Source organism: Pogoniulus pusillus, chromosome 33 (assembly GCF_015220805.1).
Source record: "Pogoniulus pusillus isolate bPogPus1 chromosome 33, bPogPus1.pri, whole genome shotgun sequence".
Lineage (NCBI taxonomy): Eukaryota > Metazoa > Chordata > Aves > Piciformes > Lybiidae > Pogoniulus > Pogoniulus pusillus.
The window spans coordinates 1,828,024-1,899,369 of NC_087296.1; the positions used below are offsets into that span (position 1 = coordinate 1,828,024).

At 49.3% G+C, this 71,346-nt stretch overlaps 1 long non-coding RNA gene across 1 annotated transcript; it reads right to left on the minus strand.

Annotated features, from left to right (window-relative positions):
• Nucleotides 1-12,134: 12,134 nt before the first annotated feature.
• LOC135189615 (uncharacterized) lies at nt 12,135-40,200 on the minus strand. Its single transcript, XR_010308170.1, has 4 exons — nt 40,056-40,200; nt 17,128-17,262; nt 12,862-12,969; nt 12,135-12,206 (listed from the first exon to the last, which is right to left on the minus strand). It is a non-coding gene; the product is annotated as an uncharacterized LOC135189615 (long non-coding RNA).
• Between the last annotated feature and the right edge of the window lie 31,146 nt (nt 40,201-71,346).

Consider the following 71,346-nt stretch of genomic DNA (forward strand, 5'->3'; position numbering starts at 1 on the left):
AACCCAAAACCCAAAACCCAAAACCCAAAACCCAAAACCCAAAACCCAAAACCCAAAACCCAAAACCCAAAACCCAAAACCCAAAACCCAAAACCCAAAACCCAAAACCCAAAACCCAAAACCCAAAACCCAAAACCCAAAACCCAAAACCCAAAACCCAAAACCCAAAACCCAAAACCCAAAACCCAAAACCCAAAACCCAAAACCCAAAACCCAAAACCCAAAACCCAAAACCCAAAACCCAAAACCCAAAACCCAAAACCCAAAACCCAAAACCCAAAACCCAAAACCCAAAACCCAAAACCCAAAACCCAAAACCCAAAACCCAAAACCCAAAACCCAAAACCCAAAACCCAAAACCCAAAACCCAAAACCCAAAACCCAAAACCCAAAACCCAAAACCCAAAACCCAAAACCCAAAACCCAAAACCCAAAACCCAAAACCCAAAACCCAAAACCCAAAACCCAAAACCCAAAACCCAAAACCCAAAACCCAAAACCCAAAACCCAAAACCCAAAACCCAAAACCCAAAACCCAAAACCCAAAACCCAAAACCCAAAACCCAAAACCCAAAACCCAAAACCCAAAACCCAAAACCCAAAACCCAAAACCCAAAACCCAAAACCCAAAACCCAAAACCCAAACCCAAAACCCAAAACCCAAAACCCAAAACCCAAAACCCAAAACCCAAAACCCAAAACCCAAAACCCAAAACCCAAAACCCAAAACCCAAAACCCAAAACCCAAAACCCAAAACCCAAAACCCAAAACCCAAAACCCAAAACCCAAAACCCAAAACCCAAAACCCAAAACCCAAAACCCAAAACCCAAAACCCAAAACCCAAAACCCAAAACCCAAAACCCAAAACCCAAAACCCAAAACCCAAAACCCAAAACCCAAAACCCAAAACCCAAAACCCAAAACCCAAAACCCAAAACCCAAAACCCAAAACCCAAAACCCAAAACCCAAAACCCAAAACCCAAAACCCAAAACCCAAAACCCAAAACCCAAAACCCAAAACCCAAAACCCAAAACCCAAAACCCAAAACCCAAAACCCAAAACCCAAAACCCAAAACCCAAAACCCAAAACCCAAAACCCAAAACCCAAAACCCAAAACCCAAAACCCAAAACCCAAAACCCAAAACCCAAAACCCAAAACCCAAAACCCAAAACCCAAAACCCAAAACCCAAAACCCAAAACCCAAAACCCAAAACCCAAAACCCAAAACCCAAAACCCAAAACCCAAAACCCAAAACCCAAAACCCAAAACCCAAAACCCAAAACCCAAAACCCAAAACCCAAAACCCAAAACCCAAAACCCAAAACCCAAAACCCAAAACCCAAAACCCAAAACCCAAAACCCAAAACCCAAAACCCAAAACCCAAAACCCAAAACCCAAAACCCAAAACCCAAAACCCAAAACCCAAAACCCAAAACCCAAAACCCAAAACCCAAAACCCAAAACCCAAAACCCAAAACCCAAAACCCAAAACCCAAAACCCAAAACCCAAAACCCAAAACCCAAAACCCAAAACCCAAAACCCAAAACCCAAAACCCAAAACCCAAAACCCAAAACCCAAAACCCAAAACCCAAAACCCAAAACCCAAAACCCAAAACCCAAAACCCAAAACCCAAAACCCAAAACCCAAAACCCAAAACCCAAAACCCAAAACCCAAAACCCAAAACCCAAAACCCAAAACCCAAAACCCAAAACCCAAAACCCAAAACCCAAAACCCAAAACCCAAAACCCAAAACCCAAAACCCAAAACCCAAAACCCAAAACCCAAAACCCAAAACCCAAAACCCAAAACCCAAAACCCAAAACCCAAAACCCAAAACCCAAAACCCAAAACCCAAAACCCAAAACCCAAAACCCAAAACCCAAAACCCAAAACCCAAAACCCAAAACCCAAAACCCAAAACCCAAAACCCAAAACCCAAAACCCAAAACCCAAAACCCAAAACCCAAAACCCAAAACCCAAAACCCAAAACCCAAAACCCAAAACCCAAAACCCAAAACCCAAAACCCAAAACCCAAAACCCAAAACCCAAAACCCAAAACCCAAAACCCAAAACCCAAAACCCAAAACCCAAAACCCAAAACCCAAAACCCAAAACCCAAAACCCAAAACCCAAAACCCAAAACCCAAAACCCAAAACCCAAAACCCAAAACCCAAAACCCAAAACCCAAAACCCAAAACCCAAAACCCAAAACCCAAAACCCAAAACCCAAAACCCAAAACCCAAAACCCAAAACCCAAAACCCAAAACCCAAAACCCAAAACCCAAAACCCAAAACCCAAAACCCAAAACCCAAAACCCAAAACCCAAAACCCAAAACCCAAAACCCAAAACCCAAAACCCAAAACCCAAAACCCAAAACCCAAAACCCAAAACCCAAAACCCAAAACCCAAAACCCAAAACCCAAAACCCAAAACCCAAAACCCAAAACCCAAAACCCAAAACCCAAAACCCAAAACCCAAAACCCAAAACCCAAAACCCAAAACCCAAAACCCAAAACCCAAAACCCAAAACCCAAAACCCAAAACCCAAAACCCAAAACCCAAAACCCAAAACCCAAAACCCAAAACCCAAAACCCAAAACCCAAAACCCAAAACCCAAAACCCAAAACCCAAAACCCAAAACCCAAAACCCAAAACCCAAAACCCAAAACCCAAAACCCAAAACCCAAAACCCAAAACCCAAAACCCAAAACCCAAAACCCAAAACCCAAAACCCAAAACCCAAAACCCAAAACCCAAAACCCAAAACCCAAAACCCAAAACCCAAAACCCCTTTGCCTTCTATCGATTTACACGTGTTTCTAGTCCGCTCCCGCGACCCCCCTCCCGCCCCCACGACCCCCCTCCCGCGACCCCCGCTCCCGCGACCCCCCTCCCGCGACCCCCCTCCCGCGACCCCCCTCCCGCCCCCAAGACCCCCCTCCCGCGACCCCCCTCCCGCGACCCCCCTCCCGCCCCCAAGACCCCCCTCCCGCGACCCCCCTCCCGCGACCCCCCTCCCGCCCCCAAGACCCCCCCTCCCGCGACCCCCCTCCCGCGACCCCCCCTCCCGCCCCCAAGACCCCCCTCCCGCGACCCCCCTCCCGCGACCCCCCTCCCGCCCCCAAGACCCCCCTCCCGCGACCCCCCCTCCCGCGACCCCCCTCCCGCCCCCAAGACCCCCCTCCCGCGACCCCCCTCCCGCGACCCCCCTCCCGCCCCCAAGACCCCCCTCCCGCGACCCCCCTCCCGCCCCCAAGACCCCCCTCCCGCGACCCCCCTCCCGCCCCCAAGACCCCCCTCCCGCGACCCCCCTCCCGCGACCCCCCTCCCGCCCCCAAGACCCCCCTCCCGCGACCCCCCTCCCGCGACCCCCCTCCCGCCCCCGCGACCCCCCTCCCGCGACCCCCCTCCCGCGACCCCCCTCCCGCGACCCCCCTCCCGCGACCCCCCTCCCGCGACCCCCCTCCCGCCCCCAAGACCCCCCTCCCGCGACCCCCCTCCCGCGACCCCCCTCCCGCCCCCAAGACCCCCCTCCCGCGACCCCCCTCCCGCGACCCCCCTCCCGCCCCCAAGACCCGCCCCCAAGACCCCCCTCCCGCGACCCCCCTCCCGCGACCCCCCTCCCGCCCCCAAGACCCCCCTCCCGCGACCCCCCTCCCGCGACCCCCCTCCCGCCCCCAAGACCCCCCTCCCGCCCCCAAGACCCCCCTCCCGCGACCCCCCTCCCGCGACCCCCCTCCCGCCCCCAAGACCCCCCTCCCGCGACCCCCCTCCCGCCCCCAAGACCCCCCTCCCGCGACCCCCCTCCCGCGACCCCCCTCCCGCCCCCAAGACCCCCCTCCCGCGACCCCCCTCCCGCGACCCCCCTCCCGCCCCCAAGACCCCCCTCCCGCGACCCCCCCTCCCGCGACCCCCCTCCCGCCCCCAAGACCCCCCTCCCGCGACCCCCCTCCCGCGACCCCCCCTCCCGCCCCCAAGACCCCCCTCCCGCGACCTCCCTCCCTAGACCCCCCTCCCGCCCCCAAGACCCCCCTCCCAAGACCCCCCTCCCAAGACCCCCCTCCCAAGACCCCCCTCCCGCCCCCAAGACCCCCCTCCCAAGACCCCCCTCCCAAGACCCCCCTCCCGCCCCCAAGACCCCCCTCCCAAGACCCCCCTCCCAAGACCCCCCTCCCAAGACCCCCCTCCCAAGACCCCCCTCCCAAGACCCCCCTCCCGCCCCCAAGACCCCCCTCCCAAGACCCCCCTCCCAAGACCCCCCTCCCAAGACCCCCCTCCCGCCCCCAAGACCCCCCTCCCAAGACCCCCCTCCCAAGACCCCCCTCCCGCCCCCAAGACCCCCCTCCCAAGACCCCCCTCCCAAGACCCCCCTCCCGCCCCCAAGACCCCCCTCCCAAGACCCCCCTCCCAAGACCCCCCTCCCAAGACCCCCCTCCCGCCCCCAAGACCCCCCTCCCAAGACCCCCCTCCCAAGACCCCCCTCCCAAGACCCCCCTCCCAAGACCCCCCTCCCGCCCCCAAGACCCCCCTCCCAAGACCCCCCTCCCAAGACCCCCCTCCCGCCCCCAAGACCCCCCTCCCAAGACCCCCCTCCCAAGACCCCCCTCCCAAGACCCCCCTCCCAAGACCCCCCTCCCGCTCCCAAGACCCCCCTCCCAAGACCCCCCTCCCAAGACCCCCCTCCCAAGACCCCCCTCCCGCCCCCAAGACCCCCCTCCCAAGACCCCCCTCCCAAGACCCCCCTCCCAAGACCCCCCTCCCGCCCCCAAGACCCCCCTCCCAAGACCCCCCTCCCAAGACCCCCCCTCCCCCCCCCAAGACCCCCCTCCCAAGACCCCCCCTCCCCCCCCAAGACCCCCCTCCCAAGACCCCCCTCCCGCCCCCAAGACCCCCCTCCCAAGACCCCCCTCCCCCCCCCCAAGACCCCCCTCCCCCCCCAAGACCCCCCTCCCAAGACCCCCCTCCCCCCCCCAAGACCCCCTCCCAAGACCCCCCTCCCGCCCCCAAGACCCCCCTCCCAAGACCCCCCCTCCCCCCCCCAAGACCCCCCCTCCCAAGACCCCCCCTCCCCCCCCCAAGACCCCCCTCCCAAGACCCCCCTCCCGCCCCCAAGACCCCCCTCCCCCCCCCAAGACCCCCCTCCCAAGACCCCCCTCCCGCCCCCAAGACCCCCCTCCCCCTCCCAAGACCCCCCTCCCCCCCCCAAGACCCCCCTCCCGCCCCAAGACCCCCCTCCCAAGACCCCCCTCCCGCCCCCAAGACCCCCCTCCCCCTCCCAAGACCCCCCTCCCGCCCCCAAGACCCCCCTCCCCCTCCCAAGACCCCCCTCCCGCCCCCAAGACCCCCCTCCCAAGACCCCCCTCGACCCCCCTCCCCCTCCCAAGACCCCCCTCCCGCTCCCAAGACCCCCCTCCCCCTCCCAAGACCCGCCCCCAAGACCCCCCTCCCCTAGACCCCCCCTCCCGTCCCCTAGACCCCCCTCCCGCCCCCAAGACCCCCCTCCCCTAGACCCCCCCTCCCGTCCCCTAGACCCCCCTCCCGCCCCCAAGACCCCCCTCCGCTAGACCCCCCTCCCGTTCCCTAGACCCCCCTCCCGCCCCCAACTCCCCCTTCCCCTAGACCCCCCCTCTCGTCCCCTAGACCCCCCTCCCGTCCCCAAGACCCCCGTCCCCTAGACCCCCCTCCCGCCCCCAAGACCCCCCTCCCCTAGACCCCCCCTCCCGTCCCCAAGACCCCCCTCCCAAGACCCCCCTCCCCTAGACCCCCCTCCCGCCCCCAACTCCCCCTTCCCCTAGACCCCCCCTCCCGCCCCCTAGACCCCCCTCCCCTAGACCCCCCCTCCCGCCCCCTACTCCCCCCTCCCCTAGACCCCCCCCTCCCGCCCCCAAGTCCCCCCTCCCCTAGACCCCCCTCCCACCCCCAAGTCCCCCCTCCCCTAGACCCCCCTCCCCTAGACCCCCCTCCCCAAGTCCCCCCCCTCCCCTCAGTCCCAGCCTTCCCCCATTCAGTCTCTCCCCCACCTGTCCCCATTCACCCTCCCCCCCAAGAATTCCCGTTTCCCCTAATCTCCCATTTCTCCTCCTCCGCCCCCCCAGCTCCCCCCTGTCTGCCCCCACTCCCCATCTCCCTCCATTTCCCTGCCCTTCCCTAATCCCAGCCGCTCCTCTGCCCCCACCCCAGAGCCCCCACCTGCCTGCAAGCACCCAACCCAAACCCCACCCTTGAAACCCTGCTCATAAACCCTAACTTGTTCCCTAGCCCCCCCCAACCCCACCCACCACACTCATGCTCCCCAGCCCCTCGCTGCTGCCCTCCCCTGTCCCCCTGCCTCACCTTTGCGCACCGCCGGCAGTGTCCCTCCGGGCGGCGCTGGGGCGCGGAGCGCTGCGCAGCCCGGGCAGAGCCCTGCTGTCCTGCGCTCGGCTGCCTGTTTGACCTCTGGTTCCCGATCCGATTTTGTTGTCCCAGGCTTCTCCTCCCCGCAGAGGCTGTTCCTAGCGAGCTGCTCAAGAACTGAAGCCGGTCCTGTGCAGAGCGTGGGAAGGAAGGCGCAACTGTGGTCCGGGCTCGGTGATTCGAAGGTGTCTTACAACTAGGGCAGGTCTGTGGCTCCCTGACCTGATCGTTAGCAGGTAGGAGCCGTAATTGCTCTGATCTCTAGGTTTGGAGAGCTTGGGAGAGCTCTTTGCTACCAGTGGTTTCCAATGTTTTGAAGGTAAAAAGATAAGTTTTTGTGTCGGCCTCAGTTGTTGGAGGTTTTGGAGCACCAGCAGTGCTTGGCGGTTGTCTCATGCTAAAATCCACAGTTAACTACGGCAGTAACGAAGCTCCTAAGACAAAACGATGCGGGCCCCTCTGCCCAGGTGATGCTCACTTACCTCCCTGCAGCGCCTCGCCGGCTGCGGGCTGAGCTGGTAGCTTGTGGCCGCCTTTGCAGCTGGGTTGGGTTCGCCCTTCCGAAGCGAAGCCCTCAGTAATCCTGGGGGACTGGTTTGGTTCGCGCTGTGGTTTTAGGCAGTGCGAACAGGGCTCCTGCTCTGCCGGGGGTTGGAGAAGGTGATCTTCAGAGGTCCCTTCCAGCCCCTGGCATTCTATGACACCTCCCTGCGTGCTCTGGAGGGACGAAGCCGCTGCAGCACCGCTCCTGTTTGCTCCTCCGCAGCAGGTCTGGGGACGGCAGCTGGGAACAAAGAAAGGTGATAACGACCAGGGGCGCTTTGAATGAGGACCACCTGTGAGGCCATCCGCGTGGTGCTCGGCAAAGGAGAGGCCGTGTAACCTCTTGGCCGACGAGGTAAGGGGTTAATGATAACGATTATTCCATCCAGAATGGCTGCAACTCTGCCCTGGATGTTGTGCGAGCCTACGAGGTGGGGGAAATGTGAGGGACTAATGAAGGAGAGAAATGCAATCGTTGTGGTGATGCCAGGCACCTGTGGAGGTGTGTGGATCCTGTCTCCCTGAAGGTCATTGGGTTTTGCCAGCACTCTACCATGTGGTCTACCAAACCACGTTCTGGAGTGCTGACAGAATAGAATGACCCACAGAGAGTGCCTGCTCTGCTGACTGAAGGAGTAGCTCTAAATGGCCAAGCATTCACAAAGCAAGCAAGGTCAGGTCCCAGAGATACCTCGACAAACAGCTGCCTGAAAGAGTAGATTGGAATACAGGGTCAGGGATCTGCTCCCAGAGGTTTGATCCACACTCTAGGCCAAGCCCCGATGTGCTTCCCACCTTTGGATTAGAATGTTCAAGCAATACCTTGGCTGTTTGAGCGCTGATCGCAGCCACCCCCTTTGCAACCAGCCCACAGCTTTGCTGCCAATGCAATGTACGCTATGGATTAGCAGAGAGTAGGTGAAGAGGAGAAAGATCACTGACTGCTGGTGCTTCTCTTTTTCCAGAGTGCCAGAAGACATCACATTAAATCAGGAGCCCGCAAGCTGCAATGCAACCCAGTGGGGCTGCTTGCTTAGAGGAAGAGGAGGCTGAGGGGAGACCTCATTGCTGTCTGCAACTACCTGAAGGGACATTGTGGAGAGGCTGCTGCTGGGCTCTGCTCACAGGGAATGGGAGACAGAGCAAGGGGGAATGGCCTCAAGCTGAGGCTGGGCAGGATTGCTCCCTTCTCCCTGTGGAGAATGAGGGGATCTGCTGTGAGGCGTTTTGCACGATGCCTCCTGCTGCTCTGTCTGGGCTGCTGAGGGTGAACTCGGTGGCCTGCAAGTCAAATACGAAGGTAATTCCCACCAGCAGGAGCCCTTTCTGAAAGGATGGACGCTGAGGCATGCGAGCAAGCAGTGTATGTCAGGTCCCAAAGGTTGTAATGGATTTCCCCACCACCTCCCTGGGCAGCCCATTCCAATGCCAATCACTCTCTCTGCCAACAACTTCCTCCTAACATCCAGCCTAGACCTGCCCTGGCACAGCTTGAGGCTGTGTCCCCTTGCTCTGATGCTGGTGCAGCTCCTTGTTTGAATACTTGATCACTGAAAAGAAGCCTGTGTAAACTATTCCTGGAGTTACTCCTTTTACATTTCTTAGGAAGAGTGAACGTTACTTGGACATCTTAAGAGGTGAGTGTTGCTTCTGGAAGGTTGTTGCAAAAAAAAAGCAGCCCCATTTGATATAAAATTATATAAGCTCTGCAGATGTTTTATTCAGCAAGCAAGGCATGCTAATCACTGCACAGAATGGAGAAAACAGGGAGTTTCTGCCTGGAGAACTATAATTGAGACAGATAAATATGAAGAGATGAAGGGGCAAGTCAGGAGGAAAAGATCTACTTAGCTTATTTGACACAAAGCATGGAGCTTCACCAAGCGTGAAGAAATGGGCTAACAAACTGTGAAGTTTGTAAAGCATGTTAGAAGAATCTTGCAAAAGAGTGGCCTCTGTTAGGAGCTGGATGCAGGGCAGAAGAAGTCTGATGGGTATGATGAAGCTTTAAAATGAATTGTGGTACCTTTATGGTAGCATTTAATATGAGGACTGCAAAAAGCAAGCTCAGGCTTCATTCACAGAATTAATCAGATTGCAAAGGATCTCTGAGGTCATTTAGAGGCCTGAATCAGAGCCCTGTGAGGAGAGGCTGAGGGAGCTGGGGGGGTGCAGCCTGCAGCAGAGGAGGCTCAGGGCAGAGCTCATTGCTGCCTGCAGCTGCCTGAAGGGAGGCTGTAGCCAGGTGGGGTTGGGCTCTGCTGCCAGGCAACCAGCGACAGAACAAGGGGACACAGCCTCAAGCTGTGCTGGGGCAGGTTTAGGCTGGATGTTGTTAGGAAGTTGTTGTCAGAAAGAGTGATTGGCATTGGAATGGGCTGCCCAGGGAGGTGGTGGAGTGGCTGTGCCTGGAGGTGTTGAAGCCAAGCCTGGCTGGGGCACTTAGTGCCATGGTCTGGCTGATTGTGTAGGGCTGGGTGCTAGGTTGGACTGGCTGAGCTTGGAGGTCTCTTCCAACCTGCTTGATTCTGTGATTCTGTGACACTTTGCACTTATAGAGGCAGGGTAAAGAGTTCTGCAGCTTGGAAGATGCAAGAGAGTTTCATTACATACTCCCAATTCCTATTTAGCCATTCCGTAGGGGCTACAACTCCTCTATTGATGTCAACGTGATAAAGGATTCATATTGCAGAATGTGTGTATAAAGCAGGGCCTCCAGTGAGGTGGCAGAGAGAAGTGATTTATTCGTTGGCTTGATTTTAAATGTCATCAGTCAGGCTGGAGGGAGCCATTTGCCAGCAGGTATTAATCCCTGCAGTCTCACCGACGGGAGAATGTGAGTGTTTGGGTGCCAAAAACCAACCCACCAAGGCACAAAGAAATGCAATTCCTGCAAAGGAAGTGCAAGTCGTTGGAAAAGCAGATGGAAGTCTCCTTTGTACTGCTGTGACCTTACCTTCAAATACAGAGGATGCTGACTAATGTGCGCTCTTTAAACAGGGAGAGACATCCCTTCCCAAACGGCTGCTGCGGGGAGTTCAGATGCTGTTAACTTTGTCACATCCTATGTCAGGTTCTGTTTTCAGCCTTTGATTTGATTTGAGTTTAATCTAAATGTTAAGATTAATTCAAACATATGTCTGAGTAGTGATGGTTGTGCTCTCCTTGGAGTCATTCGTTGCTCGGAACAGGTCACACCCAGGCTGAGGAAGGGGAGTTGCTGTTCTGGAGGAGAATCATAGCATCGGGCAGGGTTGGAAGGGACCACAAGGATCAGCCAGTTCCAAAAACTTTCTCCTAATGTCCAATCTAAACCTGCCCAGCCTCAGCTTGAGGCCATTCCCCCTTGTTCTGTCTCCAATGAGCAGAGCCCATCAGCAGCCTCTCCACAACGTCCCTTCAGGGAGCTGTAGACAGCAGTGAGGTGTCCCTCAGCCTCCTCTTTTTCAAGGTAAGCATCCCTGAGTGGCTCTGTGGTTCCATGGCAGGGATTGGAAGTGCTCTGGAGTGCCAGACAGGGCTCTGGGGCACTCCCTCTGCCTGCTTTTTAACTCTGCCTTATGATGTCAGTGGAAGACCTCTTCTGTCTCTGGTGCTGTGGCTGCCAGCAGAACCGTCTGTCACAGTCACACAGCCTGGCTGCAGGTTCAAGCAGAAAGAGAAGCCGCAGGTTTGGTTTGCTAATTGCTGTGACAAAGCTTTGTCTGGCTGTCATTCTTTTAAAGGCATCTATTTGTGCTGCTCTGATTTAATGACTGTATCCCTTGTCATATGCCCAAGGAAGGGAGGCAGTGCTCAAACTTCATCCAGCAGTACAGTAGCTGTTTACAGCTTTTCCAGAGTGTAATCGCTGCTAAAAGTCAGCATCTGCTTTTCAGTTCTCCTGGAACTCTACTGCTGACACTGGGTAAGTCTACACCAGGGCAAGAGGTAGCACATTTCCTGCTGTCCTACTTAATCATCCCATTATTGTACTTACAATGATACTTACTAACTGGAAGAATAGGCTACCAATTGACTTGATGTGAATGGTTCAGATGACACCAAGCTAGGAGCAGCTGTGGATCTGCTGGAGGGTAGGAGAACCCTGCAGAGGGACCTGGCCAGGCTGGATGGGTGGGCAGAGGCCGATGGGATGAGACTGAACAAGGCCAAGTGCAGGGTTCTGCACTTTGGCCAGACCAAACCCAAGCAGCACTAAAGGCTGGGGCCAGAGTGGCTGAGAGCAGCCAGGCAGAGAGGGAGCTGGGGGTGCTGGGAGAGAGGAGCTGAAGAGGAGGCAGCAGTGTGCCCAGGTGGGTGGTCTAGGCTGGATGTGAGGAGGAAGTTGTTGGCAGAGAGAGTGATTGGCATTGGAATGGGCTGCCCAGGGAGGTGGTGGAGTGGCTGTCCGTGGAGGTGTTGCAGCCAAGCCTGGCTGGGGCACTTAGTGCCATGGTCTGGTTGCTTGTCAAGGGCTGGGTGCTAGGTTGGACTGGCTGAGCTTGGAGCTCTCTTCCAGCCTGGTTGGTTCTATGGTTCCAGGATTTATGGATGTTTTGGACACATCAGAGAATTCTGAAGTTTTGCTTGTGCTGATGAGATCCTTTCACTAAACTCTTTGTGGTTTCACCTCAGGTTAGCCTGGAGACAGCATGAGCTGAGAAAACAATGCCTCCTTTCCTCAAGCTCCAACACACGACAGCACGGCCCTAGAATCACAGAATCTGAGGCTTCAGCTTGGTTAAAGACTTGAATTTATCTCCACGTTTTTATTATTAAATAAGCAATTTTAAACCCTCTCAATATTTAATTGAGACGGAAGCTCCATTATTAATTCTTAATTGAATGCTTGCAGTGAGAGGCAACCTGTCAGTAAGCTTTTCTAACAGGAGACCTGACTCCCAGAAGACAGGCTTGCAGTTTGTTTTTCTCCACGCAGATGTATTCCCTTTCTGCCAAGCAAAGACAGAGAGGGAAGGGGGTAAAGGATGACAAAGAACTGAGAATGGGAGACAACCCTGTAGCTTTGGTCTGTAAAAGAGCAGCTGGGTTTACAGACAGAATCTGTTACCTGCTTGCTTCTTTGAGACACCGCAGTAGTGCCTCTCCCCTGAGACATCTCTGATAACTGGGAGTGGGAGACTGAAATGTTGTCCTTTGATTTGAATGATGTGAAGAGCACCTTCGAGAAAGGCTTTGTCTTCATTCACGCTGCTGCTTTTGCCTGGGGATGGATTTATTTGTCTCCGCGGTAGAAAATCTTCCTGAGGTAGTGAAAACTTTGGTCTTGGTATTTATTTCTCTTAAGCAAACAGGTCTAAAACACTCCCCAGAGTTCACATTCCAGCTGCTGTCGCTGGTACTGATTGTTTGCTGTCCTCGGTGTATAAAAGGACTTGTTAGAAGTGGTTGCACAGGCTCAGAGGGTGTCAGGGGTTGGAAGGGACCCAAGGAGATCATCGAGTCCAACCCCCCTGCCAGAGCAGGACAATACTAACACAGATCACAGAGGAACACATCCAGACAGGCCTGGAAAGGCTCCAGAGAAGGAGACTCCACAACCTCTCTGGGCAGCCTGTGCCAGGGCTCTGGGACCCTCACAGCAAAGAAGTTCCCCCTTGTGTTGAGCTGGAACCTCTATTGCTGCAACTTACACCCATTGCTCCTTGTCCTACCCCAGGGAGCAGTGAGCAGAGTCTGTCCCCCCCTCAGATACTTATAAACATTTCTCAAATCTCCTCTCAGTCTTCCCTTCTCCAGACTAAACAGCCCCAGGGCCCTCAGCCTCTCCCCATCAGCCATGCCCTGCAGTCCCCTCATCATCCTCCTAGCCCTCCGCTGGACCCTCTCCAGCAGATCCCTGTCCCTCTGCAACTGGGGAGCCCAAAACCGAACACAGTCCTCAAGATGAGGTCTCACTGGGGCAGAGTAGAGGGGCAGGAGAACCTCCCTTGATCTGATGAAGTCCAAGTTGATAAAATGAATGTGGTTCATCCAAAAGGTTTTTGCATAGACTTGAGTGAGATTCTGGGGAGGGGAAAGGATATTAAATGGGCAGGAAGAGTGAATGTCTGCCGAGTGACAATTCAGTGGCTCTGCTGTAGGTGTCAGCTAGCTGTATGTAGGCACCACATTAAAACACTGAAATCTTCCACTAAATTGCTTCCAAAAAGACCATGAAATTCAGCGGGTCACATAAGATGTACGGCAGGCAGGGGGGATGTTAGAAGAGCTAAGGCAGCAGGCATGAGGGCAACGGTGATAGAAGTGTAAATGAGGTGATTGGGTCCTTCATCTAAACACATTGGATAGTAAAGTCACTTTTTTGGGGGGGAATTGAAAGAAAGGCTCTTCGGCAGCTAATAAACACACACAACCCCCAACCCCTACCTATGGATACCTGGGAGCACAAAACCAGCTTCAGCTAACTTGGGATGGTTTGCACATGTGTGAAGTCATCTGAAAGTCTCTTCAGCTGAAGGCCACATCACATTGGGTGCTTCTGTGCTCCACAACCTCCCTGAGCAATCTGTGCCAGTGTCTCACCACCCTCACTGCCAAGAACCCTTTCCTATCATCTAGTTTGTATCTCCTCTCTGCCACTGGGAGCTTTCATTCTGCTTGCCTGTGTGGAAAAAAAGCTGTGCTGAAAATGGCAGCAAGTTTCCTATGCAAAAGGTTTCCTTTAAAATTATGTCTATAGTTTATTTACTAGAACAGGAGAGAACAGAATAGGATGACATAGGATAGGATAAGGTAGGATAAGATGGAATAGAATAGAACAGAACAGAACAGAATAAAACAACAGAACAGAATAGAACAGGATAGAACAGAATAGGATGAGATAAGACAGGATGAAATAGAATAGAACAGAATAGAAAAGAACAGAACAGAATAAAACTACAGAACAGGATAGAACAGAATAGGATAAGATAAAACAGGATGAAATAGAATAGAACAGAATAGAAAAGAACAGAACAGAATAAAACTACAGAACAGAATAGAGCAGAACAGGATAGAATAGAACAGAAGAGAATAGAACAACAGGACAGGATTAAACAGGGCAGGATAGAACAGAATAGAATGGAACAGGACAGGATAAAACAGAATAGGATAGAACAGGACAGGATAGAATAGAACAACAGAACAGGATAGAACAGAACAGAATAGAACATAATAGAACAAGACAGGACAGGATAGAATAACAGAACAGGACAGAACAGAATAGAACAGAATGGGACAGAATAGGACAGGACAGGATAGAATAGAACAGGACAGGATAGAACAGAATAGAATGGAACAGGATAGAATAGAACAGGATAGAACAGAAAATAATTGAACAACAGGACAGGATAGAACAGAATAGAATAGAACCAGATAGAATAGAACAATAGAACAGGACAGGATAGAATAGAACAGGATAGAACAGAAAATAATAGAACAACAGGACAGGATAGAATAGAATAGAATAGAACCAGATAGAATAGAACAACAGAACAGGACAGGATAGAACAGAATAGAATGGAACAGGACAGGATACAATAGAGCAGGATAGAACAGAATAGAAAAGGATAGAATAGAATGATAGAACAGGACAGGATAGAACAGAATAGAATGGAATGGAACAGGACAGGATAGAACAGAATAGAATGGAATGGAACAGGACAGGATAGAACAGAGTGGAATAGAACAGAATAGAATAGAAAAGAAAAGAACAGAACAGAATAAAATGGGATAGAATAGAAAAGAACAGAACAAGATAGGACAGGACAGAATAGAATGGAATGCCTATTCTATTGAGTTGCAAGAGACCTTAAAGATCATTCAGGGGAGGTTCTCCATCCCTCTGCTCTGGCAGGGGGGTTGGACTCAATGATCTCCTTGGGTTCCTTCCAGCCCCTAACATCCTGTGATCCCATGATCTTCATGGCCTCTTCTGACCCTACTCCAACAGTTCCGTGTCCTTCTTGTGCTGGGCCACCAGAGCTGGAGGCAGTACTCTGGGTGGGAACTCACAAGAGCAGAGATTGTTTGCCTTGTTCTGTAAAACACTTCAGAGGAAAGTTTTGTTCTCCTTTCCTGGGTACAAATGTCCATTATGCTCAAGAACCAGACACTAAAAGTGCTGCCTCCACCTTTTTCCTCCCTAATGACAAAAAAAAAAAGGACACCTTGGCTGCACAGAATCCAGCAAATAGATCCAGGAATGCCAGAGCCACCTGCCATGAAATTACACATTTTGCTAGAAATAGATATTGATTCTCAGCATAAACCCACTGCAGCCAAAGGCAGTCAGATGGCAAAGGTGGAAATTGCAGGTTCTAAGGAAAGCTGACGCCCTCTCGACCCCCCCTCCCCCTCTCCCCAAAGTATGAGACAAGCAATTCTTTGTTTGGATAATGTTTTACAGGGAAGGCAGGGGAGTAAAATCATTTCAGTGAAGATTAATGTGGTGTGGAGGTGACTGTTGCTCTTGCTTCACTGGCACTGCTGAAAGCTGCAGAGCAAGGACTGGATTCAGACTACCTGAGTCTGAGTTTAACCAAAATCTTTCTTTTCTAGCTTTAAAATGCTTTGGATACAGGATATCTGCAAGGTAGTTTTGAGCTAACATCTCAACCTCAGTGAGCTTAGAGTTATTGGAAATAAATTCTCAGCAGGCTACAAGAGTTGGGGCTCTGCAGCCTGGAGAAGAGAAAGCTTGGAGGAGACCTTGGAGTGCCCCTCCAGGATCTGAAGGGGGCTACAGGAGGGCTGGGGAGGGACTATTGACAAGGCCTTGTAATGACAGGAGGAGGAGGAATGGGTTTGAACTGACAGAGGGGAGATTGAAACTGGATGTGAGGAAGTTCTTTGCATTGGCACAGGTTGAGGGTGATGAGACACTGGCACAGGTTGCCCAGGGATGTTGTGAAGCACAGAAGCACCCAATGTCATCAAAGATCAAAGATCACATTGGGTGCTTCTGTGCTCCACAACCTCCCTGGAGGTGTTCAAAGCCAATCTGGATGAGGTCTTGAGCAACCTGTTCTAGTGGGAAGTGTCCCTGCCTATGGCAGGGGGCTGGAACTGGATGATCCTTGAGGTCTAACTCAACTAAAGGCAGTGCTAGCACAGCATCTCCAACAGCCTTCTACCCAATTTTCACTCTGCTGTCTGTCATTGTTTTAATGAATGCCACAACTGAACTCTGTGTGTGTCTGTTTGTTAATTTGAGAATCATTTTAAGGTATTTAGCTTAGAATTCTTCCCTGCTTGGATCCATCATTTTTTTTCCTGTGGCTGTCAATCATCACCAGCTTAACACATATTACACTAATAACCACTCAGAAGTTCATTAGGAATTCATTAGCTCTGGATTTGCCTCAATAGGTTAATCCTCATACATTTAGGCAGTACAGAAGATTGTCCATCAAATATGTTGGCATTCCTAAACTGTTCACTCTTCATACACGTTTAGAATCAGAGAATCAAGCAGGTTGGAAGAGAGCTCCAAGCTCAGCCAGCCCAACCTAGCACCCAGCCCTACACAACCAACCAGACCATGGCACTAAGTGCCCCAGCCAGGCTTGGCTTCAACACCTCCAGGCACAGCAACTCCACCTGGGCAGCCCATTCCAATGCCAATCACTCTCTCTGACAACAACTTCCTATCAACATCCAGCCTAGACCTGCCCTGGCACAGCTTGAGACTGTGTCCCCTTGTTCTGTTGCTGGTTGCCTGGCAGCAGAGCCCAACCCCACCTGGCTACAGCCTCCCTGCAGGGAGCTGCAGACAGCAATGAGCTCTGCCCTGAGCCTCCTCTGCTGCAGGCTGCACACCCCCAGCTCCCTCAGCCTCTCCTCTCAGGGCTGTGCTCCAGGCCCCTCACAGCTTTGGCGCCCTCCTGTGGACACCTTCCTGTACTGCAACATCTCTCTTGAATTGAGGAGCCCAGAACTGGACACAGCACTCAAGGTGTGGCCTGCGCAGGAGCAGAAGAACCTCCCCTGTCCTGCTGCCCACACTGCTCCTGAGCCAGCCTGGTACTGCTGCTTCAAACAGTACCGAGCCCTGTTTTATAGAACTGAACCACAGAACCATTCTGGTTGGAGAAGACTCCCAACATATCAGACCCAACCATCAGTCCAACACCACCATGACCCCCACACCATGTCCTGAAGTGTCATATGTGCAATTCTCACCTCTTGCTGCGTGTTTACCTTTTCCCTAGCACACCTGCTGAAATTGGGATGGTTGCCACTCCCTCTTCGGTACCTGTGGTGCTTCGGCTGCATTTGAGGATCCATTTCCAGCAGATATCTTTGTCCAGAAGTTACCTTAAAATTCACAAACACCACAGAGGCTTAGAAAGGCTCTATCAGATAGTTTGCAAATCCTCCTCCCCTCAGGGCTGCCTCCTTATCTTAAGAGGCAAGTAGGTGCTGCTGTGCTGGCTTCATGTCCTTGAAAGGTAACAGTGTTATTTTATGGTGCTCCTTAATTCTACCAGTTTAAACTAGAGTTACCCACTCGTGATAAGCTGCAGCCAAAACAAGTGGGGAATTGGCATTTAACTGCTCAGCTCCTTTTGCCTTCTGTCCCTCTTTTCTTTTCTCTTTCTTTTCCTTTTTCTCATTTTCTCGTTTTTTCCTTTTTGAGTTCGTTTTTTCCCCCTTTTCTCCTCCTCTTGTTTTCCCTTGTTTCCTTTTTCTCCATTTCTCCTTTTTCTCCTTTTTTTTTTTCCTTCACCCCACCTCCCCTATTCTCCTTCATTGCCTTTTTCGTTTTTGTTCCTTTTCTCCTTTGTTTCCTATTTGGCTCTTTTTAGTAATTCCCTTTTCTCCTCCTTATTTTTTTTCTTTGTTTCCTTTTCTCTTTCTTTTCCTTTTTCTCCATTTCTCATTTTTCCCTCTTTTTCTTCCCTTCCCTCCCCCTCTTTTCTCCATTTCATTTTCCCCTTTTGTTCCTTTTCTCCTTCTTTTCCTTTTTCTCCATTTCTCATTTCCCCCATTTTTTTTCTTCCCTTCCCCCCCCCCCTTTTCTCCATTTCATTTTTCCCTTTTGTTCCTTTTCTCTTTTTTTTTTTAATGCCCTTTTCTCCTCCTCATTTTTTCCTTTGCTTCCTTTTCTCTTTTTTTTCCCCCTTTTCTCCTTCTTTTCCTTTTTCTCCATTTCTCCTTTTCCCCCCTTTGTTTCTTTGCCCCTCCTTTTTTCCCCCTTCATTTCCTTCTCCCTTTTTGTTCCTTTTCTCCTTTTTTTTTTTTTTTTTTTCTTTTTGGTTCCTTCCCCCCCCCCCCTTTTTTCCTCCTCATTTTTCCTTTGTTTCCTTTCTTCTTTTTTTCCTCTTCTTCTTTTCTCCTTCTTTTGCATTTTCTCCATTTCTCCTTTTCCCCCTTCATTTTTATTCCTTTCATCCTTCATTTTCTTGACCCTTTCCCCCTTTTTGTTCTTTTCCTTCGTAATTTCCTTCTTCTCTCTTCTCCTTTTTTTTCCTTTTTCCTTTTTTCCCTTTTTCATTTCCTTCCCTCTTTTCCCCTTTTTCCCCCTGTTTCCCCTTTTTCATCTCCTTTCTTCCTTTTTACCTTTTAGAAGTTCCCTCCCTTTTTCCCTTTCCCCCCTTTTTATTTTTTCCCTTTTTCTCCTCTTTCCTCCCCTTTATTCTCTTTTTTCCCCCTCTCCCCCTTATTTTCCTTTTTTTCCTCCCTCATTTCTCCATTTTCCCCCCTTTTCCCTCCTTCCTCTTCTGGCACCCAGTTCCTCTTGGGTGTGCTTGTACACCAAGAGGTGGACTAGCATGCAAAGCATTTCAAAAGCCTCTTTCATGACTTCCATGTTGGAGCTTGCACTCAAAGGTAACCAGGCCAGAATGCTACAGCTTCATCTTCATTTCCAGGGAGGGAGTTAACGTAGGGATGGCTGCACACAGGTGGATAAAAAGTGGGGCAATACTTGCCTGATGATCAGGAGAAGCTTTTTCCTTTCAATCTGGAAAGAGTCATTTTGAGAATTGGACTGTCCCTACCAGCATCATTTTCTGCTGCTGTGATCAAGAGGCTGCCAAAGACCCAATGCTGGAAATGTCTCTGTGAAGGACAGAGCCTAACAGCTCATAAAAGAAAGCAGCTGAGTTTGGATGAAACATCAAAGGGGGTTGTAGCTTTTAACCTGCAATGCCCATTTAGGCATGTCCTGAAGCTAAAAGACTTATTAGAGTTCATAAACAATTGCAGCACTGGCAAGAAGGAACTTGTGGGTTTGGGTTGGGATTCTATTACTTAGCTTTATTGGGTGAAGATTATGTTACTGTTAAGTATCTAATTTACTTCTCATCACTGAAAGGAGAAAATGAAGTCAATGAAGTAGAAACTTGTAAACTATTACAGGCAATTTATCTGCTAGCAATTAAACAGGGGTAATGGCACCCATTTGAAAAGCAACTGGTTTGGGCACTGTTTATTCAGAGGAGAAGAAAAAGAAGGCCAAAGTGTTCAGATTCAGTGCAGTTCCATGAAAACAGAGAGGGAAGCTGGAGTGATCCAATGAAATGTCAGATTTATGAGCTCCTTGCATGTCCTCCCTGTGTTGATGGTACCAGCAACAATCATGGAATCAGGCAGGGTTGGAAGGGACCACAAGGAGCAGCCAGTTCCAATCCCCCTGCCATGCCCAGGAACACCTTACACTAGAGCAGGCTGCACACAGCCTCATCCAGCCTGGCCTTAAACACCTCCAGGGCTGCAGCTTCCACCACCTCCCTGGGCAACCAATTCCAGCCTCTCACCACCCTCATGCTGAACAACTTCTTGCTAACATCCAGGATGAATCTCCCCACCTCCAGCTTTGGTCCATTCCCCTCAGTCCTATCACTACCTGACAGCCTCAGAAGTCCCTCCCCAGCTTTCATGCAATAACATCCCTCTTATCACAGACACATAGGATCAACCAAGTTGGAAGAGAGCTCCAAGCTCAGCCAGTCCAACCTAGCGCCCATCCGTGGCCAAGCAACCAGACCATGGCACTCAGTGCCCCAGCCAGGCTTGGCTTCAACACCTCCAGGCACAGTGACTCCACCACCTCCCTGGGCAGCCCATTCCAATGGCAAAATTGGGTCATGCAATCCCAATAGTTTGTTTCTCATCTTGTGAAATGGACAAGTGAGTGGCTAGGAAAAGGGCTCATGAAGGAATTTATCTTTCAAAAAAAGCAGTTAGGAGTTATGCAAATCACAGATTTAATTTTAAATGTCAAACATATGCAGAAGTAGATTTGAGATCTGAAGCACTGATGGCAAAAAATCTTTCCAAGTGACATAGACAAAGCTGTGCTTAAAAGAAAAAAGCTCCTGAGTTTGGAATTTCTCCATGCCATGTCAACTCCAGAGTGAGAGAAGGAGGAGGGGGGAGAAAGAAAAGGGAAGAGTTCATGGTGCAGAAACCATCTTCTTATTACTCTCATTACAAATACTGAACTTTGAGGTTCTTGTGTCCATAAAATGTGTTAGGAGAAGGATGAGGAAGAGCTTAAATGTGTGGCTTAAGCTTGTGCTTGCCCTGTGGAATCTGTTGATTTCTTTACCCTCAGTATGACAGAGATGGTTCATGTTTTCATATATGTCAACCAAACTCCATTCAGAGCCAGACTGACAGAATGGATGCATCACGTTGGTGAATGCACCATGGATTTACCCTCTGAGTAAGCCTTAATAGCAGTGCCCTCAATTCACCCCTTGATGCAAATCAGTGCAGATGAGTTGGTACAAAAGCCATGGTTTATTTCAGGGATAGCAAACAGGAGTGAAGGTTCCTCCTGATAGACCAAGGAGACTTTCACCAGGTTCATAGAATGGTTTGGGTTGGAAGGGACCTCAAAGCTCAGCCAATTCCAGCTCCCTGCCACAGGCAGGGACACGTCCCACTAGAACAGGTCACTCAAGGCCTCATCCCACTCACCTTGAACACCTCCAGGGAGGTTGTGGAGCACAGAAGCACCCAATGTGATCAAAGATCACATTGGGTGCTTCTGTGCTCCACAACCTCCCTGGGAAACCTGTGCCAGTGTCTCACCACCCTCACTGCAAAGAACTTCTTCCTAGCATCCAGTTTGAATCTGCCAGTTTAAACCCATTCCTCCTCCTCCTGTCATTACAAGACCTTGTCAATAGTCACTCCCCAGCCCTCCTGTAGGCTCTCTTCAGATACTGGAAGACTTCTTCACAGAGGAAGTTGTTGTCAGAGAGAGTGATTGGCATTGGAATGGGCTGCCCAGGGAGGTGGTGGAGTTGCTGTCCCTGGAGGTGTTGAAGCAAAGCCTGGCTGGGGCACTTAGTGCCATGGTCTGGTTGGGTGTCTAGGGCTGGCTGCTAGGTTGGGCTGCACGAGCTTGGAGGCCTCTTCCAACCTGCCTGATTCTATGATTTGTGACATGTTAAGGCCTATTTTGGCCTCCTTAGGTCTACCACAACAATTCCAAAGACAACTCTTTTTGGCTCACACACATGAAGCAATAAAGCAGCTCATCAGGTCAGAATTCCATCTCACCTTTGGCTTACCATAGAATCAGGCAGGTTGGAAGAGAGCTCCAAGCTCAACCAGTCCAACCTAGCACCCAGCCCTACACAGTCAACCAGACCATGGCACTAAGTGCCTCAGCCAGGCTTGGCTTCAACACCTCCACCCATGGCAACTCCACCACCTCCCTGGGCAGCCCATTCCAATGCCAATCACTCTCTCTGCCAACAAATTCTTCCTAACATCCAGCCTAGACCTGCCCTGGCACAGCTTGAGGCTGTGTCCCCTTGGTCTCTTGCTGGTGCCTGGCAGAAGAGCCCAACCCCACCTGGCTTCAGCCTCCCTTCAGGTCGTTGTAGAGAGCAATGAGCTCTGCCCTGAGCCTCCATTGACAAAAGCAATGCAGAGGGAGCCACTTTTGCACAGCCCAACTTCCACCTGTGCCTGTGCATCGCCTTCTCCACAGCCAAGCTGAGCAAGTTGCTGTTAAAGGCTTTTACCACATTATGTTCTTATGTATTCCAGGGAATGGACATTCTGGGAAAGTGCTGGTGATTGCACTTTATGATGCTTTGTCTACTGGAAGAGCTAATAAATTAAGCTCATTTCAGAGTGTCCACAAGAAGAAGGGAGGGGGAAAAAAACCCAACCCAAAAAGCAAAGCCTGTGGAGTTCCATTAGTGTAAGAGTAGAGTAGCACAATAGTGAATTATGTCTGAGGTTTTCTTTCCTTCCTTCTCTTAACAGCTTGATGGATTGGCCTTGATTTGAACATCTCTTCCTGTGATTTATGTTTTGGAGGACAAGATTGCTGAGGTAACAAAGCAGGCAGCAACTGTCAATTTCTCCATGAATTTATCCTTTTCAGCCGAGACACCTTAGTTATGATTGCATAAATTGTGTTTAATCATACAGCAGGGGGGGGGGAATAGAGACAGGATTCCCCCCCCCCCTCACTGCAGTTCCTAACTCAAGCATTCAGCTCTCACACCCCCTAAAAGAAGAATATCTGAGTGGTAGTAGAATATCTGAGTGATAGAAGAATATCTGAGTGGTTCTCATTCACTTTTAGAAATTCAGATGGAAAAAAATAGAGGGGAATGAAAAGAAGAACCAAACCAATTGAAAAGCAGACAAAGAGGAAATCTGAGTGTTCAGCTCAAGGCAGCAAACCCCTGATTAGCTTGCAGCAGTGGCAGAGCCTTCCCCTGCCTCGCCTGTCTCCTGCATGCTCATACATATAATCTAATTCTCTTTGGAAGCATTTGGAGGCTTTTCCAACACTTGCTTTTATTTCTGAAAGCCTTTTTTATTTTCTATCATCATTTTCTGAATTATTGTTCAGGCCTGGCTCAGGGAACTGAGGGCACTTTTGGAGAGAAGGAAAGCTTTCCCATGTGATAAGGCTGCACACAGTGCAAGCTCTATCTGCAGTCATCACCGTCCATATTCTGGCATTGTTCCTTTTCATGGCTGTGATGGTTTGGGTGTTACCCACCCACCCCACTTTGGAAATCACCCAGACTAGACTCAGCCAGCTCTGGGAACTTGAGTGAATCTTATACTTACAGCTTAGCACAAGAAAAGACTGGATGAGGCACTAGGTGCCATGGTCTGGTTGACTGGCTAGGGCTGGGGGATAGGTTGGACTGGATGATCTTGGAGGTCTCTTCCAAGCTGGTTGATTCTGTGATTCTGTGATTCTATGATAGTTACAGTATACAGTTAGACATAGACAAGGTAAAAGGTAATAGAGAAACACAGCAGCCCTCCCAGAAACCTGAGTCCCCAGGAGGGGCTCCCAACTGTCTTTCCACCTTCTTTCACCCCTCTCTACCTTACCCCAGTCCCAAGGAAGAATGGAGGTTGGGCCAAGGGGTTAGGAAGCAAAGTGGATCAGTCAGAGAGACGGCAGAGAGGCTAGAGAGAAGTGCAGCTCAGGCAATGCCCCAAGAAGTGTGACTCCCTTATCCACGTTTGGATTCTTGTTCTTATAGCCTATGAGTGCTGTAGACACCACCCTGTTTCCCTTTCCAGCCTGTAATCCAGATCTTCTCACCACAACATTCCAGCCTGCTCCAAACTAGCACAATGCTATAGAATAGATCTTTAAATGATGGTTCTTTATCATCTATCTCTATATGAAATGGGTTAAGAACAGAGCATTTTGAGTTCTTACAAAGACCAGAGTCAGCAGGGTGTGAACAGCTCTTGTGAGGAGTGGGTGAGGGAACTGAGGAAGTTTAGCCAGGGAGGTGGTGGAGTCTCTGTGGCTGGAGGTGTTGAAGCCAAGCCTGGCTGGGGCACTTAGTGCCATGGTCTGGTTGCTTGGCCAGGGCTGGGTGCTAGGTTGGACTGGCTGAGCTTGGAGGTCTCTTCCAACCTGGCTGATTCTATCATTCTGTGATCTTAGAGGTCCTTTCCAACACAAACAATGATTCTAATTCAGAACATCAGATTCCTGGGCTTTGAGGTGCAGCTCTTAGGGAGTTCTTACTCTGATGCCTGCTGCAGTGAAGAATGCAGTGAAGAACACAACGAAGAATGAAGAGTTCAAGTTCCCTATTGGAAGACTTGACTAAAACTTTTCTACTCCCATCACAACCAGGAAGAAATGCAGAGGGTTATGCTCTCCACAGGCCATAGTGGATCACATCTGTTGAGGGTGGAGGACTTGTATCTTCCTGATGACTGAGGAAGCACAAAATCTTTCACACAATTGTCTACTTTTTTGCTGTCTTAAAAGCTCAATAAAGGAAAAAAAATGAAGCTGCTGGAAGGAGACATTTGAGGAGGGAGAGAATGCTGAGAGTGCTGCCAAGCTGCTTCTGCAGCACAATGTGTTGAGGCATTGCCCAGGCCAGGAGCTTCCACTCTGCAGCTGCAGCTTATGTCCATGCCACATAAGGCTGGAGTTACAAAGCAGCATTCATTTCCAGCCAAGGATCCAGGCACTGATCTTATCTAACAAAGAGAAATATTGCAGCTGTGATAACATCCATTTCCATCTCTTCTCTAAGTAGATTTCAGGTAGCACTAGTTGACATCATTAAACTCCATTCATAGACTTGCTGTAGCAGTTTCCATAGAAACTGGTGTTGCCAAAGGAAAGGGAGAAGCAGGATGGACAAATGTGGAGAAGGCAGAGAAAGAAATAATAATAAAGAGAAAATGTAATTAGAAAGATCATTCAAATATCAAGTTGTAGTTTACCAACATTGGAGCCTCAGGCCAGTGAGCAGCCTGGGTACAGAAACCCTGTCAGAGTTAGTGGCAGCTGTGCCAGACACAGTTTGCACCAGCTGCTCTGTGGTGAGTGGCCCTGGACTGTTCAGGCTACTCTGATCAGTTCAGATGCTGTGTTAGCACAATGTCTTTGTAGGAGGGTTGCCCTCTTCAAGCTTCAATCCATCTCCTCTCACCTTATCACTACAAGCCCTTTGAAAAAGTCCCTCCCAAGCGTTCTTGCAAGTCCCTTTCAGGTACTGGAGGGGCTGCTCTAAAGTCTCCCCTCAAATCTTTCTCTTCTCCATACTGAGCAGCTCCAGTCAGTGCCTCCCAAGTTTCTACTTTCTGAATAAATCCTTTTAGCAGGCACTGGAGGAGCTCTAAAGTCTCTCCCCCCAAAGCTTACTCCTCTCCATACTGAGCACCTCCAGTCAGTGTCTCCCAGACTTCTACTTTCTGAGTAAATCCTTTTAGCAGGTACTGGAGGAGCTCTAAAGTCTCCCCCCAAAGCTTACTCCTCTCCAGACTGAGCAGCTCCAGTCAGTGTCTCCCAAGTTTCTACTTTCTGAACAAATCCTTTTTGCACAAAACCATTATTCTGATTTGTTTTCTCATTTAATCTGTGTGCTCCCTCCCCCCCCACCCCATAATACACTTCATTTAAAACACTTCCTTGTTGCTGCGCTTCATTTATTTGGCATAATAGAAATCAAAGCCCTATTTAGTACCTGTTACAGTGATGAAATAGCTCCCAGCTCTCCAATAAAAGCAGAGGTGTTTATTGTGTAATGGTAGCTCTTTGCACCACTGGAACATGCACTAAAAGTGTCACTGCTTGCTTTATGGCAATCTGATGATATCAGCTGTGTCAGCACAGCCCCAACCAGCTGAGATCAGAAGTGGCTACCAGAATACACGTGTGGCCAGGGGGCTGGAGTGCACCCTCAGCAGGTGTGCAGATGCACCAAGCTGTGTGGCACAGTCGACTTGCCAGAGGGCAGGGATCCATCCAGAGGGACCTGGACAGGCTGCAGAGCTGTGCCCAGGCCAAGCTCAGGACATTCAACAAGGCCAAGTGTAAGGTCCTGCACCTGGGTGGGTGCAATCCTAAGCACAACTGCAGGCTGAGTGGGGAATGGCTGAGAGCAGCCCTGAGGAACAGGCCTGGGGGTCTGGGCTGATGAAAAGCTCAACAGGAGCCTGCAGTGTGAGTGCAGCCCAGACACAACCCTGTGCTGGGCTGCAGCAAGAGCAGTGTGGGCACAGGGCAAGGGAGGGGATTCTGCCCCTAGGCAGAGCTCATTTCTGTCTATAGCACCCTGCAGGGAGGCTGTTGCCAGGTGGGGTTGGGCTCTGCTGCCAGGGAAGCAGCAACGGAACAAGGGGACACAGCCTCAAGTTGTGCCAGGGCAGGTTCAGGCTGGATGTGAGGAGGAAGTTCCTGGCAGAGAGAGTGATTGGCATTGGAATGGGCTGCCCAGGGAGGTGGTGGAGTCACTGTGGCTGGAGGTGTTGAAGCCAAGCCTGGCTGGGGCACTTAGTGCCATGGTTTGGTTGATTGTGTAGGGCTGGGTGCTAGGTTGGACTGGCTGAGCTTGGAGGCCTCTTCCAACCTGGCTGATTCTGTGATCCTATGATAATTTTGGGATGCTGTTACTGTCTTTCCCTGTGTTTTATTCGTTCTGAAAGCTGAACTTTAGCTTTATGAAGTTCAAGAGTGTCCATCCAGAAGCATGGAGCTGGAGCTCAGTCAGTTATTGCCAGTGAGCAGTGAGCAGGAAGTCCAAAGGAAGAGAAAAATAGTCAAAATAGTTGAATTTATTAATCAAAAACTCATCTGCTCTGGTCATGAAGCCAGAACAGGCTCTTGAACTGGTGAGCAAGAAGAAACCAAAAGCAATAACATTGTGTGCTTGTTATTGACTGATCCCTGGGGCTGACAACCTTTGTGAGGGTTTGGGTTGCTATTTAAGCCCAAACAATAACTGTACAGAACAGAAGCTGCCTCAGCTTTGATTCTAAAACAGCAGCCAGAATTTTGCAACCCTCTTGAGGCAAAATGCAAACAGCCAAATGGAGATGTGCTCAGGGTTCAGCCCAGTGATTTCCACTTGTCTGTTCTCCTGGGAAAAGCAGATTTACAGGTTGCTTTATTTTAAATCTGACCTAGAAGTGTGATGAAAGGATCATAGGTCAAGTGGAAGGTCTCATGATTGTGACATCCAACATGAAAAACCTCAATTTCTTGCCTGAAATTCATAGAATCATAGAATCAAGCAGGTTGGAAGAGACCTCCAAGCTCAGCCAGTCCAACCTGGCACCCAGCCCTACACAATCAACCAGACCATGGCACTAAGTGCCCCAGCCAGGCTTGGCTTCAACACCTCCAGCCACAGCCACTCCACCACCTCCCTGGGCAGCCCATTCCAATGCCAATCACTCTCTCTGACAACAACTTCCTAACAACATCCAGCCTAGATCTCCCCTGGCACAGCTTGAGGCTGTGTCCCCTTGTTCTGTTGCTGCTTCCCTGGCAGCAGAGCCCAACCCCACCTGGCTACAGCCTCCCTTCAGGCAGCTGCAGACAGCAATGAGCTCTGCCCTGAGCCTCCTCTGCTGCAGGCTGCACACCCCCAGCTCCCTCAGCCTCCCCTCTCAGGGCTGTGCTCCAGGCCCCTCCCCAGCTTTGGCGCCCTCCTGTGGACACGTTCAGTACTGCAACAGCTCTCCTGAATTGAGGAGCCCAAACTGGACACAGTACTTATTTTCATTGAGCACTTCATAGGAAAGGAGCACAGAGCCACAGGAAATCTGAGGTTGTAAAAGACCTCAGGAAGTCTCTAATCCAACCTCCTGCTCAAAGCAGTGTCAGCTCTGCAGGCAGGCCAGGGTTACCCAGGGCTTTATGCCTCATATACAGTCAATACTTCTAATATCTCTCATAACCAATGGCTTGGACAAACTATTTGATATTTTCCTCCTATACAGCACACTGATAATATTGGTTAAAAAAAATGCCATTGTTGCAGTGCAATTAACCAATCAGTGCAGAATGTTTGTAAATCATCAACCACTTGCCCCCAGAATCAACTTTGGAAGATTTAAGAGGGGTTTTCCCTGTCAGAGCTGGCAGTGAATGCAGTTTCTAAGAGCAGCTGTGCCACTGGTGGAGAAAGGGAATTTTAGTCCTGTGCAATGGAGAGCACTGTGTGAGGCAGGGGAGAAACCTGCCTTTGATGGCACTTCCATTAATTGAAGGTTGCCATAACAACTGGAGGCCTGCATTGGGAGCCCATCAGTTACACAAGAACCCACTTGGCCTCCAGCAGCCTAATACCAATTTCTTAATGCTTGCACATGCACAGCATGCTTGACACTGCCTTTGTCCTGAGGAACCAGGAAAGGGAAAAGGACAAGGCACTGGAAAAATAGAGGCAAAAGCAATTACTGAGGAGGCCTCTCAAGAGGCCAGTGGAGAGACACACTGGAATTCCAGGAGCAAACTGACTAAAGAGGCATCAAGATGTCTCCACCTGCACAGTGCAGACATGAAGAAGAGTGATTTATAAACATGTTTGTATATCTGTAAATAAACATACCAAATAGACTTTAAACAGATACTTAATTGACAGTGCACAATGTATGGCACATAACATATGAGACATAGAATGCAATAGATATTAAATCCAGAGTACACAAGATGTAATATATAATCTATGATATATAACACATAAAGCATATGCTGTAGCATATAGCAGTATATATCATGTGTAATACAGCATAGAATCATAGAATCAGCCAGGGTGGCAGAGAGCTCCAAGCTCAGCCAGCCCAACCTAGCACCCAGCCCTACACAATCAGCCAGACCATGGCACTAAGTGCCCCAGCCAGGCTTGGCTTCAACACCTCCAGCCACAGCCACTCCACCACCTCCCTGGGCAGCCCATTCCAATTCCAATCACTCTCTCTGACAACAACTTCCTAACAACATCCAGCCTAGACCTGCCCTGGCACAGCTTCAGACTGTGTCCCCTTCTTCTGTTGTTGCTTGCCTGGCAGCAGAGCCCAACCCCACCTGGCTACAGCCTCCCTTCAGGCAGTTGCAGACAGCAATGAGCTCTGCCCTGAGCCTCCTCTTCTGCAGGCTGCATACCCTCAGCTCCCTCAGCCTCTCCCCATAGGGTTTGTGTTCCAGGCCCCTCCCCAGATTCGTTGCCCTTCTCTGGACATCTTCCAGCACTTCAACATCTCTCTTGCACTGAGGGGCCCAGAACTGGACACAGCACCAAGGTATAGCATAGCATACTATAATCTAATATAATATAATATAATAAAATATGGAATCACAGAATCAAGCAGGTTAGAAGAGAGCTCCAAGCTCATCCAGTCCAACCTAGCACCCAGCCCTAGACAATCAACCAGACCATGGCATTAAGTGCCCCAGCCAGGCTTGGCTTCAACACCTCCAGGGACGGTGACTCCACCACCTCCCTGGGCAGCCCATTCCAATGAACCTACCCTCTGCCAGTTTAAACCCATTCCTCCTCCTCCTCCTCCTCTGATTTCGTGCTTGACTTTCCTCCACTTTAATTTATGCCTCCACATGTCCTTGTCCCTCAAATATTTGGTAGCCCTGAAATCCAGAGAAGCTACCTCTAACCCAAAAGCCTCCCAGAAACCCAGCTACATGTTTCAAACAAAACAGCTTCTATTTTTAGGTGCCACAGCTTGCTCCTGGGACTAGGAAAGCCAAGGAACAAAAATGGGATGTGTAAATAATTCGCAGTGTTTCCGAGGCATGTTTTATAAATGACAACCTCTTAATGCTCTGAGTTATTTAACATGCAGGGGGATTGCAGGCAGCTTGCATGGAGAACAATCCTTTAATCAAGGCAGGAGTGCACACAGACATTTACTCATTAAATCAAATTTTCTGTGGTGAGGCATTTACTAAATCAAGTGAGAGGAAACTTTGCTTTGCTTTGCTTCCCTCGAAGCTAAAACACACAGATTTGGGGTGGGAAGAGGAAAGGGAGGGAGAAAGAAACAAAATGACAACAGTTTCTGCTGGGATAACCACCAGGAAGAAGAGTTTTGTCTTCACGTATATTCATGGTGTTTATGCCTTTCTAGCCACACTTGCACTATGTAAGGTGAGCAGACCCCACCTGGAGTCCTGTGGGCAGTTCTGGAGCTCCTAACACAAAAAGGACATGGAAGTGTTGGAGCCAGTGCAGAAGAGGCCACCAAGATGCTCAGAGGGCTGCAGCAGCTCTGCTGTGAGGACAGGCTGAGAGACTTGGAGCTTCACAGCCTGGAGAAGGCTTTGAGGACACCTTGGAGTGGCCTTGCAGGATCTGAAGGGGGCTGCAGGAAGGCTGTGGAGGGACTATTGACAAGGTCTTGTGATGACAGGAGCAGGAGGAATGGTTTTAAACTGGCAGAGGGGAGACTGAAAGTGGATGTTAGGAAGAAGTTCTTTGCACTGAGGGTGGTGAGAGACTGGCACAGGTTGAGGGTGGTAAGACACTGGCACAGGTTGCCCAGGGACGTTGTGGAGCACAGAAGCACCCAATGTGATCTTTGATCACATTGGGTGCTTCTGTGCTCCACAGCCTCCCTGGAGGTGTTCAAGGCCAGGTTGGAAGAGTCCTTGAGCAACCTGTTCTAGTGGGAGTGGTCCCTGCCTATGGAAGGGGGGTGGAATTGGCTGAGCTCTCAGGTCCCTTCCAACCTAAACCATTCTATATGAGTACTATATATTGAGTATGAAATACACAAGTGTAGATGGAAAACCTCCACATGAACTAAAAGGTCACCTTTTGAGAAGTATGAGTGGGAAGTCTTATTTGCTAAACCTCAGTTATTGTAAAGGCTGAGAGATAGTAAGAAAGGAAAGCAAAGTGCTGCTGACATTTCTGGCATCACAGAGGTCTGGAGGCCTCCTGCTCCAGACTGCACAAAGAATCTAATTAATTATCACCATAAAGAGTGCCAAGATAAGGAGAGGCAATGCTCACTGCTGGTTATTACTGCTGTAGGTGTCCTTGGAATAACCAACTCCTTCCTCAAGAATAGAACTTGAGTCGTACAGTGCTTATGTAAGATGAACATATGGCCCATTCAGTATAGATCTGCACTTGGAGGAGTTCAGTGGCTTCTGGTACAAAAGTAGATGTTTAAGCTAGTAACTAATAACTTGGAGAGGAGGGGATTGTCTTGCAAGCACTGAAGTCACCATTTCAGCAGCTGAAAAGTTTCTTCTGCATCTGAAGTCCTGGGTGCAATTCTGCAGCCCCCAGCACAAGCAGGACATGGAACTGTTGGAGCCAGTGCAGAGGAGGCCACCAAGATGCTCAGAGAGGGCTGCAGCAGATCTATTCTGAGGACAGGCTGAGAGAGTTGGGGCTGTGCAGCCTGGAGAAGAGAAAGCTTGGAGGAGACCTTGGAGTGGCCTTGCAGGATCTGAAGGGGGCTACAGGAGGGCTGGGGAGGGACTATCGACAAGGTCTGGTAATGACAGGAGGAGGAGGAGGAATGGGTTTGAAGTGGCAGAGGGGAGATTCAAACTAGATGTTAAGAAGTTGTTAGCAGTGAGGGTGGTGAGACACTGGCACAGGTTGCTCAGGGAGGTTGTGGAGCTCAGAAGCACCCAATGTGATCAAAGATTGGGTGTTTCTGAGCTCCACAACCTCCCTGGAAGTGTTCAAGGCCAGGTTGGATGAGGCCTTGAGTGACCTGTTCTAACTGGAGGTGCCCCTGCCTATGGCAGGGTGTTGGAACTGGCTGATCTTTGAGATCCCTTCCAACCCAAACCATTCTATGACCTAAAACAATCATATTATGTTTGGAAGAAAGTGACATAACAGAAAGCATCTTCATGGTCAGAGTTTTGAACCTGGCCCAGGATAATCTTGTTTCAGTCTTTTTCTCCAGGACAAATGAGGGTAGGAACTGTTGGTTCTCGTGACCAAAGGTCACAGTTTTGGGTAAAAGGGAGGAAGGGAAAAAAAGCTTCAACAAGGGGCAATTTTTTCAGCAGTTTTCAATGCCTACCTTTTGAATCCAAACTGCTCTTCACTGCCATCTACTTTTTGTACATGGAGAAAAGGTTTTTCTAGGGAAGAGAATCCTCTCTCTGTGGAAGGGACACTCTATTCAGTTTGACTGGGCACAGAACCAAAGTCTTCTTAAGTTGTATTGCATTATTAAACCCTTCCTCCTGGAGCTTTGTGTGCTGCAAATTGTCAGTGGTAGAACTCCCAGAGAAGTTCTGCCTTAATTTAACACCCTGCCTTTGGTGGGGGGGTTGGAACTAAATGGTCTTGGAGGTCCCTTCCAACCTAAACCATTCTATAATTCATTCTAGCTTGAAATTCTCTACCTCACTTGAAAGTCTCTACCTGAAGGGAGGCTGTAAGCCAGGTGGGGTTGGTCTCTTCTCCCAGGCAACCACCAATAGAACAAGGGGACACAGTCTCAAGTTGTGGTGGGGGAAGTATAGGCTGGCTGTTAGGAGGAAGTTGTTGTCAGAGAGAGTGATTGGCATTGGAATGGGCTGCCCAGGGAGCTGCTGGAGTCGTTGTCCCTGGAGGTGTTGAAGCCAATCCTGGCTGGGGCACTTAGTGCCATGGTCTGGTTGGTTGTGTAGGGCTGGGTGCTAGGTTGGACTGGCTGAGCCTGGAGCTCTCTTCCAACCTGCTTGGTTCTATGATTCTGTGATTCTTATATAAACTGACCACAGAATGACAGAGGCTGGAAGTGACCTCTGGAAGTATCTAGTCCAGCTCCCCTGACAGAGCAGGTTTAGCTAAGGCAGGCTGCACAGAACAGAGTCCAGCTGGGTTTTGAATGGACTCCAGAGAAGGAGCCTCCACCACCTCTCTGGGCAGCCCCTTCCCATGCTCCAGCACCCTCAACACCAAGAAGTTCCCCCTCTGTCCATTGCCATGGGAAACGCCAGCTCCTGAAGCTGTACAAAGCAATAATGGGCCATGAGAGATGGCCACAAACCCCCTGTGGGCTCTTTTGCAAGCAGAGTTTTGCTACAGAAAGCAGAAGTGCCACAACAGCTCCACCTGCCAAGCGCTGGAACCGCTCAGCACCGCTCGAAATCGCTGTTTGGTCCCTGAGCAATTTGGCACACAAATCCTGCCTTGCTCTCTGGGGTCTGCACTTCAAACTGTCTCATTGCTGGCCGTGTGTAATGCACTCAGTCCTCCTCCCTGCTCAGCACGCTGCTGGGGCTTCTCCCAGGAAAAGCTTTGGGAGCCACAGGACACATTTAAGCTCTCAAATGAATTTTTCAGCAGTGCCATCTGGGTATCAGCATTTTCCCCCTGCCCTTTCCACTAAGTAGCTTCTTGTTTGGCTTCACTGCTGGGTTTGCTTTTAGCTGTGGACCTCCTGATGAGCACGGGGGGATGGGGGGGTCAGCATCCTGCTCCTGGTATTGTCTCTCTCCACAGAAAGGGATTCTGGAGGTTCACAGCGGTAATGATTTTGCCTTCTCCCTTGTTCTTTGTGTAAGGCTCTGTGTAAATGGATTATGACATTCAAATATGTGGCTTCCTCAGGACTGACAAAGGAACTTCCCCAAGTACTCATCACAGAATTAATTCCAGCAAAACTCAGGAAAATAAAGAAATAAGTCTTGTGTCAAACCATAGCACTTGCACAATTAAAATCACAACTCTCTGGGGGCAGAAGGGAGGAAATGAGATCTCTGTTACTGCTTTCAGCAGCTGGACAGACTAAAATTGTAGGGTTTTATTGTGGTTACTTTGAAATTGCCTGGAGGGAGAGGTCTGGGCTCTGCTTCTCCTGCTATTCCTTCTCTTGCCAAAGATGTTCTGTTTGCTGCATGACACTCCTCTGCTTAACCTTGCTACAGATGTGGGGCTGAGGGGCAAGGTTTAGAATCATAGAATCAACCAGTCTGGAGGAGACCTCCAAGCTCATCCAGTCCAACCTAGCACCCAGCCCTGGCCAATAAACCAGCACCAGACTTGGGGGAGTTAGATAATGGTTGGACTGGAAGATATTGAGGGCTCATTTCTATGGTTCTGTTTCTCTACAACCAGACCATGACTGCCAGTCCTCTGCCCTTGCTGACCCCCCTTTCTTGGGCAGTTCACACATTGCCTGGGCTGGTAGGATTCAGGAGTTACTGAGGTCTTTACAAAAGTCATTTAGTATCATAGAATCAACCAGGTTGGAAGAGAGCTCCAAGCTCAGCCAGCCCAACCTAGCACCCAGCCCTATCCAAGCAATCAAACCATGGCACTAAGTGCCCCAGCCAGGCTTGGCTTCAACACCTCCAGCCACAGTGACTCCAGCATCTCCCTGGGCAGCCCATTCCAATGCCTATCACTCTGCCAACAACTTCCTCCTAACATCCAGCCTAGACCTCCCCTGGCACAGCTTGAGGCTGTGTCTCCTTCTGTTGCTGGTTGCCTGGGAGAAAAATGCAACCCCACCTGGCTACAGCCTCCCTTCAGGTAGTTGTAGACAGCAACTGAGGTCTGTCCTGAGCCTCCTCTTGAGTTTCTTCTCTGCTGATGGTAACTCAGTACTAAGACCCAGGGTGATGATAGGCACTTCCTTCTTCCCTCTTTCAGCTTTGCTTTCCATATTGCTTATTTTAAAGGTTATCCTTTATATAAGCATCTTCTTAGAATTATAGGGCTTGGTGAGCTGTAAATTTTTTTATTAAGCTCAGGCATGACATGCCAGATGGTGAAATAAAGGCAGGGAATGCCTAGAATAAGTAACACAGCTCCTGTGAGTTTTAGGAAGGCCTGTTTGGATATCTTGTTAAAGGCAGTTGTCATGCTATACAGACAGCCTTGTTTTTTAGGCAGGATGGAATGTCTAAAGGCATCATTTGGCTCCTCAGCTGTGCCATGACATTTAATCAGCAGTGCTTCCCATATCAGTGCCATGGAGCTACAGATCTTCAACACAATTATCAGTCTGAAATGCACTGCCCATCCAAAATGCACAGGGTACTTTAATTAGTTGATATTCTGTGAGCACAGATATCTGCAGCATCCCGAGGCTGATATTATTCCTGTTTTCTGCTTCATCTCAGCAATCATAGGATTCATGCTTGCATCCTAAGTATGTAACCTATATGTATAACCTAAGAATATCAAGTATAGAAGACTGGATGGGGCACTTAGTGCCATGGGCTAGATGATTGGATTGGTCTGGATGAGCTTGGAGGTCTCTTCCAGCCTGCTTGATTCTATGAGTTTATAGTATATATAATACGTAACCCATCAATGGTTATCTAAGAAGTGAAATGGTACAACATGAACCACTTCTGTTGTTGTAGCCTAACTTTGAATTGTAACTGAATTAATTCTACATGGAGCCATAGGGGGTATAAGCAGACAGGTAGATGTTAGTGGCTGGATGAGGCTGGGAAGTCACACAATGAGTTTGTTTTCTTTAAGAAAGGGAGAGGTTGAGCTTTGTCCTCCTCATCAGGTTATTTGAATCCCCCTTGCTGACCATCAAAGCAGGATGGATAAGGCCTGGAGCAAAATGTGGGTGGTGCTCCTGTCCGTGGCAGGGGTTTGGAAGTAGATCATAGAATCATAGAATCAATCAGGTTGGAAGAGACCTCCAAGCTCAGCCAGCCCAACCTAGCACCCAGCCCTAGACAAGCAACCAGAACATGGCACTAAGTGCCCCAGCCAGGCTTGGCTGCAACACCTCCAGGCACAGCCACTCCACCACCTCCCTGGGCAGCCCATTCCAATGCCAATCACTCTCTCTGCCAACAACTTCCTTCTGACATCTAGCCTAGACCTGCCCTGGCACAGCTTGAGACTGTGTCCCCTTCTTCTGTTGCTGCTTGCCTGCCAGAAGAGCCCAACCCCACCTGGCTACAGCCTCCCTTCAGGTACTTGTAGACAGCAATGAGCTCTGCCCTGAGCCTCCTCTTCTGCAGGCTGCACACCCTCAGCTCCCTCAGCCTCTCCTCAAAGAGCTGTGCTCCAGGCCCCTCCCCAGCCTTGCTGCCCTTCTCTCAACATCTTCCAGCACCTCAGCATCTTTCTTGAACTGAGGAGCCCAGAACTGGACACAGCACTCAAGGGGTGTGCTGATCAGTGCTGTGCACAGGGGCAGGAGAACCTCCCTTGTCCTGCTGCCCACACTGCTCCTGAGCCAGCCCAAACCATTGCAGGAGTCCATCCCTCTGTGTGCCTTCGTGTTTGTGGGGGTGAACCTTTAGTCACATAATGGGTAAGCATTCAGGTAGGAAATGAATCAATTAAAGCAGCAGGTTTTAGTATGAGTAGATAAATACAATGATGAAATAAATAAATAGATCAGTGAAGTGCTTGATACATTCACAACTAAAGTGACAGATGGCCCAAGCATTCTGGGAGGATGCTATGGAATTCTGTGCAAAGAGTTGCTCAAGTAGAAGGGTTTGGGTACTTTTTTTTGTTGTTCAATCAAATTCTTTCAGATACTTTGGAGCAACTCCAATGAAATCTGTTCCTAGAAATAGGATGGCAGTTCTATGGCAGTTTGTTGTTCCTGTGGGCAAGCTCTCGTCAGCTTTCCACTCAGCTAACCTGAGAGGAGCTCCTTTAGCAATGGCCAACACAAGGGAAGCTGCAGTTTCTTTCTCAACTTCTACTTGTTTGCAGCTCAGTGACTCAGTGAGGATCTGCTAACAGATTTTGGTAAAAAAATAGTGGCTTGTAAGGTCTTTTATCTGCCCTATGTGCACTGGTGAGGTACAGCCATACATAGAGGGATGTACACACACATAAACAGCAAGCTCCTGGCACAGCTGGCAGCTCCTGGCTTGGACAGACTCACTCTGATATGGGTCAAGAACTGGCTGGAGGGCCAGGCCCAGAGAGTGGTGGTGAATGGTGCCACATCCAGCTGGCAGCTGGCACCAGTGGTGTGCCCCAGGGAGCAGTGCTGGGCACAGTCCTGGTCAATATCTTTATTGGTGATCTGGACCAGAGGACTGAGTTCAGCATCAGTTATTTGTAGATGACACCAAGCTAGGAGCAGGTGTGGAGCTGTTGGAGGGTAGGAGAGCCCTGCAGAGGGACCTGGGCAGGCTGGGTAGGTGGGCAGAGGGATGAGATGGGATGAGATTTAACAAGGCTAAGTGCAGGGTTCTGGAGCACAGCCCTGTGAGGAGAGGCTGAGGGAGCTGATGGTGTGTAGTCTGAAGAAGAGCAGACTCATGGTAGACCTCATTCATGTCTACAGCTACCTGAAGGGAGGCTGGAGCCAGGTGGGGTTGGGCTCTGCTGCCAGACAAGCAGCAACAGAACAAGGGGACACAGTCTCAAGCTGTGTCAGGGCAGGTCTAGGCTGGATGTTAGGAAGAAGTTGTTGTCAGAGAGAGTGATTGGCATTGGAATGGGCTGCCCAGGGAGGTGGTGGAGTGGCTGTGGCTGGAGGTGTTGAAGCCAAGCCTGGCTGGGGCACTTAGTGCCATGGTCTGGTTGCTTGTCTAGGGCTGGGTGCTAGGTTGCGCTGGCTGAGCTTGGAGCTCTCTTCCTACCTGCTTGATTCTATGATGCTGTTATTCTATGACTCTGTGGTTCTGTGATTCTATGATTCTGTGATTATTCCAAAGGCTTCTAGAAAATCAGAAGGACATTTTCCTTAGGAGCAAGCCCAGTTCAAGGTCTGCACCAATTATTCCCATGCTGCTCACAGTGCAGTGTGTCTGCTTGCAGAGGAGGCTGATAAAATGTTGTGTGGTTTGGTTTTGGTATTTTTAATTATCATTCAGAATCAATAGAAATGTGACAATCATTTCCTTAATGCCAAGTATCATCTGAGAGGGTTGGGCAGGAGAAGAAATCTGATTTGCTATAGATGGTAAAATCCATGATTAGCCATGGGAGGGGGAGGAATTCATTGCTGCTTTTATTGCTGAATGAGAAGAATAATTCTTGGATGGATGCCTAATAGAAACAGTGATGGTTCTGGAGGAATTTCCTTTCAGAGAGATTAAACTATGTGACTGCTGAATTGATTTTAGGATATTGGTGCTCAGCAGGGTACTGCCAGCTCTGGTGCTAGAGGTTGTACTGAGGAAGATTCTTCTAAGGTTTGCTTGAACCACTCAGATCACTCAAAGCTGGACGTGGGGAGAGCCAGCCTGGAGGTGAGGAGGAAGTTGTTGAGCAGGAGAGTGGTGAGAGGCTGGAATGGGTTGCCCAGGGAAGTGGTTGAAGTCCCACGGCTGGAGGTGTTTCAGGCCAGGCTGGCTGAGGGTGTGGGCAGCCTGCTCTAGGGTATGGTGTCCCTGGGCATGGCAGGGGGGTTGGAACTGGCTGCTCCTTGTGATCCCTTCCAGCCCTGCCTGATTCTATGATTCTAGGATGTTCCTCATGCAAGAGTGAATCCTGCCCAAAATGATGTGCACTCTGTGTGCAGCCTCCCTGTGATTTCACTTCTGCTCCTCTTGAAAGCAGAAGGTTAAGGTGCAAAGATGCCTTAAACCAGCTGCCCTCAGGGGTTTTGCAGGTGGGATTTATTTGTCTCTTTGTGGTACCCAATTATGAGCCTTTTAGTCTCATTTACAGCGATGCTGTAAGTGTCAGTATGGCTGTTAGGAGCAGATAATGAATAGTTCATGTTTGGGCTGGATTATTATAGCCTGATTTTTAATGTTTCATTTCTTTCTATTTCTTCTCTACTCGGAAAAGTACTTTGAGTTTCTTTCTTTCTTTCAAGCCATACTAATTAAAAGCAGTGGTATGGAATTAAGTCTTTCCTTTCTTCTCAGCTCCACATCTTAAGAATGTGAATACTACAATCCAGAAAATTTAACCTCTATTCCAAGTCTAATTAATCAGGAATGTTATTAATAAATGCAGTGGTGGTCTATTCATGCCAGTGCTTTACTTACGCTTGAAAATAACCAGAGCTGACTGTATTCCATCCTGTCCTCCCCAGGGCACTCTCAATGGCATAAGATGTTAAGATTTGCTTTCCAAATAGAAGATTCTTTATTGTTTTCACAAGCTGTGGCAGGCTACCACTATAGAACTGACCTCATTTCTCACCAGGCTGGCACCTGCAGTTCATAGAATCATGGAACCAACAAGGCTGGAAGAGAGCTCCAAGCTCAGCCAGCCCAACCTAGCACCCAGCCCTACACAGTCAACCAGACCATGGCACTAAGTGCCCCAGCCAGGCTTGGCTTCAACACCTCCAGCCACGGCCACTCCACCACCTCCCTGGGCAGCCCATTCCAATGCCAATCACTCTCTCTGACAACAACTTCCTCCTCACAGCCAGCCTAGACCTGCCCTGGCACAGCTTCAGACTCTGTCCCCTTGTTCTGTTGCTGGCTGTCCGGCAACAGAGCCCAGCCCCACCTGGCTACAGCCTCCTTTCAGGCAGCTGCAGACAGCAATGAGCTCTGCCCTGAGCCTCCTCTCTTCAGGCTGCACACCCCCAGCTCCCTCAGCCTCCCCTGTCAGGGCTGTACTCCAGGCCCCTCCCCAGCTTTGCTGCCCTTCTCTCAACATCTTCCAGCACCTCAACATCTCTCTTGAATTGAGGAGCCCAGAACTGGATACTGGTTAATTGGAGACTGGCTAAGACTTTAATTAGATATAATTTTTCTCCCCCATATCAACCAGCAACAGAACAAGGGGACACAGTCTCATGTTGTGCCAGGGGATCACAAAGATCACATCTTTGGTCACACTTGATGCTTCTGTGCTCCACAACCTCCCTGGAGGTGTTCAAGGCCAGGTTGGATGAGGTCTTGGGTGACCTGTTCTAGTGGGAGGTGTCCCTGCCTATAGCAGGGGCTTGGAAGTGGCTGAGCTTTGATGTCCCTTCCCACATAAAGCATTCTTTGATTCTATGATGCTATGACCTATAGCAGCACAGAAAGGCTTGCACAAAACATTAGCTGTCTGAATTATTTGGGGCAGTGAAACTGCCTCGTTGCAGGTTTGTTTGTGTTCTCCATCCCTTGCAAAGGCAGAGATCTGTAACTTGTTTGGGAGACGCATTTCACGGACAGTTAATTATGCAACGCAGTTGGAAGAAGTGATGCAGTGAGAATGGGTAGGACTCCTTCTCTGCCAAAATCTAACCACCCTCAGGGTGTTCTGTGGAATTAATTTCAAATTGAATCTTGTAAGTAAATGAGATAAGTTCCCTGCTCCTCCAGGTTATCACAAAGCCATTAACAAACTCAAGTCCTGTGAAAGGGAATAACAACAGAGCTCCGTCCCCCAAACCTTCGTTTCTCAAGTCTGGTTGTGGCAGCAAATTCTAACAGCATGGAGATTTTCTTCACTGGTTCCTACTCAGAGCCTGTCACACTGCTGCTCTTCAAAAAGCCCCCAGACATATGGGAATAAGCCTTCTCATACCTGTGGCTGGAGGAGGAATTAGAAATCCATCTTCCAGGCTCTGCTTCTGCTGCCAGTGGAGTTGATGTGCAGCGAGTCTAGGCACAGATGCCCTGAGCACTGGGGAGCCATGCTGCAGCTGAATGTCTGACTCTGCAGAGGGAAAAAAGTCAGAAGAATACACAACCACCACTAAATCTGGGGAAGCCAGGCAGCTGGCTTTATCAACTACAGGCTGATGGCAAAGCCAGCTGCCCCTTTGCCCAGTTGTCTCTCCTGAACTAATCATCTTCACTAGGTCAGCCTCTTCCTTGTTTCCAGGATTGATTGCATCAATTCTCATCATTTCAGTTTGATCCTTGTAAAGTAGATGAGAGAAGCTCCTTACTTTTTTGTGCTGTAAAATGGGATGACCACCCAAGATCTGAAAAGTGACCTGAGTGACATTGATGTGGAAGCTAAGTACTAGCAACATCCCCAAGAAAGCTTCTGCTGCCCATATGCCATCAGCTATTTCCAGCACCCCTGCCATGGGTACTTAGGGGAATGGTTTGAGGTGAAGCTTGGGTTCTAGGTTGGACTTGGTGATCCTGAGGGGCTTTGCCCACCTGCATGTTTCTGTCTCTGTGAAAGCCTTATCCAATCTGGCCTTGAACCCCTCCAGGGACAGGACATCCACAACCTCCCTGGGCAACCTGTGCCAAAGTCTCACCACCCTCACTGTACAGAGTGAGTTTCTTTCTAATCTCCAGGCTCAATCTCCCCCTTTCCAGCTCAAAGCCACTGACTTTCATCCTATCACTCCTAGCTCTTGTCAAAAGTCTCTCCCCAGCTTTCCTGTTGCCCCCTTCAGGTACTGGGAGGCTGCTCTCAGGCCTCCCTGGAGCCTTCTCTTCTCCAGGCTGAACAGCCCCAACTCTCTCAGCTTGTCCCTATAGGGGAGGCTCTCCAGCCCTCTGGTCATCTTCATAGCCTCCTCTGGACCCACTTCAGCAGTTTCATGTCCTTCTTCTGCTGGGGGGCACCAGGCCTGGATGCAGTAATATGTAAGCTCAAAGTGGTTTGCATCTCCATACACACACACATATATCACATACATACACACACACACACATCTATGGACTAACTTCAGTGGCTAGGGACAAAAGCCTCAATCAACTTTTAAATTCCTAGTTTCTATGTCTGAGTTTCTTCTTATGGCCTTCCTAAGCTCATATGAAAACACTGAGATGATCAGGGAGTAGAAGCAAACCTCTTTAATTATGGGTTAGGGGATCGTTAGCCCACTCCTGGGAGAACTAAACCTCTGCACAGTGGTACCAGAAAGCCTCTGGAAGTTTTGGGATGAAGCTGATTACTGTAATAGAGATGTAGGTTAGGCTGGGTTAATTCCTGCAGTGCTAAATAGTATATTATTTGGTGCCCCAAAGCAAGCCTTTCAGTAAAATAAACCCTGCCTGCACAGCAAGAGGAGATTATTGCAGCCAGCAGAGAGGAAAACCTTCAAGCAGGCATTCCTGTCTGTGCCTCTTATGGATAGTTTATGGAATGTTTCCATTTAAATACTAAAGAGAGGCCTGGCACTTGTGAGCTCCTGTGTATGGGTTTGCTCTTAGAATGGTTTATCTTTCTTTACAACACCTTAATGGAATGAATCAGCAGTGGTATTCTAAGGTGCATGCTCCTCGGAGCTTCAAGTAGATTTACACAGTGTGGTGTATAAATAGGAATTGTATAGGCAAATGGAAGTAAGAATTCAGAGTAAAGTGCTGGAAGAGACTTCCTGAGAGAGAGAGGCAGCTTTGCTTCTGCAAACGTGGAATAAACAGCCCACAGGTGTGCTTTTGTTCTTGTCCCTCACCCCAGTGCATCCTCTCTTCATCCTGGTGTGCTGCTTTGAGCCTAGATGGGCTAATTTGGTGAGAGGAATTAGATTCCAGGCTGTGAAAATGAACCAATGGTGCTGGCTGCTGCACTCATAGGCTTGCTGGGATGGATAAGAACAAGACCATGGACATAGACAATGCTATGGACATGGACATAGCTAGGCTTTGAGCCTAGCTAGAATGTTTTGGTGAGTAGGATTAGATTCTAGGCTGTGAAAAGGAGCCAATGGTGCTGGCTGATGCACTCAGGCTTGCTGAGATGGATAGGAACAAGAACACAAACACAGATAACAGAGTTGCTCTCAGTGTCTCTGAGGCTCAACCTCTCCCCTCTAACCTAACCTGCTGCCTGTGTGACTGATCCATCTGCTTCCCACCCCCCCTAGCTAACACTCCACACTACCTTGAGTGTAAGGCAATGTCTTGGGTAAGGTAGAAGGGTAGGAGGAGGGTTGGGAGCCCTCCTGGGGACTCAGGTTTCTGGGAGGGCTGCTGTGTGTCTGTATTACTTTTTGTAACGTGTGTGTTTCTGTCTCTGTTGTCACTGTCTGCTTGTACCTTGTGCTAAGCTATGAATGTAAAACTTCATCCAATTCCCAGAGCCACTGAGTCTAGTCTGGGTGATTTTCCAAAGCCAGGGGGGGAGCACTCAAACCATCACAAAAGCAGAGTTGCTCTCTGGCTTTGACTGCCTCACAGAATCATAGAATCAGGCAGGTTGGAAGAGAGCTCCAAGCTCAGACAGTCAACCTAGCACCCAGCCCTACACAATCAACCAGACCATGGCACTAAGTGCCCCAGCCAGGCTTGGCTTCAACACCTCCAGGGACACAGACTCCACCACCTCCCTGGGCAGCCCATTCCAATGCCAATCACTCTCTCTGACAACAACTTCCTCCTAACATCCAGCGTAGACCTGCCCTGGCACAGCTTGAGGCTGTGTCCCCTTCTTCTGTTGCTGGTTGCATTCTGTGCTTCTGTGCTCCACACCCTCCCTGGAGGTTCAAGGCCAGGTTGGATGAGACCTTGAGCAACCTGTTCTAATGGGAGGTGTCCCTGCCTATGGCAGGGGGTTGGAACTGGCTGAGCTTTGAGCTCCCTTCCAACCTAAGCCATTCTATGATTCTAAAAACGTTTGAGCTCTGAGCACTTCTAATTTAACACAGATTCACCCTTTGCATTGGGTTGCAAGGGACTCTCAGAGGTCATCTTGCCCAACCGCCCCCTGCAGTCAGGAGGGACACCTCCAACTTGATCAGACTGCTCAGGGGCACATCAGGGCTGATGTTTTACATGCACAGAGCTGCACTGTGCATTTTCAAGCTGTATGTGATAGGCATTTGCTAAGTGTGAGCCCTTCCCTGCCTGTGACAGAGGAGAGAAAATGTCAGTGCCTTAACTGAAGATCCTCCTCTTCATGAGAAGTTTTCTGCCTTTTGTTTTTTTTTTGCCAGCTACTACTATGCTGACTTGCAGCTCTGCTACCAACAAAGAGGTTACAGCATCATCCTTCTCCTTTGCAAAGCCTCCCTTCTTTTGTTGTCATGACATCAAGACAAAGGCAGAAGCAAATTGGAAAATGTATCTTAATCTATTTCCTTTTGAAGCTGGAGCCTCATTCCCCCTCTCAGGAAATGCAGAGTCACTCAGCTTCTAGAAGTTGGGCTGGGGATGAAACCTCTCAGCACCCTCCTGAAGGCACTGAAGGCAGAAAGTGTGTGAGTGAGCTAACTTCAGAGGTTTATCATCTGCTTGTCACCATTGGACTCTTCTCTGCTGCTGGTGGAGAAAGACACAGCCCTATAAAAAGTAATTAATCTGCTCTATCATGGATCTCCAAGCTGAAATGAATTATGCCCCAAGGTGCTTTTTGCTCTCTGTTGCCTACAATAGGAGTATTGAGCGAGGAGCTCAGGAGAATTTCATCAGCTTAATCCTGTAGCTGTTATCTAAATGAGGAACAGAAAAGTGAGGGAGGCACAAAAGGGCAGGGGCAATAAATGAGAGTAGAATTCTCAGGTCTTTAAAACATTGCTGTCAAGGGCTGCGCTTTGACCAGGCTCTGTATGTTCTTAAAGGCTGCTGTCTCATGTCTGAGTCCTTCCACATGTATAACCCTGGGAATATTCAAAGGAGTCAAAAAGAAAACCCTCCCCTTGGGAGATGTAATTGCAGACATCTCCTCCTGTTATTCAGCTGAGCACAGTGTGAAGTGAGTGGAAATTCAGGGCAATGTGTTCATGCCCTCCTGACCCCAAGCATCCTGCGAGGCTGTGACTCCCTGGCTCTGTCTCCAGCAGTTGGGCTGCAGTCAGCTCAGGGGAACCTGAACCGCTCAGCCTGAGCACTTGTTTGAGTCAGTTGCATTTGTTCAGGCAGTTCAGTGGCTTGGATTTCTGCTGCAGCCCGTCAGGGAGATAGGAAATAAACAAGCCTGATGGACAAGTACCACTTTAAAGTATTGACTATTTCCATGTAAATTAAAATCATATAGCTGAAAGGGAAATAACTCTGGAGAAATATTTGGCAGTCTGCCTACTGATTTCAGCTCTTCAGACACCAAACAAGGGTGTCAAGGCTGTTTAGAATTACATCTGTAACTTTGATGCTGAGTGCTTGGGAATTAGTAAATACTGCTTAAGGGTTGGTCTTGGGACTTTGGGATGATGCTGGAAGGGCTGAAGCATTGCAGCTTGGCAGGTAGAGAAGCTTGAACTTTCCAATTTAGCTCCATGCAGGGCTTGAGAGCATTTACTTCACAGTAATTCTTTCAGCTGATTCATTGTACATTTACATGGCCCCTGGGAGTTGTTCTTTTGCTTATCCCAATAGTCAGGCTAAGGAAAACATAACCTCAACTCGTTTGATAGTGGCAGAAGCAAGGGACTGAAATGTAAAATCCCAATTATTGTGACTTCCAGAATCAGCAAACACAAAGCAGCTCCTTGGTGTAAGTGCAAGAAAAAGCCAGAAGAGCAAGTTGATACTGAGTTAATTAGCTGCCAGAAAGGGCACTGTCGTGTGAGCAAGGAGAGAAGGTAAGCAAAGAGTGTGGTTTAAATAGGAGGACTATTTCAAGGGGAGTGACTAAGACACCAGTTTCAGTGTAGGACACTGAGATACTTCAGTTTCAGTGTAGGACACTGAGATAACTTCAGTGTGGGACACTGAGATACTTCAGTTTCAGTGTAGGACACTGAGATACTTCAGTTTCAGTGTAGGACACTGAGATAACTTCAGTGTAGGACACTGAACTTCAGTTTCAGTGTAGGACACTGAGATGCTTCAGTTTCAGTGTAGGACACTGAGATGCTTCAGTTTCAGTGCAGGACACTAAGATACTTCAGTTTCAGTGCAGGACACCACCACCTTGAGCAGCCAATAGATGCTGTCAGCTTCTCATCTTCACCACTAGATGATTTTTTTTTTCTCTTTCACACCCATTTTCCCCCTCCTGTTTATTTGTCAGTCATTAGTGCTAGAATTGCCAATGGCAGTTACCAGTTCTTCCCTTCTGGGAGTATTTTTCCCTCCTCCCTGACTGTTTTTCACCTTCTCAGATGATAAATTACAGTAACAGATCTTTTTCTGTTTGCACTTACTGTTAGGGTCTGCAGATTCCAGGCACCCAGCTCTGCATTACAGATGCCAGATGCCCTTCTCAAGGATGTTTCTGGTTCCCAGGCTAGCTGCCTGGCTCACAGAGTGTTTGCTGTCAGTATTCCTCAGCAGACACTTTCTTCTCTTCAGCATTTCTCCCCTTCCAACCAGGCTGCCTTTCTGACTGCCCATGCCAGAGCTGCAAACAGCTAAGGGCAAGGACCTTCTGCAACAACTGCAAGAGAGCACCACAAAAGATTGAACTGTGTCTGTTTGCAAGTTACTTGCACAGACTGTGGAGTTCTTCACTAGCAACAGATTTTAATTAGGCTAAAGAAAAGCAACCACCCAGCAGCTGTGTGGCAGACAGCTACATATGAGCTGTGGCAGTTCCTCCTGCCAGAGGAGGCTGTTTCCCAGCTCCATGGTGGGCTCCAAGCTTGTCTCTTCTCGTCTGGAAGTGGCCTTCCAGTACTGAAAAGTGGGAAAGGACTTTTTACAAGTGCCTGTAGTGATGGGACAGGAGGGAATGGATTGAAGCTCGAGGAAGGGAGATTTAGACTGAAGATTAGGAGCAAATTCTTTACAGTGAGACACAGGCACAGGCTGCCCAGGGAGGCTGTGGATGCCCTCTCCCTGGAGCTGCTCAAGGCATTGAGCAACCTGGGCTGGTGGGAGGTGACCCTGCCCACAGTGGGGGATTGGATCATAGAATCAGTCAGAGTTGGAAGGGACCACGAGGATCATCTAGTTCCAACCCCCCTGCCATGCCCAGGGGCACCCTACCCTAGAGCAGGCTGCACACAGCCTCAGCCAGCCTGGCCTCAAACACCTCCAGCCATGGGGCCTCAACCACCTCCCTGGGCAACCCACTCCAGCCTCTCACCACTCTCATGCTCAACAACTTCCTCCTCATCTCCAGCCTCACTCTCCCCACCTCCAGCTTTGCTCCATTCCCCCCACTCCTGGCACTCCCTGAGAGCCTCAAAAGTCCCTCCCCAGCTTTTTTGTAGCCCACTTCAGATCCTGGAAGGCCACAAGAAGGTCACCTGGGAGCCTCCTCTGCTCCAGCCTGCACAGCCCCAACTCTTTCAGTCTGTGCTCACAGCAGAGCTGCTGCAGCCTCCAAGCATCCTCCTGGCCCTGCTCTGGACACTCTTCAGCATCTCCATATCCCTCTTGGAATAGAGGCTCCAGAGCTGGATGCAGTACTGCAGGTGGGGTCTCAGCAGGGTGGAGTATCAGTCTCAGGATGGCCTTTCAGGTCCCTTCCAACCCAAACCATTCTACACCCAATCCATCAATCTCTATACAGTGCACCACACCAGGCTCTATGTTGTTGTGTTTTATATTCACTGAGAAGGAAATTTGAGTCATTCTCCAGGAGGCAGTGGCTCAAATCATGTTCCTGTTTAACACTGGGGCCTTAGAAGAGTCAGGAGAGAATAATTTCTTGACACTTTTTTCCCCCTTTTCCAGTTTAAATAAGCCCACAAAGCACCTCACAATCCAGCTGAAACACTCTCAGCAGTGGGGGACTGTCAGGCACTGCAAACGAGGATGAGAAGCACAAATCAGATGGCAAAACTGGGGAGAAGAGCATCTCAAAATGTGCTGATAATCCAGGCAGTGATCTCTACCTGCTAGGATAATATACATATGCAATAATAACGAGGCCCATATCTAACAAAAGCTATTAAAAGCCCACTCACATTGCCTCTGATAAAGACAGAGGAAGAGAAAAAGCCTTTGGGATTTCTTTCATTGTAATAAATAACTTAAAATCCATCCCAGGCTGTCACCAAAAAAAAAAAAAGATGCATTCCATCTCAGCTGTGGGCAGCATTGTTCAATAATCATCTGCTAAGGAGTATCTTTTGCTAGCTGAGCCTCTGTCAAAGTGAAGATATTTGCCTAGACAAACTACTGGCCCCAGCCATTATTGCCAATCCTGTGTTCCTATGGCTATTTATTTCCCTCAGTCACAATTACTTTGAACTGGATAATGCAATTTAATGCCTCCTTCCCTTGTTACTTGGGATGAATAATACTTAGGATAATAGGCAAGCCTTACAAAGAGCTTTTACTCCTGAGCAGTGCAATGCGGCGCTGACGTTCTCAGCGCTGAATAGATCTCAGCACTGACACATTAATAGGCTTTAAATGGAGAAAGGGCTGCTTGTACACCTTCAAAAAGCTCCTGAGCAGCAGATAACTCTTGCCAGCACAAAGATCTGCTTCTTCCTAAGATGAGCTACTGTTAACATCTGTGAATTAGGCTCAGGTTGGGCGCTGGTTGGGTTTGAGGGGAGGTTACATTATTAGGATTCTGATTACTTTCCATTTCAAAGTTCTTTGTCCAAGTTGCTTTGTTTAGAAGTACTGAGCAGCTCAGGCTACCAGTGAAAGATTCATGTCTTAAGCCTCTTGCAAGGCATATCACAGCTCACAGGATGTCAGGGGTTGGAAGGGCCCAAAATTGATCACCCAGTCCAATCCCCCTGCCACAGCAGGACCATACAATCCAGCTCAGGGCACACAGGAACACATCCAGACAGACTTGGAAAGGCTCCAGAGAAGGAGACTCCACAACCTCTCTGGGCAGCCTGTGCCAGGGCTCTGGGACCCTTCCAGTCAAGAAGTTCCCCCTTGTGTTGAGCTGGAACCTCCTGTGCTGCAGCTTCCATCCATTGCTGCTTGTCCTATCCCAGGGAGCAGTGAGCAGAGCCTGTCCCCCCCTTCCTGACCCCCAGCCCTCAGATATTGATAAACCTTTGCTTTGTAAGCACAATGTGCAAGATCTTATGGATGATATTTAGGTTGCAGAAGCAAAGAATTATTAAAGCTGGAGAAGACCTCAAAGATATGCAGCATGTCCAGAGAAGAGCAACAAAGCAGGTGAAGGGTCTGGAGAACAGGGTGATGAAGAGTGACTGAGGGAGCTGGGAGTGTTTAGTCTGCAGAACAGGAGGCTGGGGGTAGACCTTCTCACTCCACACAAATCCCTGAAGGAGGTTGGAGCTAGGTGGGTGTTGGTCTCTTATCCTAAGGAACAAGCTACAGGACAAGCTGAGGACAGAGTGGCTGAGAGCAGCCAGGCAGAGAGGGCCCTGGGGGTGCTGGGAGAGAGGAGCTGAAGAGGAGGCAGCAGTGCCCAGGTGGGCAGCAGAGCCAATGGCATCCTGGGCTGGCTCAGGAGCAGTGTGGGCAGCAGGACAAGGGAGGTTCTTCTGCCCCTGTGCTCAGCACTGCTCAGGCCACACCTTGAGTGCTGTGTCCAATTCTGGGCTGTTCAATTCAAGAGAGATGTTGAGGTGCTGGAAGGTGTTGAGAGCAGGGCAGCAAGGCTGGGGAGGGGCCTGGAGCACAGCCCTGTGAGGAGAGGCTGAGGGAGCTGGGGGTGTGCAGCCTGCAGCAGAGGAGGCTCAGGGCAGAGCTCATTGCTGTCTGCTGCTGCCTGCAGGGAGGCTGTAGCCAGGTGGGGTTGGGCTCTGCTGCCAGGCAAGCAGCAACAGAACAAGGGGACACAGTCTCAAGCTGTGCTAGGGCAGGTCTAGGCTGGATGTGAGGAGGAAGTTGTTGTCAGAGAGAGTGATTGGCATTGGAATGGGCTGCCCAGGGAGGTGGTGGAATTGCCATGGCTGGAGGTGTTGAGGCCAATCCTGGCTGGGGCACTTAGTGCCATGGTCTGGTTGATAGTCTAGGGCTGGGTGCTAGGTTGGGCTGGCTGAGCTTGGAGGTCTCTTCCAACCTGCTTGATTCTCTGATTCTATGGCTAATCCCCCACCAATAATACATATGGTTCTTAGGTAATTTGTGTTGCAAGCATAAATGAATGTAAAAATGAGGTAACAGTCACCACAGGGAGCTCTGTCAGTATCTGCAGCAGAGATTACAATTTGTGTTTCAGCTAGGTCATCAAATTAAATTCAAGCATTAGCTTTCAGCTGCCTGTGCCACAAGACACATTGAGATGCAGAAATGCAGCAGGTAGAGCTAATGCTAATCCCCCAAACTGCTCAGTATAACTAAATTAAATTAAGTCTTTTCAGAAGTGAAGTAATTAAATCAAAACCTTCTGTCATGCCATTGTGCCACAACTTGCTTCTCAACAGATTCCCTTTTGTAAGGCACCTGGGAATTTGCTTTAAAAAGTAAAACAAACACAGAAAACCCCAAAGCAAAGCAAAGCAAACCCCAGACAACGCAGATCATGAATGCCCTTACTCAACTGTGGCTGCCTTCTCAAGAGCAAGTGGAGTGGAATGAACAAATCTGCAGTGGCCTTCCTGTCTCTGAAGGAAAGCTGTTGAGGGACTTTTTAGGATGTCAGGGAGTGATAGGGCTGGAGGTGAATGGAGCAAAAGCAGAAGTGGGTAGATTCAAATTGGATGTCAGGAAGAAGTTCCTCACTACGAGGGTGGGGAGATATTGGAAGGGGTTGCCCAGGGAGGTGGTGGAAGCCTCATCCCTGGAGATGTTTAAGGCCAGGCTGGATGTGGCTCTGGGCAACCAGATCTAGTGTGAGGTGTCCCTGTCCGTGCCAGGAGGGGTTGGAACTGGTGGTGAGACCCTGGAATGGGTGGCCCAGGGAGGTAGTGGAAGCCTCATCCCTGCAGGCGTTTAAGGCCAAGCTGGACATGGCTCTGGCCAGGCTGATCTAGTGTAAGGTGTCCTGTGGCAGGAAGGGTTGGAACTGGATGATCCTTGAGGTCCCTTCCAATCCTGACCATTCTATGATTCGAAGTTGTCATCCCAAGTGTTCACTCACTCATAATTCACATGGATTATGAGCATTGGGTATTAGGGTGCTAGGCTCAAGGCATTAGGGACAGTCTTCTACAGCAGGAAACTCTGTCTGAGATGCTGGAGCAAGAAGGGATGAGCTGGAGGAAGAAGACCAGGAGGATGAAGGGATGGGCAGGAGGATGAAGGGATAAGCAGGAGGATGAAGGGATGAGCAGGAGGATGAAGGGATGAGCAGGAGGAGAATGGAATGAACTGGAGGAAGAAGAGTTGAGCTGGGGGAAGAAGGAATGAGCTGGAAGAAGAGCAGAAGGAGGAAGGGATGAGCTGGACGAAGAAGGGATGAGTTGGATTATTTCACTTTCTGCCTTCATGTAGCCTCCAGGAAATGGTTTCCACCTGATCAGAGCTGCTGCTTGGTTGTTGTATTCATAATCAAGCACCTCAGCAGTAGTAGTATCATTACTCAATGGAGATGAATTTCTCTGCTCAGAGTGGGAAGGAAAAGTGTGAAGGCTATTCAAATCCAAGGACTATTTTACACGGTGGTTACAAGCCATTGTAAAGGTCTTTTTCTCCTTTTGTTTCAGAGCACAGAAGACACCCCTGAAGTTGAATTCTTTTTCTGCTCTAATAACAGCATTGAGAGCATATTTATTTTTAGATCAAAAGCAACAGAAGGTTCTGTATGCCCAATTTTATATTACAATCAAAACAGGAACTCCAGCACCGAGCTGGCCATGCATAAAGGGACAGTTTGGAGCATATGGAGTGTTATAAACCAAATTGCTTTTCACACTGCTGCTATTATTAAAGGTCCCTCTAGTAGTGTAATTTACTTTTACAGTCTCTTCACTGGCTTGCATTTCACTAGTTTTTCAACAGGGTCACACTTCTCCTTTCAAACAATTACAAGGGAGATAAAAGAAGTTGTTGTGGTCTGGGTAACCTCCAAGAATAGTCCTTCCTAAGGCAAAGGTTGGTCCAAAGAATGCTAGCATCTCAGACAGTCTTCTGCTGTTGAAGACTGTCCCTAGTGCCTTGACCCTAATAGCCAGGTGGGGTTGGGCTCTTCTCTCAGGCAGCCAGCAACAGAAGAAGGGAACACAGCCTCAAGCTGTGCCAGGGCAGGTTCAGGCTGGATGTTAGGAGGAAGTTGTTGTCAGAGAGAGTGATTGGCATTGGAATGGGCTGCCCAGGGAGGTGGTGGAGTGGCTGTGGCTGGAGGTGTTGAAGCCAAGCCTGGCTGGGGCACTTAGTGCCATGATCTGATTGATTGGCCAGGGCTGAGTGCTAGGTTGGACTGGCTGAGCTTGGAGATCTCTTCCAACCTGCAGTCTTCTATGACTGCAGCTCTGATTCCAGTGCAGAGAGAGATCCTTTCAGCAGTGCATATATAAACAAAAAGTGACTGTAATGTGTTTTCCAAGGCAGGAGCTGAATGCAGAGAGGATCTGCATCCCACAGTGGGGTGAGCCATTTCTCAGGCAAGTGCTTGTATGTGTTTCTATGATAATGACATCCTGCTCCCCTCAAGTGCTTCCCTGAGAAGTGTAGGGTCAGCAGAGGCAGGCAGGGAGCTTTGCAGCCTCTATACCTTGCTTATCTTTTTATTAACATGCCAATAAAAAGGTGTTTATTGCCCCTGAGTTAACTGCAATATTCTCACTGAGCAGAAGGAAAAATAGCAATAAAACTACATTTGTTTTTTTTTTCCTGGAGCTTAAGATATATTTTCTAGCAATGCTGAGGTGTATCAGGAGATGGAGAATGGAACAGTTGTACATGAAGTAATAAAGCTGTGACATGCTTTGGAAATGCAATTCCTGTGTTCTTGACCTTTCCTAGCTGATATTCCTCCAGTCAAATTTTAAGAGGTGATTTTAATGCTTAGTTGATTCTGTCTGTTGTGTTTAAAAGAAGAAGAACTGTCAAACTAAGAGAAAGGCTACTGACAACAGTTAGGGCACTGCTGGAATGAAGCCCCCCACACAGAGAATCACCAAGTGCAAATTCAGCTGGAATTGATGTGACTTCCACCATGACCCTCATTAATGTTAGAACAGCAAAGAGCTCATTAACCTTTCCTCAGTCCCAGAGCACACCACTGAACAGCTGCTGGCTTTCATGTCCTCTACACTGTGTGCTGACAAACAGAAGTGGGCTTAGGTCATGGGGAGATCCTGAAAAGCAACCCCAATAAAAGCAGATACACCACGAGGGAAGGGTGGCCTCATTGCTGTCTGCAGCTACCTGAAGGGAGGCTGCAGCCAGGTGGGGTTGGGCTCTGCTGCCAGGCACCCAACAACAGAACAAGGGGACACAGCCTCAAGCTGTGCCAGGGCAGGTTCAGGCTGGATGTTGTTAGGAAGTTGTTGTCAGAGAGAGTGATTGGCACTGGAATGGGCTGCCCAGGGAGGTGGTGGAGTTGCTGTCCCTGGAGGTGTTGAAGCCAATCCTGGCTGGGACACTTAGTGCCATGGTCTGGTTGATTGTGTAGGGCTGGGTGCTAGGTTGGACTGGCTGAGCTTGGAGCTCTCTTCCAACATGCTTGATCCTATGATTCTATGACTTGACAACTGATCACACCATTGAGGCATCTCTAAGCTCTTAAATTTCCTTCCTTGTTTTCCCTCTTTTTTCTGTTTCTTTGGAGAGCTCAACCCTGCCACTGAACACCTCTTTTTCTTGCACATGCTTTCTACTTACAGAAAACCAGACCACACTCTGCATGTTAAAATATTCATAGAGACTTAGCCAGAGCAGTCACCTTTACAAATGTATATCTGGAGCTTCAGCCTAGAGGAGTGGAGCTTTGATTTACACCCAGCTGTAGATCTGCTTCAGAAAATACTTTATAAAGTTACATTTTAAACAGCTGACTTTTCTGTCAGGGGATTTTAATAGGAACTGATGGATGCAGCAATAAAAGCTTAGTGAGCAGCAGTGTGTGCTCCTCCCTGCACCATATCTCATTCCTAGCATCCGTATTCCTCATCTCGGCTTAGTTTTGCTCTAACTTCTCTGAAATTTCTCATCTTCTGGGGGAAAATAAATAAATAAATGGTTAAAATTTGCTGGAAAACTGGGAATGAACTGCCTGCATGCTGGGATTGTGCTGTCCTGAAAGACCTGCCAGCTTGCTTGAGTTCCTCCACTGGAATCTTGCCTGATCCTGACCCGCAAATGTTTTTAGATCACAGAATTGAGCAGCCCTACACAATTAGCCAGACCATGGCACTAAGTGCCCCAGCCAGGCTTGGCTTCAACACCTCCAGCCATGGCAACTCCACCACCTCCCTGGGCAGCCCATTCCAATGCCAATCACTCTCTCTGCCAACAACTTCCTCCTCACATCCAGCCTAGACCTGCCCTGGCACAGCTTGAGGCTGTGTCCCCTTCTGTTGCTGCTTGTCTGGCAGCAGAGCCTCTCTCTGCCAACAACTTCCAAAGCATTCAGGGGCTGCAGCATTTGGTGTTCATGTAGCACTCTGCATGGACAAACATCTGAACGTTCCCAGAGGTCAGAAAGTGGTAGCAATTTGTTGTGCTCTGCACTGAAGTCCAGAGGGCTTTGCTAAAAATACTCCTCTAGGTGAATCAATGAAGTAAAAGCTGAATTCAGATCTTGCTGTTTCCTGAGGTGCACCTTCTCCACTCTCCCTGCTGGCTTTTTCCCTGCTGGCAGGTGGATGGATACAGAAAATAGCCTAAGCCACAATAAACCTTTCCAGTTTTTCATCCCAAACAGTGTGGAGTTTTCTTCCCTTTCCTTTTTATAGGCAATGCAAATAAAAGCATTGGAAAGGTGGGGAAGGGCTGGGTGAGTTATATTACCTGACCATCATTTTCTCCAGCTATGGTCCCTGAAGGACATTAGTAATTGATCTCCTCATTTATCTTTAGTTAGGAAGCATTATGCAGTTTTATCTGAAAACACATGAAAAGATCAATTACAGGACTATGAATTCTACATGCTCAGATGATTTATTGCTTGATCATCCAGCAGGACCTAAGAATAGCTGGAATATGGAAGGCTTTGAAATAAATAGGATATCAAATTGTTTCACCATATGCTCATAATCAACATTTTCTTGCTGAGGGTCAGAGTATGGCTACCCTTAAAAGAACGAGATGAGGAGTGTAGACTCCGCTGCTAATTGGTGCTGGAGAAGCAGAGAGAAATTGGCACAAGATATGTTGAAACTTGTATTAAAGCTGCCCCAGGGCATTACATTTCTCGACTTTCCTGAGTGCTAAAATACTTTTCAAAGAAGCAGCAACAAGAAACAGATGGCAAAAGAAGAAAATAAACTCAGGGCCATTAGGTAAGGTGGAGGAGAGGAGTCAACAAGTGGGGAAGAGAAGCATTCTGCAGAAGCTTCAGGGGTTTTGTTCACCATCATTGCAAAAAGTTTTCAACCTGACTTTCTCTTGCTTGTAACTGATGATCCCTTTAAGGGTCTGAACTAGCAATTCAGTTAACTTTCATATGTCTTAGCTGACAAATTCACTGGTTCTGCATTTTCTTAGGGAGTTTGTTAGCTGAGAGCAAAGCATTTAGCAGCTAGAGTCAGTGCAACAGTCCTGAGTAAAAAGAATCACAGAATCAGGCAGGGTTAGAAGGGACCACAAGGATCAGCCAGCTCCAACCCCCTGCCATGGGCAGGGACACCTCACACTGGATCAGGCTGCCCACAGCCTCATCCAACCTGGCCTTAAACACCTCCAGGGAAGAGGCTTCCACCACCTCCCTGGGCAGCTCCTTCCAGGCTCTCACCACCCTCATGCTCAACAACTTCCTCCTAACATCCAGGATGAATCTCCCCATTTCCAGCTTTGTTCCTTTCCCCCCAGTCCTATCACTCCCTGGCAGCCTAAAGAGTCCCTCCCCAGCTTTCCTGTAGGCCCCAGGCTGATGAAATTAAAATAAGATAATCAAAATAGAAAGAAACCAAACCACAGTGCTCGGTTCCTAGGCAGCAAGAGGCAGCTTGTCCCAAACCGCTCCTGCTTCTAGCCAGAACAGTTTCTACTTTCAACTTAGCCTGCACTGAGTGTAACCATAGCACTGGCAACCTGACTTTGGGGGGTTTAGTGTTTGCCCAGCCTTCAGTCAGCTGCTGCTGGTGGTAAACAAGTGCTCTCTAGGGATGGGAGCATCTCAGGCACGGAGAGAAGAGGCTGCGTGATGCTGAGAAGCATTTATTCAACAGGTGCAGTTGCTGACTGACAATTTAGCCTCTGAAAGGCTGAAATGCTGATGTCTGATATCACTGCTCTGTATGATGCTGCTCTACTACAGGATCACAGAATTAATCAGGTTGGAAAAGACTTTTGAGGTCACCGAGTCCAACCTATCACCTAACACCTTCTAATTAACCAGACCCTGGCACTAAGTGCCTCATCTGCCTCCTTTTAAACACCTGCAGGGATGGTGAAGAAGTCAGATTTGACAGCATTGTCTTTCTGTGCCTCTTCCTAGATGAAGTCCACTGCAGTTATCATAGAATCAGAGAATCAAGCAGGTTGGAAGAGAGCTCCAAGCTCAGCCAGACCAGCCTAGCACCCAGCCCTAGACAAGCAACCAGACCATGGCACTAAGTGCCCCAGCCAGGCTTGGCTTCAACACCTCCAGCAACAGAGACTCCACCACCTCCCTGGGCAGCCCATTCCAGTGCCAATCACTCTCTCTGACAACAACTTCCTCCTCACAGCCAGCCTAGACTTCCCCTGCTACAGCTTGAGGTTGTGCCCCCTTGTTCTGTTGCTGCTTACCTGGCAGCAGAGCCCAACCCCACCTGGCTACAGCCTCCCTGCAGGCAGCTGCAGACAGCAATGAGCTCTGCCCTGAGCCTCCTCTGCTGCAGGCTGCACACCCCCAGCTCCCTCAGCCTCTCCTCACAGGGCTCTGCTCCAGGCCCCTCCCCAGCTTTGGCGCCCTCCTGTGGACACCTTCCTGTACTTCAACATCTCTCTTGAATTGAGGAGCCCAGGACTGGACACAGCACTCAAGCTGTGGCCTGAGCAGTGCTGAGCACAGAGGCAGAAGAACCTCCCTTGTGCTGCTGCCCACACTGCTCCTGAGCCAGCCCAGGATGCCATTGGCTCTGCTGCCCACCTGGGCACTGCTGCCTCATCTTCAGATCCTCTCTCCCAGCACCCCCAGGTCCCTCTCTGCCTGGCTGCTCTCAACCACTCTGTCCCCAGCCTGCAGTGCTGCTTGGGAATGAGCTGTTCTTATTGTTCAGATGATTAAGAAAAACAAGGTGGGGAAAAAATGTAGAGAAGGTGTAAAGGTTATTCAAAGCTTAGAGAAGTAGAAATTCATAATGTCATAAATCACAGAATTATAGAATCAAGCAGGTTGGAAGAGACCTCCAGGATCATCCAGTGCAACCTATCCTATGTCTCAGTCATAACTGAGTTTGCAGTGGCTGAGGCAGCAAGTGCTCAGCCTTGCTGTGTTAGTCTCAGGCCTTACTTCACACATTCACCTTATTTCTTTAAGTAGTTGGGAAAAAAAACCTTTTGACAATTGAGAACAAAATGCAAAGTGGAGGTTTTTTAATGTGAAGCTTCATAAAGATTTGAAACAGGCTGAAGAGAGGAAGAGCTGCAAAAAACTACTGCTGACATCTTGCCATGCTAAGGGGCAGCTTTAGTGCACAGATTAGGTCTGGCTTGGGCTGTTTGCCCTCTGAGAATAAAGAGGAACCCTGGAGATCAGTATGTGAAAGCCTCAGCCTTGAATTGACAGCATTCTCTGCCAGGAAGGAAAGCTGCTGAGGTTTATGTGCTAAAGCTCAGAGAAAGGCACAACAGACTGCTTGTAACCCAGGGGAAACACTGAGAGTGAGCTGCTTAATCCCTTTGACAGGCACCTGTTCTGGGTCTGGCTGGGATGGGGTCAGTGTCCCTTACAGCAGCCCACATCGTGCTGTGCTGGATTTCACACCAGTGCTCTGCCTCTTGCCCAGCAGGGCTTGCTCAGTGCCAAGGGCTTTCCAGTTTCTCATTCTTCCCCCTCAAAGTGAGCAGACTGGGCAAGAGGTTGGGAGGGGGTGGATGCAGGCAGGAGAGCTGACCTGGTCTGAGCAAAGTAGCTCTGAGTCTTGCGTGTCACCTGCCTGACAGCAGAAGCACAGCACCAAGAGAAAGTTCTTCTCTCCTTCCTAGCAGGGGCCCTAGGGAGCTGGGTAGCAGCCAGCACAACTGTTGTTTGGGAAGACAAATGTCATAACCTTCTACTTGGTCCTCCTTCCTTGAGAGTTTGTTGCCAACAAGGACCTGTTGGCTTCTACTTCCAGTATTTTCTCTGGGAAAGGAGTTACTGTCACTGTCAGGTCCCTGTCTCAGCCACAGTCTCCTCAGGAGTGGCTCTCCTTCTCCATCCCTCTGGTGGGTTTGCTCCTCAAATGTCTCCTCCTTCTCCATCCCTCTGGTGGGTTTGCTCCTCAAATGTCTCCTCCTTCTCCATCCCTCTGGTGGGTTTGCTTCTTAAATGTCTCCTCCTTCTCCATCCCTCTGGTGGGTTTGCTCCTCAAATGTCTCCTCCTTCTCCATCCCTCTGGTGGGTTTTCTCCTCAAATCTCTCCTCCTTCTCCATCCCTCTGAAAGTTTTGCTCCTTGAATGTCTTTGCTCTAATTTCCCCCCCCATTACAGCCTCTAAAACTCCTTTAAGTGTTCTGATTTCCTCCTCTTCCATGCAGTTTCCTGGTCACACAGGGACTCAAACCTCCTGGTTTGACCACATTGTTGTTGCTGCTTTTTGATCTTGCTGCATTTCTGTGTGCCTGCATGGCCACCCCCCCTGCCCCTCCTGATGTGACCTACCCTAGAATAGATTCTCCCTTCTCCACTTCTGATTTTTCATGAATTATTGAGTTCCAGCCATTTTTATTCCACTTCTTCCAGATTTCCCCCAAGTCAGCTTTTCTTGCAGTGCAATATCTCTATGTTTGCTGACCTCTCCACAGCACCCCATCAGCATTTCAAACTTAATGATATTATAATAATGGGATCTGATCTGCTTTCCAACTCTAACCTTGTTTATCTTACAGCAGGAGCCTCAGTTTCAATTATTTGGCCCTTTTGACCTCATTTGCTGCTTGTTCAACTTGCTGTGTAAGAAAGAATTGTTCTCCAAAGTCCCTTTATTTTCTTTTTTCTGGGTAGCTTTCTTACTTCTGATATTGTGACAGCAAAGAAACCCAGAAATCAGCACTGCACTGCTAATTTGGATAATGATCTTTTGCATATCAAACCATATCTATCATCTCCTTCTGTTGTTTAGCCTTGTCTGGGGCAATACAAGATATGATTTTCATCAAGGCACCGTGTTTACTTTCTCAGTTATTTAATTCAGTCCTTAGTATTTTGCCTTATCAGTCAACAGCACTCAACATTTACAGCAGTCTCTCCTACTGCTATTTCTGGCTCCACATCTCCTGTTATATGCCAGTCTGGTAATGACAATTAATTTAACAAGAGACCTGACCCTTCAGGAATAGAGGCAGGAGACAGGTATCACTGTCAACACTTCACCATCCATACCAGCACTGGGCAGCAATTGCACTTGTGGAACTCTTGAAGACAAAGACTACATGGATCTGGTAAAGATGCTTAGTCTGCCTGTGATTCCAGAGCAGCCCAGCTGTTAGCTTCACTTTGCTAATCCTTTCTTCTTCACCTTCTGCCAGTGCTGCACAGAGAGAGTGATTGGCATTGGAATGGGCTGCCCAGGGAGGTGGTGGAGTGGCTGTGCCTGGAGGTGTTGAAGCCAAGCCTGGCTGGGGCACTTAGTGCCATGGTCTGGTTGCTTGTGTAGGGCTGGGTGCTAGGTTGGACTGGCTGAGCTTGGAGGTCTCTTCCAACCTGATTGATTCTACGGTTCTAAGTTGTAAACAGTTTCTTCTCCTTCTCCTAGCACAGCCTCTTGTTTACAAATCCTATCACAGTTACTTCCCCTTCTGTGGAGCAAACAGTTCCAAACATTTTAATCTTTCCTTGTAGGTCACATTTTCTGGACCTCTCATGGTGCTCATTTCTGCCTTTTGGACTTCTTGAATGCTGGTGCTGGACTCCTTAGGCAGCTGCTGCTCTGGCTGAACATGTCCTGGCAGTCTCAATGCTGTGCAAAGTTCGTGCAAAGCTCATTGCTGGTCAGCACTGCTGGCAAGGGACATTTTACAGGAGCTTGTAGTGACAGGATGCCAGAGAATGGACTGAAGCTTGAGGAGAGTGGAGAGAAGAAAGGAATTCATTACATTGAGGGTGGGGAGACACTGGCACAGGGTACCCAGGGAAGCTGTGGATGTCCTCTCCCTAGAGGTATTCCAGACCAGGTTGGATGAGGTCTTGAGCAACCTGGGCTGGTGGGAGGTGCCTATGGCAGGGAGTTGGAACTGGATGATCTTGAAGGTCCTTCTCAACCCAACCCATTGTGTGAACAATGCTGTACTTCATAGATGGCTACAATTATGAAGCAGACAGGCTTGGCCTCACTTCTCCACCCCCCCTGCATGTGTTTAGAACTGTAGCTAGTTCAGACTCCTGCTCTGCAGTGTCAGTTGCAGCTGCATCTCAGCAGCTTTCTCTATCCTTAGCCATGCACTCAGTGAAATTACTTTAAGCCTACAGGGTGCTGCTCAGCCAGAAGGATCAATACTTTGCAGGACTCTGTATTGATGGAGGACTTCAGAGGAATGGTTCTTTTGCTCAAGCTGTGGGATCAGAGCCCTGGCATCGTGGTGGAAGCTGATTGAATCCCTCACAGTTAGAGCTGGAACACTGCAGATCTTTTTTGCTGTCAATGGCTCATTTGAAAACAATGATTTGGGGGAAGAATATATTCATCATTTTGAGCCACTCAGCTGTGCTGTGCACTGGAGGCTCAGCCTAGAGACTGACAGCAAATTACTCAATATTGTCTGCAGTATTGAGCGCTCTGAATTCGCTCCTGTAAAGCCTCATTGGCCCTGATTCTTAGCTCCAGCAACAGGAGACACTCATCTGAGGGAAAGCAGAAGCTGGCTTGGTGATGACTCAGCAGTTCTGCAGCAGGGAAAGGGTGATTCATTCTTTCAGACCCCTCAGGGCTGTCAGCTGTGCTCTTCCACCTATCTGCGCCTTTCCACCTGGACTGGCTCCCATCGCTCCTTGCTGGCACATAAAATACAATGGAATGCCCTGAATTTATCCTGGGACATGGCTCTGGAGAGCTTCTGCAGGTGATGGGATTCTGTCTGCATCCCAAAAGATGCAGGTGGGAGAAAATTCCTCTGCATCAGCTGTTTTATTCTCTCTCCCCTAGCAGCACACTGTGCAGGCTGCTGTTGAAATCCCATCTTCTTCCTCAGTGGCCAGCTTGGATTCGTGAGGGAAACACACTGGGGCCAGGGCAGCTCAGCTCCTGCTTTGCATGTCAGCCACCCAAGAGGTGCAGATGCCAGGAATCACAGAGCCACAGCCACAGAATGTCAGGGGCTGGAAGGGACCTCCGAGGTTCAGCCAGCCCAACCCCCCTGCACAGCAGCAGCTCCTAGACCAGATCTCACCAACAAGGGGACACAGTCTCAAGCTGTGCCAGGGCAAGTTCAGGCTGGATGTTAGGAGGAAGTTGTTGGCAGAGAGAGTGATTGGCATTGGAATGGGCTGCCCAGGGAGGTGCTGGAGACTCTGTGCCTGGAGGTGTTGAAGCCAAGCCTGGCTGGGGCACTTAGTGCCATGGTCTGGTTGCTTGGCCAGGGCTGGGTGCTAGGTTGGACTGGCTGAGCTTGGAGCTCTCTTCCAACCTGATTGATTCTATGACTTTATGACAATATTCCAGCTAGCTTCAAGCCAGCAGAGATAGCAATGACTACAGACCACACTCTGGGAACCCTCCACAACAGAATAGCCTCTGCTAGCACTGCTACTCACCTCTCAGTAGAAGCAAACCAATATCTCTGCCAATAATGATGTGGAAGAAGCAGTAGTACAGTCAGGATCCTCTCTTTGCATTCAGACAAAGCCAAGCTGGTAGAGTCATCTCAGAAGGTGATGAAATGCCTCCCACTCCCACAGTAACTCTGGAGGTTGTTAAGTGGCAACTCCTAAAAGTAGATATTTTTAAATCAGTCTTATATTCAATAATCTTAAAAGACCTGGCTGGAGAGCTCTCCAGACAATTGATATTGATTTTTCAATCAGTCCTGGAACACTTGGGAAGCTCCAGAGGACTGGAGGAAAGCTAATGGGCCAATACTTCAAAAAGGCAAGCAGGATGAGCCATAGAATCATTTATCCACAACTGAGCTCTTGTCCCAGGAATATACTGGAAACTTTCCTGCAGGGCTCGAGGATTAAAGGCTTCAGAACAGACAATGCAGGAAATGTCACTTGGTGCTGTCACCCAAACCAAGCATCCAGCTTCCCCAGCTTCCCATCACATCAGTCACTGGTGGTGTTCCTCAGGGATCCCAGGTCACTCGTGGTGTTCCTCAGGGACCTGAGGTCCCTAGTGGTGGTCCTCAAGGATCCCAGGTCACTGGTGGTGTTCCCCAGGGATCTGTGTTGGGACCACTTCTTTTGAACATCTTTATTGATGACCTTCATTCAGGCACAGAGAGAGTCAGCAGAGTTTGCAGATGGCATCAAGTTAGGTGGCAGTGGTGATTGCGTTCAGTTTTGGGCACCACAGTACACAAGCTCTGGGCTTCTCAGTTCAGGAGAGATGTTGAGGTGCTGGAAGGTGTTGAGAGAAGGGCAGCAAGGCTGGGGAGGGGCCTGGAGCACAGCCCTGTGAGGAGAGGCTGAGGGAGCTGGGGGTGTGCAGCCTGCAGCAGAGGAGGCTCAGGGCAGAGCTCATTGCTCTCTGCAGCTCCCTGAAGGGAGGCTGTAGCCAGCTGGGGTTGGGCTCTGCTGCCAGGCAAGCAGCAACAGAAGAAGGGGACAGAGTCTGAAGCTGTGCCAGGGCAGGTCTAGGCTGGCTGTGAGGAGGATGTTGTTGTCAGAGAGAGTGATTGGCATTGGAATGGGCTGCCCAGGGAGGTGCTGGAGTCACCCAGCCTGGCTGTGTTTCAGGGTGGTTTGGATGTGGTGCTTGGGGCTATGGTTTCAGGTGAATCTTTGTGAGTAGGGTTCTAGGTTGGTGATGCTGAGAGGCTCTGCCAGCCTGGCCTGGGTGTTTCTCTGATCCTGGGGTGAGTGATCCATGCCATAGCTCTGGTGCAATTCTTTGATGTGCTTAAGTATTCTGTTTCCTGCCACAAACATTTTCGAAAGCCAGGTCAGGAAGGGATTTCCTGTGCTGCTGACATCATTCCTCAACTCATTTTTCATCTCCTTGTAGCCCCCTTCAGGTACTGCAAAGCCACTCTTAGGTCTCTCTGGAGCCTCCTCTTTTCCAGGCTGAACAACCCTCTAAAAGCACAACCCCCACAAGCATCTCCTTACACTTCCACTTACTGCTGAAGGGTGATGGATGAGGACTCGATGTGCAGTTGAGCATCTGGAGTTGGGATGATTTGATTTTTCTGGGCTTACAGCTCCCACTTTCTGAGGTGCTCTTGGCCAGTCCCACTCCTTGGTGTTTACTCAGGTAAAAACCTATTTCCCATCTATCTAATGAGGATTACAATGGACCCCAGGAGGCCATCAGGGTATGGAGGTTCAGAGCAATCAGTAATGTTTTACCAAATCAATTTCCTGAATAGACACTCCCAGGGAATTCATTTAGTGCTGTAGCCTCAATTAAGCAGTGCACTTAAGCACATGCTTCATTTTAAGTCTGAGTAACCTGAATGAGATGAGCTGTTTAAGCATCCTGACTGGCTAGAACAGGACTAAGGAAGCATTTAAAGGGTCTGCTAAACTGATATCTCCCCAAGGGCATGTGGCAACTGCTGTCCCCACCTGGCAAGTGTGCTAGAAATATGGACTGGGCTTTCAGTCTCTTTTAATGAGGTTCTAAGATGGGATTTGGATGACTTCAGCTCAAATTGTTGCCAGTTGGGCTGCTCTCCACTGGTCTTGCAGAAATCATAGAATGGTTTAGGTTGGAAGGGACCACAAAGCTCAGCCACTTTCAACCCCTGGGGCACCTCCAACTAGAACAGGTTGCTCAAGGACTCATCCAGCCTGACCTTGAACACCTCCAGGGAGGACAGAAGCACCCAATGTGATCAAGGGCGTGTGTCTAGGGCTGGGTACTAGGTTGGATTGGATGAGCTTGGAGGTCTCTTCCAACCTGCTTGATTCTGTGATGCAAAAGAGTTCAAGAAGGGGTAGATGAGAACAGTAATACTATACCCACTGAGGCTGCACACTAGAATAATAGAATCAAGCAGGTTGGAAGAGAGCTCCAAGCTCAGCCAGCCCAACCTAGCACCCAGCCCTACACAATCAACCAGACCATGGCACTAAGTGCCCCAGCCAGGCTTGGCTTCAACACCTCCAGGCACGGCCACTCCACCACCTCCCTGGGCAGCCCAGGTGGGGTTGGGCTCTGCTGCCAGGTAAGCAGCAACAGAACAAGGGGACACAGCCTCAAGCTGTGCCAGGGTAGGTCTAGGCTGGATGTGAGGAGGAAGTTGTTGGCAGAGAGAGTGATTGGCATTGGAATGGGCTGCCCAGGCAGGTGGTGGAGTCCCCATCCTGGGAGGTGTTGAAGAGGAAGCTGGATGAGGCACTTAGTGCCATGGGTTAGTTAATGAGAGGGTATTGGGTGATAGGTTGGGCTCGATGGTCTTGAAGGTCTCTTCCAGCCTGCTTAATTGTGTGCTTCTGTGACCTCTGGAGATCACCTGGTCCAACCCCTCTGCTTAAACAGGTTTGCCTTTATCAGCTTGCACAGGAACAGGTCTAGGTGGGTTTTGAATGTATCCAGGGAAGAAACCTCCACAACCTCTCTGGACAGCCTGCTCCAGGGCTCTGCCACCCTCACACTAAAGAAGTTTCTCCTTAAGTTCAAGCAAAACCTCCTGTGCTCTGCTCCCGATGCCCCTTGTCCTGTCACTGGCATCCACTGCGAAGAGCCCAGTTCTATCTTGGTCATCCTCACTCTTATTTTTTCCCCTATTACACAATGCCTAAATCAAGCCAGAACTAAGGAGCATAGAAAGAGGTTGTAGTTGATTGTCTAGGGCTGGGTGCTAGGTTGGACTGGATGAGCTTGGAGGTCTCTGCCAACCTGCTTGATTCTATGATTCCCTGAGCCATGATTAACTTAATCTAATTTAGTCCACATTCTGTAAGCAGAGCTCAGACTGGCATTTGTTGTGTAGCAGCAGACAGGGCAGAGCAGAAACAGCTTGTTCTGAGAACTGGAAGCATTTCCCTTTGACTTGAAAAAGCAAAGTGCTGTCAATGATACCTGTTTGCTGTGTACTGCCCTCTCAATAATGCATGAGAACATCCACGCTGAAGCCCTGAGTTGCAGGCAGCTGTGAGCATCCTCACATGTCTGAGGAAGATTACAGTTTGCTGCCTGCACATACAAGACTTAGAGGATTTAAAAAGGTCTGGGTGAAAATGTTTGCTGTCCATTTGAGTGCATTCACCATTGGCTTTCTGCTGGTGCATGCAGAGACGAAACAAGGACAGCTTTCTCTCCTGCCTCCCCTAAAACTACAGCCCAGGTTTAAGCACTGCTGCTTCTGGAGGCTGATTTGCAAGCAGTATCCAAGGGAACCATAGAATCAAGCAGGTTGGAAGAGACCTTCAAGCTCAGCCAGCCCAACCTAGCACCCAGCCCTACACAATCAACCAGACCATGGCACTAAGTGCCCCAGCCAAGATTGGCTTCAACACCTCCAGCCACAGCCACTCCACCACCTCCCTGGGCAGCCCATTCCAATGCCAATCACTCTCTCTGCCAACAACTTCCTCCTAACACCCAGCCTAGAGCTCCCCCAGCACAACTTGAGACTGTGTCCCCTTGTTCTGTTGCTGCTTGCCTGGCAGAAGGGACCAACCCCCCACCAGCTTCCATGCTGACACCATTTCCCCCTGCCCCAGCCCAAGTCACTGTGGCTGTGCCTGGTTGGAAGGCTCAAACGTTGTTAGAAAGACTTTTACATGTATATTTTCTGCCCTTTTCAGCTGTCAGGCAGCAGTGGGGACTTTTATTTATTTATTTCCTCTCCATCTCCTTAGAGTTCTTCTGGGAAATATTTCTGCAGTAAGAGAATTCCAGCTTTCCCCCAGACCTTGGAAATGATGAGTCCACGAGCATGGCACCAGGTTTGAAGTCAGACATCACAGTATTTGATTCATCTCTTGTTCCACTCCTTAGCCTGGAATGATGCTGATGGTTCCCCCCCATCCCTTTCAGAGATGTGCTATGTGCTGTCATATTCACTTGCAATTAATACATGTCTGATACAGTCCAATGGCTCCAACAATTGCAAACCTTCAGATATTTCTTCAGCTTCCCCTAACCAGGTGTTGCCATGGCATCCAGGCTGGCAGGAAAAAAATAGCCCAGCCTGCTTTTGACAACTGTGTTGATGACTACTACTGCTTTGTCTTACAGCCCTAATGAATATACTCTTGGTGCAAAATAAAGCCCAGTCCCCACACCATCTGAGCAATGTGCTCATTCCATTAGGGTTAAAAGATTGCACATAACTTGCTCATAGTTCTGTAAGGAATTTTGCAGCTCTCTACCCCTGGTTCACATCTGAAAATGGGCAGCAGGCATTTAGGGACAGGAGGTATTTTTGCTATGCACCAGCCTAAGGTGTCTGACAAAACAGCTGATTTTTAAAGGTAAAGTGATAAATGACTATGGAAACTGCATGGGCTGCCCAGGGAGGTGGTGGAGTTGTTGTCCCTGGAGGTGCACAAGCAAAGCCTGGATGAGGCACTTAGTGCCATGGTCTGATCGATTGGCCAGGGCTGGGTGTTAGGTTGGGCTGGATGAGCTTGGAGGTCTCTTCCAACCTGGTTGATTCTATGATTCTAAGAGTTAGGGGACAGGAGCAACTCTCTCATGAAGAGCTGAAGGGAGATCTGGGGGTCTTTAGTCTGGAGAAGAGCAGACTGAGAGCGGATCAGTGCATTTAAATGCCAGAGAGTGGAGCTCGTGAGGATAGGGCTGGACTCTTCCTAGTGGTGCTCAGTAGTCTGCCCCTTGTCCGGTATCATTTCCTATTACTTCAGCCTTTACAGTACAAAGATCACATTTTCTATACTGCCAACTTCAACTTGGCTAGTAAAGGGAAAAAAACCAACATTTCCCTGGGTGTAGAAAGTCTTCTACCCAATTTTATCAGCAGGGGAAAGCAGACTCCTCATCTTGAGAGGTGGTGGACTCACTGTCCTTGGAGGTGTTCAAGAAACACATGGCCATGGAACTTCAGGACATGGTTTAATGGGCATGGTGGTCTTAGCTTGGTGGTTGCTCAGCCCCAAACACTTCTAAGACTCTATAATCTAATTCACCTAAGGAAGAGAGGACACTCCCTGAGACTATAAGGTGGCTGCTTTTTGCTGACAGAAGACAGAGAAGGGAGAGAAGTGTTAAAGAGGATATGGTATGCATTTTCAGTAGAGCTCTAACCTACATTATCCCCCCTCCACGATTATGAGGCCAAACTGATACATGCACAATAGGCTTTAATTACTTGTCTGCTTTTAGGATGTCTGGCTGTCAGGTTACAAATGTGTTGCTTGGCAAATACAGGCACGGTTGTTAAGCACGGGGAAAATTTGCATCTGAAAAATTAACTGTCACCTGTGGATCCTCTTGTGAGTGAAGAAAAGCTTTGAAAGAATTGCATCTGAAAAGCCAAAGAGATTCCTGGAATGGCTTGGGTTGGAAAGCAACTTAAAGATCACACAGTTCCAACCCTCCTGCCGTGGGCAGGGATGCTTCACTGGACCAGGTTGTTCAAAATGGCCTTGAACACGTCCAGGGAGGTGCAGCAGGTCACATTTTGGTCTGTTTAGAAGAGGGACCTGCTTAAAATAGGACTCTGAGTATCTCTTTCATGTCACTGTCTTACCATAGCAGGGCTACTGGGTCACTTGAGTTAAATCTGCAACATTAGCAGCATACCTTTAGCCACTGAATTGTCCTCTACATGCACCTTCGTGTGTAGCTGCTGTCATATTTATTCAGACCCAATGCAGAAACTTTCATTCTTTCTTGCTCTTCTGATAAATACTTGAAGGTCTACTTGAGGCTGTAGTGCTAGGTTGGACTGGATGACCTTGGAGGTCTCTTCCAACCTGCTTGATTCTATGATTCTGTGGTTTCCAACCTGGTTGATTCTATGATTTCCAACCTGGTTGATTCTATGATTCTGTGGTTTCCAACCTGGTTGATTCTATGATTTCCAACCTGGTTGATTCTATGATTCTGTGGTTTCCAACCTGGTTGATTCTATGATTCTATGTCCCTGATTACTGCAGAGGGGGTTGGACTGGATGACCTTTGGAGGTTCCCTTCCAACCTGGTTGATTCTATGAGTCTCTGTCCCTGATTACTGCAGAGGGGGTTGGACTGGATGACCTTTGGAGGTTCCCTTCCAAGCCAGCCCATTCTACGATTCTATGCTGTTGTTAACTGCTGTCATGTTCTTTCAGTGAGAAAAGAGTTAAAGATGGAATATGACTGAAAAGACAGAATAAAGTGAAAATTGAACAGAACAAAAAGCTTCACATCCTTTGGAGCCAGGCAGTCTTCTGATTAATAAGAGAAATAACCAGGAGTGCTGAAGTATAGCAAAGGATATTTCATCCCTTTCTATAAGCTGAATTAGAAGATGAGCCTGCGAAAATGAAGAGGTTTGCAAGATTTACATGAAGTGATGAATCTAATCAGGCCCTAGGAGGATCATTTGTCTCCTGCTTCTTTTGTAACGAGGTTAGAATTTGTAATGATCCTTCTTGGTGGAGCTTCGGAATCGCAGGGTCCAAAAGTCAGCTTCCCTCACGCCAGAGACATTCCAGCTCCATGGACACTTTAGCTTTATCTTTCAGCTTTCAGGAACTGAAAGCCAACAGAGCTGCCAGCTGATGAGCTGTTTAAACAGAAACACAATTAGGAATCACCAGCTTCACATTCTCTTCTCCGCTGCTAACTCAAGGATGGCGTGGGGAACGCGAGCCTTTAGTAGGAGAAGCACCAAGCCCATCTTGTAAAGGCAAGCAGCTACTGCACACCAATGGGGACATTATTCAACGTAAAACCACAAGGCCTTTCAGCACAGGAGTTTTATGGGGACTTGCAGCAAGCTTTCTGACACTATATAAAGCTTCAGAGGCTCCATTACTGTCTTCTGCTTTACAATCTGTGCGCTAACAGGTTTGATGACAGGCAGAGCTATTACACTCTATTGTGCCAGCGCCAGCACTTCAGGGACAACAACCAAACAGAAGATGTGGGATGCAGAAAGAAGGTCCTCACGTGTGACAGAAGCCTTTAAAACCTTACAATGGCTTTGGCATAATAGCACAGAACACCAGACAGTGCCTGTCTCCCGTGAAGAAAAGAGTCAACAGAAGAGAATAGTTTGGGTTCAGTCCTTTATAACTGTGAGTGAAACAATTACTGCTGAGAATTACCTCGAGGGGCAGCAGCGCTGAAGCACACTCTTGGAAAGCACTGAAGTGACTCCTCACAAAGAAAGCTCTTGGAGGATGTTTCTAAGGAGGGTCTCTCCTCTATGGCCATGGAAGCCTTTGTGAAGGTGGTGGATGGAGGCTAAGTGGTAGTGAGCAAACAGGAGACACGAAGACCTGCAGCGCTTCCCTGTGGTGAGTGGTTGGAGCATAGGACACCCGCAGCTTGCTCTCATCCTGGGAGCCCAGAGCAGCAGCTGAATCACTGGGACAGCACAACGGAACAAGCAGGGAATATGGCCAGTCCTGTGAGGTTGGAACTCACCACAGCTAGGCAAAGCTCTGCTTTCTTTGAGCACACGAGGTAAGAGTGCAATCTAACATCACAGAACCACAGCACCATGCAGGCTGGCAGAGCCCCTTTACATCACCAGGTCCAACCCAGAGCCCTACTCACAGAGATTCACCTTAAACCACAGCCCCAAGCACCACACCCAAACCACCCTGAAACACATCCCAGGCTGGGGACTCCACCACCTCCCTGGGCAGCTCATCCCACTCCCTGACCACTCTCTCCATGGAAAACTTTCTCCTGATGTCCAATCTAAACCTCCCTCAGCTTGAGGCAATTCTCCCTTGTTCTGTCTCCAACTCCCTGCAAGCAGAGCCCAGCAGCAGCCTCTCCACAATGTCCCTTCAGGTAGTTGTAGACAACAATGAGGTCTCCCCTCAGCCTCCTCTTCCTCACACTAACCATCCCCAGCTCCCTCAGTCACTAAAACTGCAAGAAGAGACCAAATGATAGCTATTGTATATTATTATATCATTGTATATATATTACTCTCTAGCAACATATAACAGTATAATAATATAGAAAAAGGTCATTTTTCCTTCCAATTTCTTTTTCATACCTCCCAATAAACCCATTCCAAAAGCCAGACAGATGCCTCCCTCTCCCTTTACTGAGTTCCTATCCACCACACACCCACAAGGTTATTCTGGCAGGATGGCACCAGGAGAGATCACCTCCCAACCTCATCAATCTCCTGCTTCACCTCCCTAAAACGAGGTCAGCAGCCACCCATCTGTCTACTTTGCATCTCTCTACCAGTGGCCCTGCAGATCTTCTAAGAGTCTTAGTCAGCAGAAAACTTACTTTAAACTTCCTCTTTAGCTGATACTCCCTGGCTAGGCCAGAGCAGCTTTCCCATATTAAATTGCACTTCCAAATCCTTTTACCTTGCATACAGTTCTATAGACTCATCATAGAACTGTAGAATGAGACAGGGCTGGAAGGGACCACAAGGATCAGCCAGTTCCAACCCCCCTGCCATGCTCAGGGACACCTCACACTAGATCAGGCTGCACACAACCTCATCCAGCCTGATCTTAAATACATCCAGGGATGAGGCTTCCAACACCTCCCTGGGCAACCCCTTCCAGGCTCTCACCACCCTCATGCTGAACAACTTCCTCCTAACATCCAGTCTCAATCTCCCCATTTCCAGCTTTGTTCCATTCCCCCCAGTCCTATCACTCCCTGACAGCACAAAAGGTCCCTCCCCAGCTTTCTTGTAGGTACTCTTCAGGTCCTGCAAGGCCACAAAAAGGTCACCCCAGAACCTTCTCCTCTCCAGAGTGCACAGCCCCAACTGCCTCAGTCTCTCCTCACAGCAGAGCAGCTCCAGCCCTCTGCTCATCCTTGTGGCCCTTCTCTGGACGCCTTCCAGCACCTCCATATCCCTCTTGTCCCAGGGGCTCCAGCACTGGATGCAGCACTCCAGGTGGGGTCTCAGCAGTGTGGAGCAGAGGGGCAGGATCACTTCCCTCACCCTGCTGCCCACACTGCTCCTGCTGCAGCCCAGGCTCTGGCTGGGTTCTGGTTACAACAGTATCGATATCCTGATCATACAGCCTAGACAGTGTGTGAGAAAAGAGCACACTGATTTCTTCCACTCCCGATTTTTTGTGTCGCTGCATTCTCTTTTGTGCAGGCAGAAAGCTGGAAGAGGTTGGGAACTTCCCCTCTGATGCTTCGATTACACAAACCCTGCTTTAGCTCCCGTTGTGAGGAGGAGGAGGTCTGTTTGAATGCTTCAAGAGAGACTCTAAGCACTCACTTGCCTTATCTCTGGCACATTTCTAATTCAGGCACGCCTGATAAAAAGAAATTCTGCTCTGTTTTCATCAAACCCTGAATGCTTTCTTTTATCTTTGTGTTAATGATGATGTCTCATGGCTCGTTTGCTCACGGTAATAGAGTTTTACTCTTCATTGATAAGGAATTCAGAAGCATTTAGCTCTGTGGGCTTGCAGGATGATTTCTCTGCCTCTTTATTTATTTTCTTCTTCATCTGAATATATATTTTAGTATTTGTCTCGCTGCTATAAGCCCAGCAGCAATCCATCCACACTGCTCTGCTTTCCAACTGCCAGCACAGGCAGAGTCCTTTTTGCCAGGGTGGAACTGACCTAGCACCCATCTGCTCTAACTCTTGCAGTGACAGTCCAACGAGAAGGGCTCTGA